Source organism: Monodelphis domestica, chromosome 4, assembly GCF_027887165.1.
Source record: "Monodelphis domestica isolate mMonDom1 chromosome 4, mMonDom1.pri, whole genome shotgun sequence".
NCBI lineage: Eukaryota > Metazoa > Chordata > Mammalia > Didelphimorphia > Didelphidae > Monodelphis > Monodelphis domestica.
Genome location: NC_077230.1, coordinates 276,422,075 through 276,494,163, shown reverse-complemented (window position 1 = coordinate 276,494,163; position 72,089 = coordinate 276,422,075). Strand labels below are relative to the sequence as shown.

At 38.2% G+C, this 72,089-nt stretch overlaps 1 long non-coding RNA gene across 3 annotated transcripts; it reads left to right on the top strand.

Moving 5' to 3' along the window:
- Window positions 1–48,005: 48,005 nt before the first annotated feature.
- On the top strand, window positions 48,006–70,476 carry LOC130453797 (uncharacterized). Of its 3 annotated transcripts, none has more exons than XR_008911354.1 (5): window positions 48,007–48,079; window positions 50,527–50,658; window positions 51,204–51,321; window positions 54,431–54,580; window positions 68,562–70,476. It is a non-coding gene; the product is annotated as an uncharacterized LOC130453797 (long non-coding RNA). The 3 variants fall into 3 exon arrangements; XR_008911353.1 differs by having other exon boundaries at window positions 50,527–50,681; XR_008911355.1 differs by lacking the exon at window positions 50,527–50,658 and having other exon boundaries at window positions 48,006–48,079; window positions 68,562–70,475.
- The last annotated feature ends 1,613 nt before the right edge of the window (window positions 70,477–72,089 follow it).

Below are 72,089 nucleotides of genomic sequence, written 5' to 3'. Positions count from 1 at the left end.
TAGCGCTTTATCGCAATACAGAATATCATTTCTTATGTTGTGTAACTTCCTCTGGATCCTTTTGCTATTTTATTCCCAAGGAAAGATGGGATTTGTGTTGTTTTGAGGTTTCAAATATACCTGCTGGTTGTTTACCACTGAACCCCCAATCATATATTTGGACTCTGTGGTGAGCCCTGCCATGAACTCGATTATGATACAGTCAACAGAGGATTAGGATTTGAGGTGGGAAAGAAGCAACATGAGGGGGATAAAAATCTTAAGTAACAGAAATCTTATTTTTGTTCCCCCTAGAACTCTAGTAATAAAAACCAAGGGCAGCATACTTTTCAAACATGGTGGCTTCTAAACTGATTAGTTTTCTCCAAATTTAGCATGCACCTGCTTAACCTGGAAGGGCTTTATATATTGCAACTCATGAATTGTAGAAACTATTCGTAGGTGTCACTCTTCCCATTCTGAGGGATGGAAAAGAGAGAATTTAAAGCGAAAAATCCTTCTACAATAACAACAATAAAAATAAATGCTCCTAGCAGCAGAATGCAAGAGAAAAAATCTATTAAAATTAGCAGACTTTAGTTCAAATTCTTTGTAATCTTAGGCAAATCACAATCTTTTGAAGGATCTTAAATTTCCTCAATTGGAAAACGTAGGTTAGATATCTTCAAGATTCCTTCCAATTTATAGTCTTATGAGCACCATAGATCTAGAGCTGTCTCCAGAGGCTATCAAGTCCAGCCTTCTTGTTTTACAGATGAAGAAACTGAGATCTGTGAAGGCAAAATGATTTGCCCAAGGTCACATAGTATCAGAGGGAGGATTTGAATCCAGTTCCCTGACTACAAAGCCAATACTTTATTTAAAAAACAAACAAACCTTTCCTTCCATCTTAGAATGAATACTGTGTATTGTTTTCAAAGCAGAAGAGCAATAAGGGCTAGGGAATGAGGATTTAGTGACTTGCCCAGGGTCACACAACTTGGAAGTATCTGAAGTCATATTTTAACCTAGGACCTCCTATCTCTAGGCCTGGTTCTCAGTCCACTGAGCCACCCAGCTGACCCTGAAGCTGATTTCCTTTTCAATGAACCAAAGTGCTTCCATGAATGCCTACTCTGTGAAGTTCACTGTGCTAAATCCTAGGTATAATCATTCATGGATTCATTGACTGAATAAAGTCCAGCATGGCAATATCCTGGCTCTTAATGGCCTGTTCATTGACATCAGATATTTCATAAAGTGTTTTTCTTAAAGGCCTTACCCTGCTGTATCAGGTTTTATTCCATTCTGGTTGGTTCTTTATTTTACGATAAAAGTCTGTTGGTTTGATACATGGTTTCAGATGATTTTAAATTATCTCTTCTCCCATATAGTCTAAATTCATTTTTGTTGTCGTTCAGCCATTTTTCAGTCTGACCTTTTGTGAACCCATTTGGTTTTTTTGTTTTGTTTAGTTTTGTTTTTGTGAAAGGTAGTGAAGTTGTTTGCCATTTCCTTCTCCAGCTTATCTTACAGATGAAGAAGCTGAAACAAATAAGGTTAAGTGCACCGGGTCACACAGTTAGTAGGGTCTAAGGCTGGATTTGAACTCATGAAAGTGAGTCTTCCAGGCCCAGCCCTCTATGCATTATAGCACCCACCTGTCCTACTCTAATCCATGCAGCTAGTAATTAGCTGTGGCTGCCCTTCTAATAGCGTAAATGAATGAGGCTCCATGAGAATCAATTTCTGAGATTTTGATGAGACAGAATGATGGTTCTGTCTCTCTTCTTTCCCTTTCCCGCCATGATATATGACCAATTTATGAAACACAAATCACGTTTTCAAGAACCTTTATTTTCTAGAGTCAGCATTTCTGCTGTAACTTACACCTCAGAAAGTGAGTCATTGGTAGGGGCATGTGGACTAGAGGCAAATTGGGTGAAAATGGAACAGTTTTCCTGCATGTTAACTCAGGTAGGTGCAGGACCTCATAGAAGTGAGAACAATTGTGCTAGTGTCAAGCAGCATCCTGGCTATGATAACTCCTATTGTCCTCAGAAAAACAGCAATTAACCTAAAAGAATATAACACCTATTGAACAATACCCAAGTTCTCCCAATGCCATGTCACCAAAATAATATTGGTTCCGACTAGCAATTTCATGGGTGTGGAGACTCTCCTGGAATCCCTTCCATTAATACCGATCAGTAACTGGTCTATAATTTATTATCTTAAATTGTATTACAGTACTAAGAGATTAAAGTGCCACTGTCACACAACTAGGCAGGACTTGAACACAGGTTCTTTCCGATTCCAAAGCTATCCCTTTCTCTATTACTTTATGCTATCTTTTAGGAAATTTAAACCCATCTCCAAGTAGATTTGGCTTCAATATATATGAGAGAGACAGACAGACAGACAGACAGACAGACAGACAGACAGACAGACAGACAGACAGACAGAGAGGATTTGTGTTTCTACCTCAGATAAATATAGAAACCAATGTCTATAGTCTCAAAAAGGTCTATGAACCTCAAAGATAAAGTGACTTGTCCTCAGTCTTACAGTTAGCTAAGCATCAGAGCAGCATTTGAATTTAGGTCTTCCTAACTCTAGGTCCACCATTTTAATCCTCATGCAGTCTTGCTGCCTCTCAGATAAAAGAAAAACTAAATATGTATTTCCCTGTTAGAAATGACCATAGATGGAACTGAGAGCCCCATGACTTTAAAGAACACATTATCTAGTGTCACCACCCTGACATATTTGTCTTCTACTCCATTTGCCCTCACAGTGTATTATTAGGAGTTAACACTGGAGTTTTGTTTAATCACCAGCTTCACTGCCCATGGCTGACTCCAAACTGATCACTCAGGCCTGTTGATGAAAGTCCTAATTCATCCTTGTTAGAGCAATTAGAGGGGAAATTGGATAACCACGCCACTTCTTACAAAGGTCTATGTGCAACTACCGCCTTCCCCCAAGAGGTTAAACAAACACTCACTTTGGCTTCAAGTGAAATAGATACTTTCCCTGTAAGTGAAGTCTAAATTAATTTAGACTTCAAGAAGTTTTTAAGTGGGTGCTGAAGGTTGCTTCCCCCACCCCCATCCTTGTGTTGCTCATAGCCTGGTTAAATGTTCTCCACCATTAGAAATCAATTATAATGAAATGTTATATTGCATATGCCCTTGTATCATGAGCTACACCTCATTCCAGATGGCTTTTCTTCTCGCCCTTGACATTCTAGTGGTCATTTGAAAGTAGAAACTTTGTAGACTTATTACATTTGCCTGATGGGAAGAAGGCCATCTCAAGCTCAGCCTCTAACTGGGAATTTGGGGGTACTACCAAAGACAGATTATAACCAGATTGCAAAGAGGGCTGGAAAACAGGAAGCAACGGTTAGAAATGGGAAGCATTAATAAGAGGAAATGGAGTGCCAACGAAGCAGTACTTTATATCTCATTAAGATTAGCCTGAAAGCAAAGAAGTGGGGAAATGAAACAAGAGGGGAGTCCTTTTAAAGAATCACAAAAAGCCCAGAAAGATCCTTGCAGAGTCATAGATCCCACCATCACTTAGCCTCCAAATAGACTTATGACTAATTCATTACTATCTTAGAAAGTAAGGCTTAGTCAGTGGGGTGGAAATGAGAGAGCCCCATTCCTAACAAATCAGCAGCCCTCTGTGGTGACCCATTCTGGGCCCTCACATCCCCAACAGTCAGAAGTCCTTTCTTTGTGTGGCTATTATCTTTGCCCCTTTCACCTTTTCTTCCTCACCACCCCCTAGAGCCCCCAAATAACTGGTTCTGGCACAAGGGTAGAAAACGTGCTGACAGTGAGATTGCTGTGGAAAGGCTTTTAGAGACACTGCCTGTTTTGTGTTGCTGGTGTGAGGTCACCAAGCACATGTTCTTTAGAGAGGCTACACTACTGCTTCTTCAAAGGGGCCGGAGAACAGGACCCAGATCCTCCCTGGGCTTCCGAGCTGAAGATCATCTTCCTGCTGCAGCCAGATGCTGTAAGAGTAACAGATAACTTGCACACCATGCTTTCAGACCCATTATTCTCATCATCTGTGTCACCACCTTTATTATCTCTAATAACATGGAACAGTTAGGGAGTCCTGTGACTGGACTGAACACTACAAATACATACTGAACACACATCTAAATAAAGTCAATGAAATAAAACCAGGAAAATAAAGCTATTCTTCACCTCTGCAAAGAAAGACAGTTTAAGAGTGTGGAGATGGGACAAGACTTGGTTTCTCTCCCTAACTTGTTCCTAGACTTTCCTCATGATCCCAAGTAAGTTATTTTGGGTTTGAATGCTTTTTTTTTTCCTGTAAAAGAGATGATGTATAATATGCCCTATTATTTCTAGATAGAGCTAGATAGGCATTGGCCCTGAGGAAATCATATGGGTCAGTCCAACCAAAGTCAAAAGATCATAGGCTCATATGTTTGGAAATGGAGAAAAATAAAAGAAATTTGACCACTCAATAAGCACTTGTGTATATGTTTGTGTGCACATAGTTTAAGGTTAAAGAAGGGATATGGCATCATGAAAGGGTATCAAACACATGGCCAAATGCAGCCTGCAATATTCCCGAGTACGGCCCAAACCAGATAGAAATATAATTCACAAATATTTAACAAAATAAATAAAAATTAAACAGGACAAAATGTTAATATGTGATTATCTAAGTGAATATACTGCTAATTGGGGACCTTTTATATGGTTTAATAGCATCCATTTCTACTTAAATTGAAATCACTGGGATAGTAGATAGAGAGCCAGCTTAAAGCCAAGAAGACTGGAGTTCATGTCCTACCTCTGGCCAATTCTAATTCTCTGTATCTGGGCGAGTTATTTAAATGCTCAAACCCTTCAAGAAGGTTTAGCATTTGACATGTGATTGGTGCCTGACATGCTATGCCCTGCGTTCCTTAGCCAGGTTGGAGATGAATGAGGAGGGCACTACAGTGCCTCGAAGGATCCCTATTCCTGACTGGCTCTTGGTTCTCTCACACGTGGGAAGATCCAGAGCCTGGGCTTCCCAAGGAGACAAGAAGAATCTCCCTTGCAACAACCCAGCCCCCATGCTTCCTTATAGCAGTTAGTAGCCTCTTTGGACCTTTAGGAGTCCTTGCCTCCATTTGTATCCTGTGGCCCAGCAAGAAGCTCCCACCAGATGTGCTGGCCCATATAGCCCACTGTCCTGAGCTCTTCTACTCTCCCTGTGCCATGGTCCAATTTGAGAGTGTGGAGCCTGCTGACCAGGCCTTCAGCATCTTCAAGGAAGACCCCCACAAGGGGCTTTTGTGTGGGATGACTGGCCAAAAAAAGGCCATGGTTGGAATGGATCTGAGTTACAGAGAGGCCGTACTACCCTATCCACCTTTACCAGCGTAGAGACTAAAAGGCCTAACCCATCTTCTTTACCTCCTAACCTGCCAGGACCCTTGCCTGCTATGATACCACCCTTTAAGTTCTGGGGTCCCAACTCTGTTGCACCCCTTCTAGGGCTTGGTGTGAGCCACCTACTTCATGGCCCTGATGACACAAGAGATTTTCACCCCCGAATAAGACATACTACAGCCCTGGGTTCCCTGGGTAGACCAGTGCCCAGTGAAGAAGTGAGGACCACCAGAAAGCAGAGGGAACAGTAGGGAAAGATCTTTTCAGCTTGTTCATTTTTTGTGACCATCTCCAGTAAATGATTCCTCAGTTTCTGACTTGGGTGGAAAAAAGTAAGTACAAAGAAAGAGTAGACTTTCATGGTAGATGGAGTTCCCTCCCTACATCAATGAAAGACAGATCTAGTTTCTGATCCTTACTCTCATTGTCATTGTTTCTCATTTTTTTTAACATCACATTCATTTTCTGATATATCCTACCTCCTTAGAAACTTCCCTTACAACAGAGAAGTTAACAAAACCAACCAACAAATTGACTCCTTTTAAAAGTATGCAACCTTCCATCTCCAGAGTCTCATACTTCACTACTGAGACTATGGAAGTATGTTTAATTATCTTTCTCTAGAACCAAATTAGCCAGTGTAATGAATGGAAGATCAGCTGCCACTCAGTAGCATTAATTATTCTATCATTACTGTAGTCATTATATATATGGTTCTCCTGGCTCTGCTTATTTCAGTCTACAATCTCCTACACAAGTCTTCCCATGTTTGTTGGTTTGTTTGTTTGTTTTTCTAAATTCTTCATATTGTATCACAGGAGACAAGAGTTCAGGACCTTGAGTCAAGAAGACTTAAGTTTAAATCCAACCTCAGACAATTACTAGAGAGGCCACACACATAGGTAAGTGATGGCCAGAGAGATTTTTTGGTTGGGAAAGTTACAGAGATGAAATTTGAACCATGAGAAGTATATCAAGTATTTATTTTTTCTAACAGATAACAGAGGATTGGTTTATGGTTCTAGAACTGGAAATGGGATACAGGGAAAGAGTATACGTCCAGAAGTAAGAAGCTAGCCTAGGAATAAACTGAAGTATGAAAGAAGCAGTGGTGTGACATGTCAAATCACATATAATACCCTCACCAAGCAAGACCTCTGGGGCCCCAGGACAGGTGCATTGGAGATGAAAGGGTTACATCTTCCATGGCATGATCTCAGATCCAAGCATGGGATATAGATGGAAAGTAACATGAATAAGGGCAGCTAGGTCATTCAGTGGATTGAGCTCCAGGCCTTGAGTGGGGAAGAAGACATGCATTCAAATCTGACCTCAAATACTTTGTAGATATGTGACCCTGAGCAAGTCATTTTTCCTCATTTACCTAGTCCTTGCCCTGACATCTTAAGAGCTGTGACTAAGACAGAAAGTAAAGGTTTGAAAAAAAATAAAGAAAGTAAAATGAACAGAGGCTCATTCCATGCTTCCCCTCAAACTAAGTCCTATCCAAGCCCACAGTAGAACTGATGCATCTGAGGTGAGGGAGGAAGAGAAAAAACGGAGCTAGGGATTCAAGGACAGAATTCTCTTCACCTTTTCATTACATCCTTTTTACTCAGTTGTGTAAAAGTTAAAATTAAATCTCAATAATAATTTTATATTTTCAGAGATTTATTAATGATCATTAGAAATCAAGGAATGAAGAAGATACAAAATAAAGATCACATGCCCATGGCTGGTTAGCCATTTTTAGCCATCCCCACTCACCACCATTAATGCTGATTCTACATCAGAGAGAGGGAGCCTCCAAAGCCCATGTCTTTTATCCTCTGTCTACAGGAAGTACGTAATGACAGGAAGTCAGTGGGCTCTTGGGATATGTAGTTCTTTTTTTAGGGTAACAGATTTTCAATCATACAGTTGGGTTCATAATGTCACAGATTTAGTACTAGAAGGAACTTTAGGCCAACATCATCTTTTTTTACAGTTGATGAAACTGAGACACAGAGAGATTGAAGTGATCAAATGGAAGCCAAGTCTCCTGGCTTTGAAACCAGAACTCTTTCCATTATAGCATCTATGTGGGGCCTTTTATTTCCTGTTTGGTTGCCAATAGAAGTCAACTCCATAGTTGTAGGGACCTGATATCCCTTGTGTTTGTAATGTGGTCTCTACTTTTGCTATTTCTGCCTTTTGAAATCCCTTCTCATTCTTCAAAATCTGCCTTAAATCCCATCTTCTTCATGAAGTCTCCCTTATCTCACAATATGGAAATGATCCCTCCTACATTCTTTTATTTCAAACACACACAGGACTTTATTAGTGTTTCACTTATGTTACAACACTTAGCTCAAGAGTTGCAACCCACCATAGCTATGGAGTCCCTATAGCTCATCCCAAGATGGCAAAGTATGGCACATCTGGAAGATACTTGGAAAGCATGGCTCCTAGTTGGGCCAGGTAGATTGCATCTCAGTTGTGTAAGGCATTCCATGACAGGTTAGCTAATCTGGATTCTCCTTAGTGAGCACTAGGGAATCCCTGAAGATTTCTGAGGAAGAAGAATGAACTTACTGAAAAGTTTGGACAACTATTCTAACAATGGTGTGGAAAGGAGTGGGAAATGGAGGGGGTAGTCAGAAGGCTATTGCAGGAGTCTAGCAATAGGCATTAAGAAATGGGAGGATAACAGTGCAAATAGAAAATGGGATGGATTCAAGAGAAATTTCTGAGAGAGAGGGAGATCCTAGGGAGTAAAGAGGCTTTTTCATACCCCATGGCAACTCTGCTTATTTGGAAAGAGAAACTGAGCAGACAGGCATGAGGAGGATAAATAACATTAGGCTATTTATTTGCAAATATGTACAGGTCCTGCAGAGTATGGATATGCAGAAAGATTAGAGATAGGAAGTAAGCAGCAGGGCCAATCTCAGCAGTTTATCAGTCCTAAACTCCAAATTTCCAACTATAAACTCTCTCAAAGCATTCAGTCACATTAATACTTCTTGCTCTTTCTCACAAAACTAGGGCAGCATCACCATTTGATCAGTTTCCCCATTATGGTCATTATGGATGAAGATGGAATCTTAGATAAGAATGACTGAGATAGCAGTCCACCCAATCAATAGTGCTCCATAATATGACCTTTCTATCCAGAAAACATGACCAAAATGACTCCATCTTAATCTAGCGGCTCAAACTTTTGATCTTGGTCTAGATATATGCAAGTTGTATAGAAAAAATAAAGAGACAAATTCTACATATACTTGTCCTGTTGTTTCAGTCATGCCCAGCTCTTTGAGTCCATTTGGGATTTTCTTGGCAAGGGTGCTGGAATGGTTTGCCATTTCTGGCCCATTTTATAGATGAGGAAACTGAGGCAAATAGTTAAGTGATTTGCACAGAGTCACACAGCTGGTAAGTGCCTAAGGTCAAATTTGAACTCAGAGAGATGAGTCTTCCTGACTGCAAGTCCAGCACTCTATCTACTATGCCACCTAGCTGCCTTCCATACATGCTATCATTTACCGAATCCTATATTTCTATCTCCACAAGACCTCTCACATTCATACAACTACCACCCCAGTTCAGCTTTCACCTGGACTACTGAAATACCCTCCTAACTGGTTTCCCCATCTCAAGTCTCTCTGAACTCAAATTAATTCTGCACATAGCTGCTAAAATGATTTTCAAAAGTGTGGCTTGGGTTATGTTCCCACCACCCGCATTCAATAAACTCTAGTGCTCCCCATTGCCCCTCACATCAAAGATAAACTTTATGACAAATCATAACAGTCTAGTATCTTCCTAAGTGCTCAACCAGTTTCTACATCAGTTCCTTGCCTGTACTCTGAGATCCAGGTGTACTGGTCCATTTACAGGTCTTTTTCTTCCATATACACAAATCTCCGTGCCTTTGCAGACTGTCCCTCATGTCTAGAAGCCATCCCCACCTTTCCTCTGCCTCCTGCACTCCCTGGTTTTCTTCAGGACTCAGTTTGAGCTCTGACTTCTACGTGAAGCCTTTCCTGATTCGCCACCTCCATCCCCAAGGTACACACACACACACACACACACACACACACACATCTGCTACTGCGTTACCTTCCCAAACTACCTTGTATTCATTTTGAATGTATAGATGCATATAATAGATATTTTATGCAGATATATACAGTATATACATACATATATATATATATATATATATATATATATATATATATATATATATGTTCCTGCCGTCTACCATTCTGATGTAAGCTCCTTGAAGGTAGGTATGTTTTCCTTTTGGCTGAGTGCCCCAGTAGTTAGTTTTGTGTCAAGCACTGGCAGGTTCTTAATAAATGGTGACTGATTGATTGACTGTCCCCACCTAGAAGAGTAGGTTAAGTTAACTTTAGTGATCCAGCAGCAAAGGCACAGCATTGATTAAGTGTCTACTCTGTGCAAGGTCTGTGATTTCATCAGTGTAGACAAGTCTCCTCATTGAAATTTTATCCTCCTCTGCAAATGGGCAAGTCTGTAATTTGTCATCTTAAAGTCTTGCTTGGGGGACTGACTTGCCCGTAGTCCAATCACTAGCATTTGTTAGAATCTGTAATTGAACCCTTCCTGGTCTTAGGATCATTGATATAGAACTGGGGACCTAAGGAACCATCCTTTTTATTTTTTATTTTAAATTTACTTATTTATTTGTTTGCTACATTAATATTCCTAGGGAACTCCCTCCCTCAATCCCTCTCCTTCCTGCACTAGAGAAAGTGTCATTTGATGAAAAGATATGTGTATATAAAACTATGTCTTTCTTATTTCTGCTTATCTACTTTTTATTGATGAAGAAATGGAGACCCACATAACCGTGACTTCCTCCAGGTCACATAAATTGGTAGGGCAGGATGCAAACCAAGTTTCCTGATTCTAGAATCCAAGTTTTTTTTTATACCTGACTCCAAGGCCAGAAATAGAACGAGTAGGAGGAGATAGTCTGTAAGAGCTGTTGTAGAGACAGAAATATAAGATTCTATTTGGCACTTAATAATTAATATCAGTGGGCAGCTAGGTGGCATAGAGAATAGAGTACCAGATCTGGAGTCAGGAAGATTCATTTTCCTGAGTTCAAATCAGGCCTCAACACTTATTGCCTATGTGACACTGGGCAAGTCACTAAACCCTGTTTGCCTCAGTTTCCTTATCTGTCAAATGAACTGGGGAAGGAAATGGCAAACCACTCCAGTAACTCTACCAAGAAAACTCCAAATGGGGTCACAGAATCAGACACAACATAAAAAGGGCTGAACACCAATAACAAATTAATATAACTGGCATCTTCACCGGTCCTCCTTCGGTGCAACTTTCCTGTGCCCTACACATGATTAGGATTTGACTATGTCATGTTGTTTGTCCCTGGCACAAACCAATCAAGCACAACATAGAGCTCTGTAGTGAGAATGGAAAAAGAAAAAATAGTTTGATGATAATAACATCAATATAGTGTTTTAGGGACTATCATCTCCATTTTAGAAATGAGAAGAATGAGGTATGCCAGTCAATAAATAAATTTTAAGCACCTACTATGTATGTGTCAGGGACTGTACTAAGCACTGAAGATACAAAAAGAAGCAAAAGACAGTCCTTGCCCTTAAAGAGTTTGCAATGTAATGGGAGAGAAAACATACAAAGAAAAAAAGGTTAATAACCTTGATCATGATCACACAGGTAGTCAGCATCGAAGGCAGAATTCAGACCTAGGTCTCTGCTTACAAGTCCAGCATTCTTTGCATTATTCTATGCTTCCTTGTTAAAGGCAGGGCTATGTGATATGTATACAAATAACCACTGTAACAGCCTTTCTTTTAAAACTTGCATTGGCTTCCTTAAGAAGGGACCTAAGTTACTAAGGGTCCTGAGAGCCATATTTCTTGCCAGAATGGGAAGAGAGGAACAGAATATTAAATAAAAAATAGACGAGAGTTTTCCCCCTGCAGAAGTTAGAAGAAGGTCTCTGGGAAGACCAGAAAGAAGACAATCAAAGCCAAAAAAAAAAAAGAGGGAGTGGGAACAATTATTTTTGAATGTCCACAAGTTCTGAGTATGCCGCCAAACAAAGAAGTTCCTTTTCACGGTCATGGTTAACAAACCAGAACTAGTTACAGAATGCCTGCATATGCTTCATATTCCAGGTAGGGATTGCTCTAGTCAAACCTTCAGGCTCTGAAGGCCTGGGTTTATTTCCAGTCCTTCATTCCACTATAATACAAGTTAGAATATGATAAGTGCATGGGAGATTTCAAACGAACAGCATGTCATAGGAGATTAAAAGAGTAAGGGATCATTTAGCTAGGGAGGTTCAGTGAATGTTTCATGATGGAGATGGCACATGAGCTTTGAATTGGGAAATGTGAACATAGTTCCTTCCTGGATTAGAAAGAAAGGATGAATATCTCAAAATAAGGAGGCTAGAAAGAGAAGGAGATTGGGAAGCAGAAAGTAACTGTTTGGATGGTACTTGATCTGTTGAAGGGTATTTGTTGTTGTTTTCTATTCATTTGTTTCAGTGGCTTCCAACTCTTCATGTCTCCATTTGGGATGTTCTTGGCAATGGTACTGGAGTGGCTTGCCATTTCTTTCTCTAGCTCAGTTGATGGATGAGGAAACTGAGGAAAACAGGGTAAAGTAACTTTCTGAGGCCAGCTATGAACTCGCAAAGATAAATCATCTTGACTTGAGTTCTGGCACTTATCTACTGCATCACCTAGCTGCTGTGAAGGTCAGTAGTATAAAATAAATCCAGAAATAGAACCAGGTCATAGAGGATCTTGAATGAAAAGCTAGAGAGTTTATACTTTACTTCCTAGAAAATGAGGAGCTACTGAAGTTTATTGAAGAGGGGAATAAAAGGTGATCCAAGCTGTGCATTAGGAAGTCTTCTCTGGCAACAATACAAAAGGTGAATTATAATTTAAAAGTTTTTTTTTTTTGCCTAATTACATAGAATAATTTTCAACATACAATTTCCAAAAATTATAAGACCTAAGCCATCTCTCTCCCCCCCACTCAGAGATGGTAAGCATCTGACCCACACATGTATTATCATGCAAAACATATTTCCATATTGGTCATTATTGTAGGAGCACACGCATACAAAACCAAAACCTCAAAATAAAACTGTTAATAAACTGATATGAAAGATAGTTCAGAAAGGTGAATTATGGAGGGGAGAGTCTGGAGATAAGACCAAAACAGAGGTTGATACAATAGTCTAGGTAAGAGACAAAGGGGGGCAAACTAGAGTGATGCCTATAGGAATGAGGAGAGGTAGGACATTGCAGTGAACTAAATCTTCCATAAATATGGAGCCAATATCCAACAAGAGCATGACTGGTTCAAATTGAACCCTTTGGGTTCAAGGGCAGACATACCCTTGGTTTCTTCACTTCCCTAAAACACAAATGTCCCTTTGGCATCTGCTGTGTGAGCAGCCCAATTTTCCCATGCCAGTCACTTTCAGCAGCATGCCCAAAGCACATCCAGGGCACTAACAGACCTGGGTCTCATCCAGCAGTGAATGGTCCACAGCTTTCCTCAATGCTAGTGCAGCTCCTCCCCTGTCTTTTTGAAGAAGTGACTCCTTGAGCCCCTCTATTCCATGGCCTGTTATTTCCCACACAGAGAAACAAGATGATGAAGTCCACTAATAATTCTCATTTTATCATTTTCAGGCAGTTTCCTTTTAAAGGGGGATTTGGATATTCTAACCCCTGTCTAGCAGACTTTGGTCTTTACAAAGTGCTTTTCAAGTAAAAGGGTTTTACACTGAACACTTCAATTTGGGAGATTAAGTGCTGAAGGAAAACAACCAGAAGTTCAAAGCATGATGGGAGCCCTAGTATTACTCAGATTAATTTTGTCTTCATACATTCAAACAACGCAGGCATGAGCCAAGTACATGATTAGTCGGGTTATTGTGGCTTTTTGGCAATGCAATTGTACAGGTAGAAGGAGCAAACAAAGGAAAGACAGACCAGCCAGCCAGAGTCCGCACTGGATTAGGGGAAAGCACTTAGGAGCTGCGGTTTCTCGAAGTACGGGGTGATTAAAACTTGAGTCATTTACTGCCTGGTGGTTGTTTTTTGACATTTTTTTATAATGCTTTTCATAATTCTTTGGGTACTGTTGTCTGTTCGAGCTGTTGTTTATGCTTCCCTTCCTGCTTCCATGCCATCCATCTTTCCTTCCTCCCACAATACTTATGAAAAAATATAAATCACTCTCACACACACCAACTGGAGGCTCGTTGGCTGGAACTGAGCAATAAGAAATTAACTAAAGGGTGGAGTCTGGAAATTGTTTTCAGGATTCCCTTGTTACAAGCTGGAGTCCTTAGATTTGGCTCAAAATCCTTATTCTTTTCTGGGCCGCAGGCCATATACCTATAAATGTCCTGATATGGAAGATACTGTAAATGTTGATTTATTTGGGATATGCTACATCGAATTGGAGTACTATTCAGAATAACACTTGGATGAATACTACCTTTTTTGCATCATTTAAAGAAAGGATTTGCTAAGAAAATTATACTTATAATGTAAATAAAACTGTAGGGAGAAGGTTTAAATTACTTACAAGAACACACTTGTTAATTGTTCGGACCCATATTCACACAAATAATTAATAGAGTAAATATAAGGGTTTTTTATTTTCCAATTCTGTTTTTTTTTTCTCTTTTTTAAATTAATTTATTTAGAACATTGTTCCTTGGTTACAAGAATCACATTATTTTCATCCCTCCCCTACCCCCACCCTTCCCACAGCCGACACCCAATTCCACTGAGTATTACATGTGCCTTGATCAGAAACTATTTCCATGTTGTTGATGTTTGCACTAGAATGATCATTTAGAGTCTACATCCCCAATCATATCCCCTCGACCCATGTAATCAGGCAGTTGTTTTTCTTTGGTGTTTCTACTCCCACAGATTTTCCTCTGAATGCGGATAGTGTTTTTTCTCATAGATTCCTCCAAGTTGTTAAGGATCATTGCATTACCACTAATGGAGAAGTCCATTACATTCAATGGTACCACAGTGTGTCAGTCTCTGTGTACAATGTTCTGGTTCTGCTCCTTTCGCTCTACATCAATTCCTGGAGGTCATTCCAGTTCCCATGGAATTCCTCCATTTTATTATTCTGTTTTTTTTTCTTTTTTAAGAATAAAATATTCAAGTAAAAAAGAATACAATAAGAAAAGTAGAATATTAGTAATAACAAATTATTTCCTCAGAAAGGTCTTTAAGAAAGCTGTTTTAATAGATGGAATCTTGACATCATATTTTTAAGTTATATGATATCGTTATATTTCAATTGATTAAAGTAGGTCTTCTAAAGACCTTTGTCAGACAGCCTGGTTTCAGTTGAAGCAAAAAAATTTAATTTGTTGTAAAAAAATCTATAATTCATACAGATTTCAGAAGAAAGGTAGAGGGAAGAGAAGGTAGAGCGAGTGGGAATGGAAAGGAATGTTAAACAGTTTTTGAGGGAAGTCAGGAGAGAGAGGTAAAGAAGGAAAGCATTCTAGGAATATTGGCTATCTAGTGAAAAATTCATGAATCATGAGTTAGAGTATCATGAGTAAGAAATAGCAAGAACAGTGAGAAGACCAATGGGATGGATTACAGTGTAAGGGGAAAGCATAGTCTAGCAAAAAGGCAAAACTAGTGAAAAGGCAAAGGGTTGTAACATATAATAATGTTTGCCAGAGTCAAGATGGCAGCCTAGAAGGAGCAGAAGTTCAGGCCTCTGAAAACCCTTCCTAACTGATCACAAACTGAATGCTCCTAGGGGATTGAAAACCAAACTTAACAACAAGACAGAGCCAAGGTACCCTCCCGCTGGATTTAATTCAAAAGGTATGCCCCCTGAAAAGCTGGAATCCAAGAACTCTCGGGTTTAAGGGGAAGACAGAAGGAAGGTTTCAGGACCCATCCCCCCTCCCACCCAGAGTGCTGAGATTCCAGCAGCAGCAGGAACTTCTGGGTGGGCAAAGGTGCTGGTCTGAAGGGTAAAGCTTGAGAGCAGGGCTGGCCAAGTTCAGAGAGTCCAACACAGATGGTGGTGAAGGAGCTAGAGAGGGAGCATAGACCTGGCAGCCTGGCCAGAGCTTTGGATATCCTCCATATTTGCTCCAGCCTTGCAGGAAGTATAGGACTCAGAGCATGCCCAGCCTAACTAAGCTGAACTTAATCCCATTAAAAGTCTCCAGAACTCAGGGAATCCCAGGCTCCCCAGCCATCCTCATTGACTGCTGGACTTTAAGCCAATCAAAAGCCTCCAGGGGACAGGGAAGCTCAAACCCCCAACAACCCTCCCCCAGAGACTACACCAAGAGATTTTCTGTTAAAGCTCCAAGAGGGGAGACTGATAAAAGCCCCCCCCAAAAAAACAAAAAAAAATAAGAAGAACAAGAGCACAGACAAATACGGGGAGTAAAGAAGGGGTGAATTTGAGCAAACAACAGACAAAGAAGAAAGAAACTACAATAGACAGCTTCTACTCAGCAAATGGAACAGAGGGGGAGAGATCAGCAAATGATAAATCAGAAATCCCAGCAAATTGGATACAGGCTATGGAAGAACTCAAAACGCAACTAAGAGAGGCTGAAGACAATTGGGAAAAGAACTTAAAAATTAAGATAAGTCATCTGGAAACAGAGGCACTTGAACTAAAACGAGAAAATAGTGTCTTGAAAGCCAAAATCAACCAGCTGGAAAATGAGGCAAAGGAGATGAAAGACAAGGTAAAGAGGATGAAAGATGATCTTCAAAGAAAATCAGAACAGAAGGGAAAGGATGACCAAAAAGCCAGAGATGAAATCCAATCTTTAAGAACCAGAATACAACTGGAATTAAGTAACCTCACAAGGCAGCAGGACACTATAAAACAAAATGAAAAGAATGAAAAATTTGAGGAAAATGTGAAGCATTTCATTCAAAAAATAGACTATTTAGAAAATTGTTTGAGGATAGAAAATTTAAGAATCATTGGTCTACCAGAAGACCATGACAAAAGAAAAAGCCTGGACATAATACTAGAGGAAATTATTCAGGAAAACTGTCCCAATATCCTACAACAAGAGGGAAAAGTGGAGATTGACAGAATCCACAGATCAACCCCTGTATTTAATCCCCAACTGACAACGCCAAGAAATGTTATAGCCAAATTCAAAAACTATCAGACCAAAGAAAAGATATTACAAGCAGCCGAGAAGAAGCCATTCAGATACCATGGAAACACGGTGAGGATAACACAGGATCTGTCTGCATCCACACTGAAGGACCAAAAGGCATGGAGTACAATATTCCGGAAATCAAGAGAACTAGCTCTACAACCAAGAATAAAATATGCATCTAAACTGACTATATGCTTACAGGGGAAAGTATGGTCATTCAACACAATAGAAGAATTCCAAGCATTCCTAAAGAAAAGACCAGACCTGAACAGGAAATTTGATGTCCAAGCACAGAACTCAAGAGAATCATCAAAAGGTAATTTAAAAAGAGGGAAAAAAACCAACAAAACAACAACAAAAATTTTTTAAGAGACTCAATAAGTTAAAATAATATGTATCCCTATAAGAAAAGAGGCCATTGGTAACTCTTAAAAACTGTTGCTATCACCTGGGCAGCTAGAAGAATTACACTTAGAGGGAACAGTGACAAACTGTATAGGATGAAAGGACAAGACATAAATAGGAATATAGATATATGCATGCATAAATACATATATATGTATATATATATACATGACTAGAGCTAAAAAAAGAGGTTATTACTAAAAGAAATGGGAAAAGAAACAAATGGGGATAAATGTATATGTCACAAAGAAGCTCATGGCGGGAGGGGGAAGAACATCGATACACTGGAAGGGTAAAGAGGTTGGATATAGGAAATACTCAACTCTTACGTACTTTGAAACTGACCCAAAGAGGGAAGAGCAATCCAATCCATTGGGGAAGAGAATAGATTTGCGCCCTATAGGGGAGTAGAAGGGAGGGAGAGGGTAAGGGGGGATTTTAAAAAGACTACAGGGGAAAATAAGGAAGGGAATAAGAAGGGAGGGGGGTAGAAAGGGAAGTAAAATAAGGGGAGGAACTGGGGGACTGACTATAAACAAACATTGGTGTAGAAGGAAATAGCAAAAGAAGAAAAGGCAGGACCAAGAGTAGAAATCAAAATGCTGGGAAATACACAGCTAGTAATCATAACTCTGAATGTGAATGGAATGAAATCACCCATAAAACTCAAGCAAATAGCAGAGTGGATTAGAATCCAAAACCCTACCATATGCTGTCAGCAAGAAACACACATGAGGAAGGTAGATAAGCATAGGATGAAAGTAAGAGGATGGAGCCAAATCTATTGGGCATCAACTGATAAAAAGAAGGCAGGAGTAGCAATCATGATATCTGAAAAAGCCAAAGTAAAAATAAATCTAGTTAAAAGAGATAGAGAAGGTAATTACATCCTGATAAAAGGCAGTATAGACAGTGAGGAAATATCTGTACCCAATATGTATGCACCAAATGGCAGAGCATCCAAATTTCTAAAGGAGAAACTAGAGGAGCTCAAGGATGAAATAGATAGAAAACCTATACTAGTGGGAGATCTGAACCTTCCTCTATCCGAACTAGATAAATCAAACCAAAAAATAAATAAGAAAGAGGTGAGGGGAGCAAATGAAATCTTAGAAAAATTACAGTTTGTAGACATATGGAGAAAAATAAATAGGGACAAAAAGGAATACACCTTCTTTTCAGCAGCACATGGTGCATTCACAAAAACTGAAAATGTATTAGGGCACAAAATTATAACAAACAAATGCAAAAGGGCAGAAATAATAAATACAACCTTCTCAGACCACAATGCAATGAAAATAATAATTAGCAAGGGAACATGGAGAGATAAATAAAAAATTAATTGGAAATTAAACAATATAATTCTCCAAAACCAGCTAGTCAAAGAACAAATCTTAGAAATAATTAACAACTTCATTGAAGAAAATGACAATGGTGAGACATCCTTTCAAAACCTATGGGACGCAGCCAAAGCAGTACTCAGGGGGAAATTTATATCCTTGAGTTCATATATTAACAAATTAAGAAGGGCAGATGTCAATGAATTGGGCATGAAAATTAAAAAACTAGAAAGTGAACAAATTAAAAATCCTCAGATGAAGACTAAATTAGAGATCCTAAAAATCAAAGGAGAAATTAATAAAATTGAAAGTCAAAGAACTATTGATTTAATAAATAAGACTAGAAGCTGGTACTTTGAAAAAACAAATAAAATAGACAAAGTACTAGTCAGTATAATTAAAAAAAGGAAAGAAAAAAAATTGACAGTATCCAAGATGAAAAGGGAGACCTCACCTCTAATGAATCAAGGCAATCATTAAAAACTACTATGCCCAATTATATGGCAACAAATATGGCAATCTAAGTGATATAGATGAATACTTACAAAAATATAAATTGCCTAGACTAAAAGAAGAAGAAATAAATTACCTAAACAACCCCATATCAGAAAAAGAAATTGAACAAGCCATCAAAGAACTCCCTAAGAAAAAAATCCCCAGGTTCAGACGGATTCACAAATGAATTCTATCAAACATTCAAAGAACAGCTAATCCCAATATTATACAAACTATTTGACAGAATAAGGCAAGAAGGGGTTCTACCAAATTCTTTTTACGACACAAACATGGTACTGATCCCAAATCCAGGAGGGTTAAAAACAGAGAAAGAAAACTATAGGCCAATCTCCCTAATGAATATAGATGCAAAAATCTTAAATAGGATACTAGCAAAAAGACTCCAGCAAGTCATCACAAGGGTTATCCACTAAGATCAGGTAGGATTCATACCAGGAATGCAAGGATAGTTCAATATTAAGAAAACCATCCACATAATTGAACATACAAACAAGCAAGCCAACAAAAATCACATGATTATCTCAATAAATGCAGAAAAAGCCTTTGACAAAATACAACACCCATTCCTATTGAAAACACTAGAAAGTATAGAAATAGAAGGGCCTTTCCTAAAAATAATAAACAGTATGTATCTAAAACCATCAGCAAACATCATCTGTAATGGGGATAAACTAGAAGCCTTCCCAATAAGATCAGGGGTCAAACAAGGATGCCCATTATCACCTTTATTATTTAATATTGTACTAGAAACACTAGCAGTACCATTTAGAAAAGAAAAAGAAATTGAAGGTATTAAAATTGGCAATGAGGAGACCAAGCTGTCACTCTTTGTGGATGATAAGATGATTTACTTAAAGAATCCTAGGGAATCAACCAAAAAGCTAATCGAAATAATCAACAACTTTAGCAAAGTTGCAGGTTACAAAATAAACCCACATAAGTCATCAGCATTTCTATATATCTCCAACCCAGTTCGGCAGCAAGAATTAGAAAGGACAATTCCATTTAAAGTCACCCGAGACAATATAAAATACTTAGGAATCTATCTGCCAAGACAAACACAGGAAGTATATGAACACAACAACAAAATACTCTCCACACAATTAAAACTAGATCTAAACAATTGGGAAAAAAATGATTGCTCATGGGTGGGACGAGCTAACATAATAAAAATGCCCATCCTACCCAAACTTACCTATCTATTTAGTGCCATACCCACTGAACTTCCAAAAAACTTTTTCACTGAATTAGAGAAAACCATAACACAGTTCATTTGGAAGAACAAAGGATCAAGGATATCCAGGGAAATAATGAAAATAAATACAAAGGAAGATGGCCTTGCAGTCCCAGATCTCAAACTATATTACAAAGCAGTGGTCATCAAAACAATTTGGTACTGGCTAAGAGACAGAAAGGAGGATCAGTGGAATAGACTTGGGGTAAATGCCCTCAGCAAGACAGTCTATGACAAACCCAAAGACCCCAGCTTTTAGGACAAAAATCCATTATTTGATAAAAACTGCTAGGAAAATTGGAAGACAGTGTGGGAGAGATTAGGTTTGGATCAACACCTCACACCCTACACCAAGATAAACTCAGAATGGGTGAATGACTTGAATATAAAGAAGGAAACTATAAGTAAATTAGGTGAACACAGAATAGTATACATGTCAGACCTTTGGGAAGGGAAAGCTTTTAAAACCAAGCAAGACTTAGAAAGAGTCACAAAATGTAAAATAAATAATTTTGACTACATCAAATTAAAAAGGTTTTGTACAAACAAAACCAATGTAACTAAAATTAGAAGGGAAGCAACAACTTGGGAAACAATCTTCATAACAAAAACCTCTGACAAAGGTCTAATTACTCAAATTTATAAAGAGCTAAACCAGTTGTACAAAAAATCAAGCTATTCTCCAATTGAAAAAATGGGCAAGGGACATGAATAGGCAATTTTCAGTTAAAGAAATCAAAACTATTAATAAGCACATGAAAAAGTGTTCTAAATCTCTTATAATCAGAGAGATGCAAATCAAAACAACTCTGAGGTATCACCTCACACCTAGCAGATTGTTCAACATGGCAGCAAAGGAAAGTAATGAATGCTGGAGGGGATGTGGCAAAGTAGGGACATTAATTCATTGCTGGTGGAGTTGTGAATTGATCCAACCATTCTGGAGGGCAATTTGGAACTATGCCCAAAGGGCGATAAAAGACAGTCTGCCCTTTGATCCAGCCATAGCACTACTGGGTTTGTACCCCAAAGAGATAATAAGGAAAAAAAACTTGTACAAGAATATTCATAGCTGCACTCTTTGTGGTGGCCAAAAATTGGAAAATGAGGGGATGTCCTTCAATTGGGCAATGGCTGAACAAATTCTGGTATATGTTGGTGATGGAATACTATTGTGCTAAAAGGAATAATAAAGTGGAGGAATTCCATGGAGACTGGAACAACCTCTAGGAAGTGATGCAGAGTGAGAGGAGCAGAACCAGGAGAACATTGTACACAGAGACTGATACACTGTGCTACAATCGAATGTAATGGACTTCTCCATTAATGGCTTTACAATTTCCCTGAACAATATGCAGGGATCTATAAGAAGAAAAAAAAACTATCCTCAAGCAGTGGACAAACTGAGGGAGTAAAAACACCGAGGAAAAGCAACTGCTTGACTACAGATGTTGAGGGGACATTATTGAGGAGAGACTCTAAATGAACACTCTAATGCAAATACCAACAACAAGGAAATAGGTTCAGAGCAAGGACACATGTGATACCCAGAGGAATAGTGCTTCAGCTAGGGGAGGGGGGGGGGGGGCTGGAGGAAAAGAAAATGATCTCTGTTTCCAATGAATAATGTATGAAAATGACCAAATAAAATAATGTTTTAAAAAATGTTAGCCAATCAATATTCTCAACCTATTTATTCAGGTCAACTTTCCCATTTTCAGTGAATTCCCACTATAACCTTGTGAGATTCTATTAAATTTGGGAAACATTTTTGGAGCTCTTCTGATATAAAAATAAATATTTTTCTAACCTCTCAATGAGGAAAAAAAGAATTATATTTATTTGGGATACATGCAAGATTCTTCAGTGAGATTCACAAAATCAGCTACACAATTACAGGACAGGGGAAGCACTTAATATGAAAAAGACCTAGAGGCACTATATAGACCAGCTGATATTCTTTAACAAAAAATTAAATAAATGAAATATAATCCTAATTTGTATTATCATAAGTATAGTGTCAAGAATAAGCAAAGTGATACTTGTCAATGTGACCTGATCCAACCACATCTGAAATTTGTTGTCCATTTTGAGTGCTACATAATAGTGGAGACTTTGATACATTATAATGCATTTCATTGCTCAAATGATGATGCTGGCAGCTGGCATTTCTATAAATCATAAAGTTTGCAATGTACTTTACAAATATTGTCTCATTTGATTCTCATAACAATCCTGGGAGGTTGGTGGTATTATTATGCCCATTTTTTACAGATGAAGAAACTGAGGTAGATAGGGGTTAAGTGGCTTACTCAGAGTCAGACAGCTAGTAAGTGTCTGAATTTGGATTTGAACTTACTGTTTCCCAAATCCAGTCCAGCACTATATCCACCCATCTACCTTTGCTATAGAGTTCAGGAGAAAAAAGATAACAGATTCTGAAATCAGAGGCTTGATTCTAATTCTACCTCTGATGTTTACCACTCAGGTGCCTTCACCTTCCTAGGCCTCTTTTTTCTCATCTGTAAAATAAACAGTTTGGACTAGATAAACTTTAATTCTAAGTCATAACAGAGTGAAAGGACAGACCATGTCAGTCAAAGAATGATCAAAGCATTTAGAGACAGTGTTAGACATAAAGAAGATATAGCAGAAACATGATTGGTATCCAGAGCCATGTGAAGAGTTACCATGTGGACAAAGAATTGGCTTGTTTTGTTTATGTCCAAAAGGTAGAATTAGCTTATTGTGAGGAAGATTTTCTAACAATGAAGATAGCCCAGAAGTGGAAAGGGCTTCTTTTAGAAGTAGAGAGTCTTCAACCACTCTAAGTCTCAAGAATCCCCCAACTCTAGCCCATCCACCACTCTGGTGCTAAAAATAAACTTCTTTAAAGCCTCAATTTGACGTGTTACTCCCCTACTCAGTAAAATCCAGGGTCTCCCTATTATCCTTAGAATTAAATAAAAAGTGCTTTTTAAAGACAGATTATGCCCTTCACAATCTAGTCCCTTCCTACTTTTTCAGTATTCTTCATACTTTAGTCTCTGCCATGTTATACAAAATCTTTATTTGCTTTTTCTTTGTAACTTATATGTAAAAGATTTTTCCCCCTACTGTCAAAAGGATATACATGTGTTGCTATTAGGACTTCATCTCTCCACGTCCTTCTTCTCTTTATCTTATTGTCATTGTCCTGAAACTTTATTTTGGAAAATTGATAAGTAACATGTTGCACGTGACTTTCTCTGTGTATTTATAAGCCCTCTGCACATCTAAACTTTGATGGAGTTAGTCAAATAAGGGAATATTTGGGTTATACTTTTTTATTTTAAAGAAGTCATTTTTCTTTAGGATTGTCAACATGTTATTGAAGAGCAGAATTATAACTCTGGGTGGACTATAGACAGTCAACAATACGGACTTAAAGTTGTGTTACTGCAAAACTAATCTATTATTCAGGTACTCATACCCTATTTTTTTGGCACTCCTGGTCCTACATTAGAAAACATTGTCTTCTATAGTTACTTATTGATGTTTGTTAATCTGCTCATGGCACAATTTGCTTCAAATCCATTCCAAGTTATATATTTGTTTCCCAATAAAAAATAATTAAATTAAAAAAAAACTGATCTGCCAAAAAAAAAAAAAACTTTATTGCTCTTCCTTGCCCAGGACACTTATCTCCTGAATCTTGCCTTTTCTTTGGCTATGCCCCATTGCAAGAATATATTCTTCCCTCACTATAAAATCCATCACACTGGCCTGGCCTTTTTACTATTCTTGTTATTTCTCACTTGATCTTCTCCTGACTGGAATTTTTCACTACATTCCCACCATCTCTGGAGTGCTCCTCCTTCTTCATCTGTCCCTACTAACTTCTTTGGCTTTCTTCAAGAATTAGATAATATCCCACTTTCTGCAAGAGGCCATTCCTCTTCTCTCTGTTTCTATACCTTCCCTTTAAGATTAACTCTCGTTTGTCTGGGATATAGCTAGCAAGATAGATAGGGAGACAGATAGATAGGTGTTTGCATGTTGTCACCCATTAGAATATTAGTTCCTTTAAAATAGGGGCTGGTTTTGTCCATTTTTGTGACATTCTGTATTGTTTAGCACTGGGCCTGGCCTGTCACTTTTGTCTTGGCAGATGGGTACAACCACGTTAAGGGTAACAAACAGGCCTTATACTAGTTGGAAAGTTAGAGAGGATGTCTATCCCAAGCATGTGGCAACTTTCCCTGGAAGAATGGGCATATGAGAACAATTTGTTCCAGTGTTCATGAAGGCAGCTGAAGCATAAACTGTGAAGCACTTAAGAGCTTAGTCAGACCTGGAAGATGCCAAAGTCATCCCTCGCATCCTGGACCATAATCAGTCATCTTGACTTCTGTCTTGCCTCTAAACATTGATGATTTTGAAAGAGAGTGAAGCTAGTGACTTTGTCCAAATCTGCCCCCACTTAAATGCAACTCACACAAGTCAAAACATCACTTTGTGATGTCATTAGTCCTCTATGAAATGAAAGACAAACAAGCAGTCAGTCTGGCACATAGTAAACATTTAATAAATTCTCATTGGCTCACTCACATTGGCTGAGCTTCAGAGTTTGTATAGAGGGGACTCAAAACTGCTTTTAAGTGGGGAGGAGATAGGGTTTTTGGACTCCTTTTCTAATCCTAGAGTCTGTCTTTACTTTTAGACCTTCCCTGAGGAAAGGAGAGAAATCCCTTCTTTTTCCACTCTTACCCATACCAAGCTCTTTTCTTTCTTTTCTAACTGGATTTCTTCTGCCAGGTGCACTTCATTTTTTTCCCCACATATTTCACATAATAGCTATTGTTGTTGACCTTATTTAGAGCTTTCTTGACATTTCCTTCTCCAGATCATTTTATAGATGAGGAAACTGAGGTAAATGGGGTTAAGTGATTTAACCTGGCTCACACAGTTAGCAAGTGTGTGAGATTGTATTTGAACTCAGAAAGAAGTTGTTCTCCTGACTCCAGCCTGGATGCTCTATCCACTGTGCCACCTAGCTTCCCTTTGTCGTTTTTAGTATTCTGTACTTTAAAACAGTAACAATTGCATTTTACCACCACCACTAATACCATCCCTACTTAGTAAACTATTTCTGGAAAATGTGTACTAGTGCATTTTTTTGTTGTTAAATCGCATCCTTCCATGTCTCTATTCTCAGGATCCTATCATCTTAATGAGACTTTCTATGAATGATCTCAGAAACATTTGCCCATAGTTTCTACTTTTATTTCACCAGTTTTGAAGAACTAGATTATTTAATTTTCAATTAATTTTAAATTTGCTTCTCCACAATCCCTTACTATTTTCCCCTTTTTATCCTGCACTATTCCCTTTCACTCTGTTCCTCCTCACCAGTGTTTTGTTTTAATCACCTCCCCACATCTCTTTCCCTCCAATTACTTCACTCTTACCTTGTCTTATTCCCCTTCTACTTCTCTGTAGGGTAAGATATAATTCTATACCCCAATGCATATATTTGTTTTTCCCTCTCTGAGCCAGTCATAATGAGAATAAAGTTTAAGAATTGCCCATCACCACTCTTATTCTCACCTCTCCATAATGGTTTTTCATAACTCTTTATGTTATATAATTTACCCCATTCTGTCTCTCCCTTCCTTTTTCTCTCATCTCAATCTTCTATTTTTACTTCTTGATTTTTATATGTCATATCACATATATAATTTCATATTGTCTCATTTACATACATATTGCATCATTATACATCATCATATACATCATATCATCTTAATTAGCTTACTTCCAAACCCTCTTTCTAAATATATCCCTTCTATCTGCTCTATTACTAAGAATAATTTTTGAGAATTACAGATATCCTCTTTCCATGTAGAGATACATACAATTTTACCTTAATTAGTCCCTTAAATTTTCTTTTTCTTATTTACCTTTTTAGGCTTCTCTTTTGACTTGTGTTTAGACGTCAGATTTTTTCTTTCAGTCTGGTTTATTCCTCAGGAATACTTGGAAATCTTCTATCTTACTGAATGTCCATTTTCCCCCCTGATAGTATATACTCAATTTTGCGGGATAGGGGACTCTGGGTGGTAAACCTAAATCTTTCCCCTTTCCGAACATCATATTTCATGCCTTCCAATCCTTTAATGTAGAAGCCACAAGTCCTATGTGATTCTGATTCTAGCTCCATGATATTTGAATTGTTTCTTTCTAGATACTTGAAGTATTTTCTCCTTGGCTTGGGGACTCTTGAATTTAGCTATTATGTTCCTGAAAACTGTCGTTTGAGATTTCTTTCTGGTAATGATCTATGAATTATTTCAAATTTAACTTTATTTTCTTGTTTGAGGATATCTGGGCAGTTTTCTTTGATAATTTCTTGGGGGGGGGTTGGATGGGATCATGGCTTTCAGGTAGTTCGATAATTCTTAAATTATTTCTTCTGGATCTATTTTCCAGGTCAGTTGTTTTTTTTCAATAAGCAATTAATTTTAATTCTGTTTTTTCATTCTTTTGATTTTGTTTCATCATTCCTTGATTTCTCATGAAATCATTAATTCTTATTTTTTTAAGATCTAATTTTTCTCTTTCAGTTTTTGGGTCTCTTTTTCCATTTCTTCCATTTCTCTTCTCCACTTTTCCTCTATCTCTCTTAATTTTTTTTAAGCCTTACATTTTGTCTTAGAATAAATACTGTGTATTGGTTCTAAGGCAGAAGAGTGGTAAGGGCTACGCAATGGGGGTTAAGTGACTTGCTTAGGGTCACACAGCTGGGAAGTGTCTGAGGCCAGATTTGAACCTAGGACCTCCTGTCTCTAGGCCTGGTTCTCAATCCAATGAGCTACACAGCTTCCCTCTCTTGATTGGTTTTTGAAGTCTTTTTTGAGCACTTCCATAATCTGTGTTCAATCCATATTTTTCTTTTGGAAAAATGTATGTTTGCTTTGCTTTCACCATCCCATTCTGTGTCTGTAACTTGCTCTTTGTATTCATTAAAAACTCTAGAGTTAGATGCTTTTTTGTTATTTGCTCATTTGTCCTAGTTATTTATAGGTAGTCTCTATTTTCTGGGAGGTTGGGATACCTTCTTAAACTTCCTTCCTTGATGATTTTCTCAGCTTATTTTCTAGATTTTTATCATTTTCAGATCTTGGAGGATGATGTAATGGCCTGAGGGCTGAGAGCTCTGAGAGCCTCCTCCCACTGCTAGTTCAATTAATCCTTGATATGTTGATAACTTAAAGACTTTCCTCAGGCTTTTGATCTCAGCCTGAACTTGATCAGGTCAGGGGCTGCTCAAATTCTAGGCCCAGTCTTAGGCTTAAGTTTTTGGTCTAACTGTGTACTTGATCCAATAAGGCACACAACTGATCACCCTGTCCTGGAGCTCCACCCTGAGCCCCTGGCAAAAAGATCCAGACCCCTCTCTTGGGCCAATCAACTACATCATACTGGGATCTATGTCCTCTCCACAGGCCCAGACTGGGACTCCTGGCTTCACTCTTGGCCCATGCAGATCAGCCCACTTCAGCACAAACTGCCCTGGGCTGAGATTCCAGACTTTACCACATGTTTGAAACCTCAAGGGGTATGCTTTGGCTTGGACCTCTATTTGCCCAGGCAGGGTCTCAGGGTCTAAATGTTGATTTGGACTCAGGCTCAGTACCCGGAACAGCAGGTATGGGGTGGGGGTAGGGGTGGGTGGCTTGCTTTTTGCTTGTTCTTCATTCCTTGCTATAGTCTTGCTGACTGTGTTCTCCTCTCCTCTCACCCCAGTGCTCCAGATGTTTTCTGCCCGCCTTTTAAGTCTTTCTCTTCTTGAAAGTTGTTTCTCTCTGTTTCCTTGTTGGTTCTTTCATTCCTGTATTTATTTTGTGGCATTATTTTAATATTAGTTGGAGAGGATTCTCATGGTGATTCTGAGCTTCTCTACTCTATTCCAACATCTTGGCTCTACCCGCCCCCCCCAGAAGTTCTACCTTTATTTTAAAAGTCTCCTCCTCTTCCTGTTGACTCCACCCCCCCGAAGTTCTACCTTTATTTTAAAAGTCTCCTCCTCTTCCTGTCAACAGATTCAGTTAATTATTCATGTATCTGCTCCCATGTAAATTATTCTGATGTCCACAGCTCTTCATAGAAATCTCTTATTCATATGTATGTATTGTTATATACCTAAATGTTATTAAAAGCCACTTTAAGGCAAGAAATATAGCTTGTCCTTACTTTGGGGGAAGGTGGAGCTGAAATTCCCCTCCATTCTCTTTGGTACCTTACACTATTGCCATACTTATACCAATGCTAATTGTTTTAGATTAAGTGGGAGAGATATTTGTACAAACATTTCTAAGGGCATAAAAATCAATTAATTTCAAATATTAGAAAGAAAAACTAGATTTGAAGGTTACTCAATATGAGTTCTTAAGGGTCCTACTTTAATGAATGAATAAAAATGATCTGTAATTGATGAATCAATAACTAGTGTACTTGGAGATGATTAAAAATACTTAACCTTCTTCACTTACTCTTTATTCCAGCCAAATTGAATTGTAGGGCATTCACCTTTCTCATTCTATTTCCCTGTATTTATTCAGATCTTTTTTCCTGTTTCAATATTCTCTCTCCACATTATAACTCTTGAAAATCTGCTCTGCCTAGATGGGTCAATACTTGATGCTCCCTCCTTGAAGTATTTCCTTATATTCCTAGATACAAGAAAATTACTCCTTCTCCAAATTCTATTCATCTATAGTATTCAAATTTGTATTACATATCTTATCTCACCTATTTTCATCATAAGTACCTTAAAGGCAGATAGATATTTTATCATTCTTTTTTTCATCTTCACATCCCTACTTCTTAGACTACTGTCCTGCACAAAATAGACGCTTAAATAATTCTTGAATAAAATGCAAGTGAAGGCCTTTATTTTATGATATGCAATACAGTCATTGAGGAAAAAGGTTTTCCCTAAAACCTTATTTGTCTTATAAATTGCTTAACAATCTTTTTTTTTCCTTTAGTAATACAAAAGCAAACTTCATTTCCAACCCTTATCCAAATGATCAGATATTCTAATTTAATGAGGGCTCAGTTAATTAGATAAGTGGTTTGACATACTGAAAATGAAGGAATGAATATTAGCAAGCAACTTTACCCTGTAGATTTCAGAAAGTATTCTCCTCTGAGCTTCACTTTCAATCCTTGTAAATATTCCAAATCAATTCTTTTGGGGGAACCTATTGTTCCCACTTTGCTTCACCTCAAAGGAGAATAATTTTGAAAACTTTCAGTTGGATCAAAGGTGCCCTTTGTGAGTTATAGAACTGAGGAAAATTAACGTGTTTTGGTTCTCTTGTTTTGTTTGTTTTGTTTTTAAAAAGTCAAGACCTTTCTTCCCCCCCTGGTCCCCATAAGTCACAAATAGCTTTTCTTTCAAAGTTCACCCTTGTCAGGCTGTTAATCCTCCAAGAGGAAAAGTGCACGTGACAGGTTTGGAAAGGTTTAGCTTTCAAATAAGAAAGTTATTAACTTTTACATTCCTTCTTGGCTGCCTTCCTCTCAGGGCCCAGTGGACTCTTAGGGAGTAGGTATGTCAGAAGCTCCTGACACCACATGTTTTAAAGACCCTAGTGGGTCATTTCCTAAATGGCCCCTTGCACTTAAGACTCCATTTTCCCTGAAGGAAAAAAGTTATCCTTCACTCAAAATTCCATCTCAGGGATGATGGCAAGGTAGAGGAAATTTCAGTTTCTCACAGAACATGCCTGAGGGTTGGTAGGTTTCCTAAGGATGCAATTTAAGCTACTGGGTGACAGATTCAGGGGATCAAGAGAACTAAGTTATAACCTACACAGATATATGGCATTGAAGTGCAATAGATTCATAATGAGTCAAAAATGGAGCTTCTAGGACCTAAATAATTTGTGGACCTTGAGTAATTCAGTCTATCTATATCACAGATTCTTAGACTTTGTGGAGGGCATCAGGACCCCTTTGGTAGTCAGGAGAAGCTGATAGAGCATTTCTTAGAATAATGCTTTTAAATAACTGAAAGAAATACTAAATTTCAGTTAGAGATAATGGGGGGAAAATTCACATACAGCTTCATAAACCTCCACAAAACCATGTAAGAATCCTTAGGAGTTTGTGCACCCTGGATTAAGTACTCCTCTAGATTGTGGGTTGTAAGATCATAGAGAGCAACTAAATTATTCAAAACCTTGTTTCCTGGTCAAGTGGAGCTCTCATGGAGGAAAAGGGTCATAGAAAATAAAGTTATTAGTGTAGTGTCCCCAGTCACTGATTGGATAGAAAGGAAAAGAAGGAAGGAAGGATAGAGGGAGGGAGGAAAGGAAAGAGGAAAGGAAGAAAGGAAGGAAGGGAAGGAAGGGAAGGGAAGAAAGAAAGGAAAGAAGGAAGGAAGGAACGAAGGAAGGAAGGAAGGAAGGAACGAACGAACCAAAGAACGAAGGAATGGAGGAACAAAGGAACGAAGGAAAGAACGAAGGAACGAAGGAATGAAGGAACGAAGGAAGGAAAGAGAGAGAAAATGAAGGAGCACTTACAGTATACCAAACACTGTGTCAAGTGTTTTGAAAATATCTTGTTTGATCTTCATAATAACTCGGATGTGGAGGGACATCTTAAAATTCAGACAATTCTTCTCTGATTTCACTTGACCTTGAAGAGAACAATATTTTAATACTATTCAAGGAAGTATAGGTCTAACCTTGATTTAAGAAAGAGTCAGATAATATCAACTAAATGGAGAAAAAGGGAGTGAAAATATGAGAAGGATTTGCTCTCCTGCTAACCCCACTCCCATGGTTTGGCTTTACAAGATGATACAAGGAAATGACAGTGTTTTTGTTGTAGATCTATATAATTTTGAGAAATTTGAGAATTACACCATGCTGATGGGAACAAATAAAATTTCACCTTTGAGTCACATCCATGTTCAGCCCTCATCAAACAAACATTAAGAAGAACCAGAAAATAAAGTTGGACTTATTTTTTTCCTCTGGCTGGGAGTATGCAGCCTTCTTTGAACATGACTTGGGAGATGGAGGTCTCTCCTGCCCCTAGAAGCTCCCCCAAAACTCTTTTTCTGGGCCATTTTATCCTTGGGTTTTAGGGCCTTGAGGCTTTTCTTGTGCCTTATATCTAAATTCGAATTAGTATATAAGAGCTCTGGAGAGACATAATACAATCCCATTTTAACCTGAATTGTTTCATTCACATATACATATATGTATATATATATTTATATATATTAATTTTGCATTAGGATTATATTCCCCATGTAAGGATGATATTTCTTTTTGAGCTAAAATTTCCCCAAAGTAATTGATGTAGTTTTTTGCATTATAATACACTTTTTTTTCAAGGAGAAATATATGTGGGTGATTTATTGGAGTGCTACTATCAAAATGCACTTTAACTTCTGCTGATGGACCCAAAGATTTAGAAAACTACATATGCTAGAAATTTTGATGGAAAGTCTTTGTTAGCAATTCTGATCAAAATTACAGATATCCATGGCAGAAAACAAGTCATCTCCTTAACAACATTGAGGAAAATGCCCTATCTCTAAATATATTACATTATGAAAAGGGCAAAAAGGGGGAGAGGGAGGAGAATGTTGAGTATAATTCTAGACTATAAGAGTCCATGAAATAAACCCCCCAAAAAGGACATTAAGAGACAACTCAACATATTCTTAAGCAAAATTACTATTTGTATGAAGATATACAGCCTCTTTGTCATCCTCAAAATCATGAATCAGAATATGTTTTATGTGTATACAAATATACGTGGAGTTGATATACACATGTAATAATATATTAATATTTGTATGCCTGTATATTAGCAACATTTATATGTATATGTACATATATAATTCTATATATAATAAAATTCTATTTTATATAAGCATTGTGTGCATATCTGTATATATACATATAGTTTTTTGCTAATTTTATAAAAAGATCTTTCAGAATTTTCCTGAGTCAGGATTGGGAAAAATATTATTTGATCATATATTTAGATTTGGAGCCAGAAGAGAACTGAAAAAAAATACTTAGTCCAATGAGCTTCATCTTATAGAATATGAAACTGAGGTGAAATGAAGTAATCAAGGCAACAATGATAGAGGAGTGCCAGAACTGGAACTTTGTCTCTCCAGCTCTGTTCAAAAGGTATTGAAATGATCACCTTTCAGCTTCTTTCTACCAGAGTGAGGTCTTCTACATCTTCTATCAATATGCCAAAGCAACCCTCTGAAAGGTGTAAAGCTATTTTTTTCTCTAATGCCATCAACTAGATCATTCATTAATTCTGTTCTCCCCACTATGAGACCCCAGTTCCTTTTAGTGACTCTACGCTAATTAACCTTTACAAAGGAATATTTACCTCAAACATATAGCAATAATAAAAGTATAAATATTTTCCCCAAGTACTTTGGAGATATACTTTCTCTCCTCTATCTCCCCTTTATCTCTTGGGCTTAACTCATTGAGTTCCTATTTGGCATTGGTCCCATCCAGTTCATTTTGGATACATCATCATTTCAGCTAGTGCTGAAATAAAGTCACTCTTTTTTAATTTTAAAATTTTTATTTAATTAGTCAATTTAGAACATTTTTCCTTGGTTACAAGAATCATCTTCTTTCCCTCCCTCTCCTCCCCCACCCCTTCCTGTAGCCAACTTGCAATTCCACTGGGTTTTACATGTGTCCTTGATCAAAACCTATTTCCATGTTGTTGATGTTTGCACAATAAAGTCACTCTTGAAGGTCCTTCCTTGCTCTGTAGAGCATAAGTGTTGAGCTGGCTGGAAAAGCTAGACACAGAGATATCTAGTCTTGTACCCATGACCCATTGCAACTCAAAGAATAGGTCTTTAATCCCTTTACCTAAAATGGAAAATAACTTTTCTTTGCAAGAAATCTTTGCAAAGCCTGGGTCCCATTTCACAGGGTCAAAAACTGGCCTCCAAGCAGAGAGGATCCAAGATTCTTCCATTACAACATTTTCTCACACTGGACACTATCATCAAAGGAATCAAAGCACTACTGCAGAGAATGAATGGCTGACATTCAGAACAGAATAGGAAGCTCACTAGTGTCTTTTGAAAGAACCCTCAGGGAAAAAACTCTTTATAATAAAACCTCTGACAAAGGTCTAATTTCTCAAATTTATAAGGAGCTAAATCAATTGTACAAAAGAAAAATCAAGCCATTCTCCAATTGACAATTGGGCAAGGGACATGAATAGGCAGTTTTCAGATAAAGAAATCAAAATTATCAATAAGCACATGAAAAAGTGTTCTAAATCTCTCATAATTAGAGAAACACAAATCAAAACAACTCTGAGATACCACCTCATACCCAGCATATTGGCCAATATGACAGCGAAGGAAAGTAATAAATGTTGCAGGGGGTGTGGCCAAATTGGAACATTAATGCATCTGGTAGAGTTTTCAATTGATCCAACCATTCTGGAAGGCAATTTGGAACTATGCCCAAAGGACTTTAAAAGGATGTCTGCCCTTTGATCTAGTCATACCACTGCTGGGTTTGTACCCCAAAGAGATAATAGGGAAAATACATGCACAAAAATATTGATAGCTGCACTCTTTGTAGTGACAAAAAACTGAAAAATGGGGGGGGGTGTTCATCAATTGGGAAATAGCTGACCAAATTGTGGTACCTGATGGTAATGGAACACTACTGTGCTGAAAGGAATGATAAACTGGAGGAATTTCATGTGAACTGGAAAGACTTCCAGGAACTGATACAGAGTGAAAGGAGCAGAACCAGGAGAACTTTGTACACAGAGACTGATACATTATGGCACAATAGAATGTAATGGACTTTTCTACTAGCAGCAATGCAATAAACCAGGACAATCCAGAGGAACTTATGAGAAAGAACGCTATCCACATCCAGAGAAAGGACCGTGGGGGCAGAAATGCAGAAGAAAAACATATGATTGATTACATGGCTCTGTGGGTATATGAATGGGGATGTTGACTTTAAATGATCACTCTCTTACAAATATTAATAACATGGAAATAGGTTTTGAATAATGATACATATAAAACCCAGTGGAATTGCTCATTGAATCCAGGAGGGAGGAGGGAAGAGGGGAGAGAAAGAACATGAATCATGTAACAATGCAAAAATATTCTAAATTAATTAATTAAATAAATAGTTTTGTTTTTAAAAGAAATGATCCTTAGTTCTAGTTTCATAGCCAATTGACAAGACTTCTTCTAACCAGGTAGTCAGCAGACCAGAATCACATGTCTTTACATTACAACATGTCTATACATGCTCAAGGACTGGCCAAGAGACATTTGCTAAGAATACAGTGAACTCTGCTCTAGATACATTTATAGAATCCCAAAGTTGGAAGACTTCGCAGAGAATGTCCCTCTAAATGTTCTCTTTTCCCAACTTTCTTCAAGTAATCAAAATAATGCATGATTTTTAGTTTTTTCATTATCCTAATCACTCTCCTCTGTGTGTTCTCCATCTTATTAATATCCTTCCTAAAATGGTGCACCCATCAATAGACAGAATTTCCCAGATGTAGCATCACAATATGGCAAATAGAGAGAAAAAGTTATTTGCTTTTTAATTACTTCTCAAATATTTCCAACATTGTGCCACATCTTACCTTAATATAGCTCTTGATATAGAGTTGAGATTGAGATCCTTGGTCAAATCCTCATTCTGTCACTTACTACCTCTTCAATTTTCAACCAGTCATTTGTCCTCTCTTGAATCAACTTCAGAATGAGAGTATTGGACTCAATGACCACAAAGGTTAACTTCCAGTTCTAAATATATGATTCAAAATAATATTTTTAAAAAATTAAATTAACCAAGTTTCTGAGTCTCTGCAGTTCTTCTGCATATACTTAGCTTTATATGATTTTGTTAACCTGTCCATAGGTTGTTTAGTAGATATTCTCAAACTCTTTTTGTGTGTGTCCCTCCATAGAGATAACAAGTTCTCTGAAGACAGATATTACCTCTTGATTCCCTCTCTACAAGCCTACATTCTTTCCTCTTTATCCTCTTCCTTTTTGCTCTTTTTCCTCTTCCTCAACTTTTTTCTCCATTTCATCCTTCTCCCTCTTTCTCCTTTTCTCCTTTTCCTCCTCTTCTTTCTTCATTTCCTCCCCCTTCTTTCCCTTCTTCTCTTTTCCCATCTCCTCTTTTTCTGATTTTATGTGTTTTACTTCTTCTTCTTCTCCACTGAACTCAGGACAGGGAACTGGGCACAGTGGCTTCCAAAAAGGTTGTTGGATAGATGGGCACTAAACTATCTAATTAGAGTAAGAGGCAGCCTAGCTAGGGAACAGAGCATTTACTTTGGTTTTCCCTCCTGGTCCCCATGATAGCACTTGATTGTTTCATCTTTGCAATGAGTGACACCAAGGCCAAGTCTCTTGTGGAGGGGTGAATCTAGAAAATCATGATAATAGCTGACATCTATATAGTATATTAAAGTTTACAAAGCCTTATACCCAATTCCTCCTAGGAGCTTCACAACACATTATATAGTGCACCATTTGATCTTCACAGTGACCCTTTGAGGTTGCTATAGTGTTCTCTCCATTTCATAGATAGGATCATAGATGTAGAGCAAGAAGTGACCCTAGAGGCCATCAAGTCCAGGCCTTCTCATTTTACAGAAAGAGTAAGTAATTTGTCCAAGGTCACACAACTATTAAGTGCCAGAGACTGTATTTGAACTTGAATTCCTCCTGCATCGAAGTCCAGTACTTTACTCAGATACTACATTTTCTAAAACATTTAATGTTGGTGTCAAGTAGTGACTCAGTGGTTTACCTGACATTGGAGCCACCCAATTTCTCCTCTTCCACACATACTACATTACTAGTAATCATTAATAAGTTACATTAACTGAAATGGGTTCGGATCAAGGGCACATGTGATACCCAGTGGAATCGCATCGGCTATGGGAGGGGTGGCGGAAGGCGGGGAAGGAAAAGAAAATGATCTTTGTTTCCAATGAATAATGTTTTAAAATGACCAAATAAAATAATGTTTAAAAGTAAAAAAAAAAGTCACATTAACTGAGGCCAAATGTAAGGAAAAAGGTACTTCCTTATTTGGCTACTACCTGGTACCATCAGCATCTATGAGGGTCTTATAACATCCCTCACCTGGAATCCATGGCACCACAAAAGAGAAACACTATTTAAAACTGCTCACCACCCTGTACATAATTACACCAATCACAGAAAATAAAGTGCTGGGACTGTGGCTTCCTGCAGACTAATTGGGCAAGACAAAATGTGTGGTGTTATGTGGCTAATTGTTGTTGGAGAATCATGACCTCTCAAGTCTCTTGACCTGGATTCCACAAACTGAATATGGGTTCACCAGCCACTGTCTTTGGTGAATAGAGAGGCCTTCTGCTTCATCCATCATATGGAGCCCTAGTTGCCCCATTCAGTGGGTGGCAGATGCTTTCCTCCTTAATTGTTGAAGATTAAAACCTGCAAACCAAGAAAACACTTTTCCTAGGCAATTATGTTCAATAGAATTATAGACACTGAGAAGAAGAAAAACAATTAACATCTTTGATTATTACTTACCCTCTGCTTGAATCTAGTGGTTGTGGCCAGCTACCTAAAAAGCTTACGTCTCTATTAGAGTAAGGCTCATAACCTATCAGAATACCCAATCACTAAAGAAGAGTGGACACATTACAGGTTGATTACCTGGGTACATTCTATCAAAGTAACCTTCAATCAATCAATGAGAGTAAGAACTATGGAGAACAACAGGACCAAGAGAAGACATGATCCTACTCCCCAGTAAAGTAAAATTTAAGGTATACACTTAAACCAAAGAAGAAAATTGAAGTTTGGGGATATTATCTTAATAATTACTTGGACTTTGTGCCTGGATTATCTAGAAAAATGAATTCTTTGGATGACTGATAAAATAGCAATAACCTAATTTATATTTTATGGAGCATCACTGGGACCAAATATATCCGAAAGAGCCTTGCAGAATTAAAGTGGTTTTCAGAACAATGTATGAAATTAAATTAGAGGGTTTTTTCTTAAATAAATAAAGCGAATCCTAATTGTCCTATAAAAGGAAAGAATTGATTTATCAGCAATTGCTCCTAATTAGACTAGTCCACTCCACTGTCTGGATACCCAGCTGGCAGACAAAACAATCTTCACACATCTACACATAGGGGGAAAAAAAACGGAATTACTATTCATTCTGATTCCTTATGTTTGTTGTGGAAACATAGATACCCCTTTGGATTTAATGAGATGAGTTCTCTATGGTAAATATCAGTTGATTAATGTGTGGAGGACTCTGGTTTAATAAGTATGTGATGCACGATTATTTGTTTGGCTATTGTTAAATCTTAATAAATGTTTTAAATAATGAATTGGCCCACATTAGCTGCTAGCTAATAGCTCTCCAGTAGATATTAACCTCTAGCACATCTTTTTAGATTTAATATAGTATTTATCATATGGTTCATTCCAAAGTTGCTGCCTGGACCCGATGGCACATTTTATTACTGCCAGATTCCCAAAGCTCTTCTTCAGGCCTAGCACTGACTTCTTTCTTCTCCTAAAACTCTTGAGACCTTTATCTAGATCCAAACTTATGCTTGGACTTATCGATATTGATGAAGAGTACACATCCCAAGCTGCATTTTATTTGGCTTTCTATAGTTCATAGTCCTGGTTCTGGCTTGGTTTCCCATTTCATTGACACTCATGAAATGATTAGAATCTAATCAAATTTTTATTCATTTAACCATAAAATGAATCATTTTTTATATTCACTTATAATAAAGAAGAGATTGGATTATGATGATGATAATGATGAGGACAAGTAGGAGGATAGCTGACACTTATGATATAAAGGTTTATAAAGTGCTTTACATAAATGATCTCATTTGAGATAATCTGATGTATATTGCAAGAAACTTAGACCTAGATTCTGAATCCACCCAATGGAACCAGATCCTCACTGAAGCATTTTCCTCCAATAAGATCTCTGGAAACCTCTCAGTTCCTTTAAGAGCCTCTCAGCAAGAATTCAATAATTGTCTCTGTGGAAAGGAAGAGTTCCCCCTAGTGCAGCATGATAAATCACGGATAATAATAGCTCTTTCCAAAATAATCCTTGGGCAGAAGCAAAATCCAACTGAGAAGGTTGTTCAGAGTCAAATCATGGGACCTGGATCTGTCTTTTATTTAGCTCTATAAATACACGGAGTATTTCCTTTGTCACTTCTTTTGACATAATGTATTATTATTACTATTCAGCTATTATTCTTTTAATGTCTATATTTTTGTCTCTTTGTTTCCTTCCAGGCCTTCACCCAATAGTATATCTAATCTTCTTTAACCCTTAGTATTCTATTGACCAAATTGTTGGTTCTAGTCTCTCCAATTTACTAAGAATAACTGCCATGCTCTTTTTCTTACAATATTTTATTTTGTCCCTTATTACATGTTAAAAAAATTCATAGCATTCACTTTATAAAGTTTTGAGTTCCAAATTCTCCCTCTTCTTCTGACCCTCTCTCTAATTCCCTCCTTCTCCTCCCCCTTCCCTCAAACATTATGCAATCTGATATAATTTTTACATGTGTAATCCAAGCAGGAAAAAAAAGAAGAAAAAAATGAAATATAGTATATCTTAGTCGGCATTCATACTCCATCATTTCTTTCTTGGAAGTTAAAGAGCATTTTTCAGCATGAGTCTCTGGGATTGTCTTGAATCATTGCATTGCTGTGAATAACTATGTCATTCACAATTGTTCTTCAAGAAATATTGCTGTTACCATAGACAATGTTCTTCTGGTTCTGCTCACTTCACTTTGCATCAGTTCATTTAAGTCTTTCTAAATTTTTCTGAAATCATCCTGCATTTACTTGCATCTTACCACATAATAGTATTCCATGACTATCATATACCATGATCTTTTCAGTCACCTAATTGGTAAGACATCATCCTTCAATTTCAAAATCTTTGCTACCACAAAAAACTGCAATAAATATGTATATATGAATAGGGTTTACCCCCCTTTTTAAATCTCTTTGGGATATAGACCTAATAATGGTATTGATGGGTTAAAAGATATGCACAATTTTGAAGTCCTTTTTTGTATAATTCCAAATTGCTCTCCACAATGGTTGGATTAGATTGCAATGCCACCAATTGTGTCCCAATTTTTCCACATCCCCTACATTTAACATTTTCCTTTTCTGTTCTTTTTATAACCAGTCTCATAGGTGTTAGATGGCATCTCAGAATTATTTTAATTTGCATTTCTCTAATCAAGAGTGATTTGGAGCGTTTTTTTTTTTATATGACTGTAGGTGACTGTCATTTACTTTTGAGCAAATCTTTTGTTTCCTCATGAGGCTACCATTGTGGAGAGTGTAGGATGTGCATTAATGAAAATAGTAACTTCATTGAAAAAATTACAGATCTTTGCATTGTTAAAATAAGAATTATTAAATTCTTTGATGGTTTATGGACATGAAGAGCAACAGCATGATGGAATCTCTTTTACTTTAATTTAGGATAGTTAATCTCAGTATGATATTCAAAGACCCAGAAATATCAGCCATCACCATGACTTTGCTGCCATATAACAATGGCTAACAGTAAACACTTTAATTATATTTGAGCCTCATAATTGTACTATGAGGTTAGTATTTTATAAGTGAAAAGATGAGGCTCAGAGAAATAACAAAGAAAGTAAAATAAGTAATAAGACTTCTCCATAGTCATGTTTGAAATAAGTTTGAGAGACAGATTTAAGTATAAGTGTAAGTCAGTTAAGTGGAGAAGAGTCTAGAGTGCTGGAATGGGAGTAAGGAAAACATCTTTCCTTAGTTACTAACTGTATGAACCTGGTTTAGTTGCTTTCAGGGCCATTTGCATACAGGGCCATTGCCAGTCATCCAGACTTTCATCTTGCTACTAGTCTTCAGTAACTCTGGAAGAGTGAGTGAGGCTGAAGACTTTGTACAACTCTTCCTCACTTGAATCCAATTCACTCACACAAGTCAAGACATCACCCTGTGATGCCTTTGGTCCTCTTTGAAAAAAAATGACAATGACATATTACCCTGGGTAAATTATTTAATTTCTCAGACTCAGTTTTTTCATCTATAAAATGGAGGAAATTATAACACCTACCTTAAAAGCAGATGAGGATTGGATTGAGAATCAAATGAGGTAAGACATGTAAAGTACTTTGTATTCCTTGTATAGAATTATGATAATTCCAGTCTTTAAATCCAATACTATTCTATCATGACCACTACATAGGATGTCAGGCTCATAGGAAATCTTGGGATCATAGATTCCTGGAGAGAATCCTCGAGGTTATCTTGTTCTACCCTTAAGCTTTACAGATGAAGAAACTCAAGACCAGAGAGGTTGTGACTTTTAACAACACAAAGGTAATCAGTACTTGAGCTGATATTTGAACTTGAGTCCTAGGAAGACCATGCTAACTTGTTTGGCTAAAAGTGTGGGTAGATAAATGCAACCTTTGTTTATTACCCTTTTCATGCTAGTGAACACCATCTGATTCCATAGCATTAACTAGCATTCTCGAGGCAACCTTCATCCCTTTCAGTCCCTTTACCTGTATAAGAATAAATGTCACCCTACTTTCCTCACAAAGAGAAATTGAGCCATGAAGTGGGTAAATAAAGTCACAAACAGTCACTTTAACTGATTACCAACTCCTTCCACTCGCTAATGCCGGGCCTCATTTTGGGCTCATGTGGCAAACTCAGAATCATACTACTCTTAAAAAATTGTAAGGCAGATTTTTTTTCATTTCCCTTCTTTAAAGTGTAATTACTCCTAATTCTGCAATTTCTTTGCTCTGTGACAGTGTAGTGATTAAGAGCTCTCCTTTTTAGCATTTTCCCCTTATAACCAAACTATATAAAAATTTAACTTCCTCCAAAATTATGACGATTTTGGATAGTTTTTATTAGAAAATTTCAGAACTTAAAAAACCTTTTTTGACTAGTTCCTCCAAAAGCCAGTGTTTGTATAATTATAATTAATTGCCTTTCTGTATCTTTTCTTTTTCCTTTGAAGGAGAGAAACAGCTTTGAGAAAAATAAGAACTGTAAGGAGAAGCAAGGAGGGGACTTATCCTTTGCTAATTATAAGTATTTCCTGAATACTCTGTGCAGAGGCAGCATTACCATCTTTGCAAATCTTGACTCCAAAGTTTTGGAATAAGCTACAATACTCAAACATTGAAGCAGGTACTCAAACCACAAAAGCAGGCTTTGCTATTGTACGATTTCAGAACCAACAGGGACACAGAGGGACACAAACCCTCACATACAAACAGACCCTTGATCGTTTATCTTGCGAAATCTTCTCCATGCTAAAGGAACAGGAATTGAGCTCTCCCAGGAGCTATCTTTCAAGCTGGAAGGGGGTTATTATTTGGGAACGCTTGTAAGAAAGTTCCAGTGTGACATTCTCTGATCCCTTTACCAGAGGGAAACCTGAAGAAACAAGTGCTCTGATTGCTCACGTGTGTAACTCTCGATGGACCTTTTACCAATGGCACAGAAGCTGAGTTTGTAGAAAACTGTCCAACTCTGGAGCTCAGACCAAAATTTCAACCATTGAGTAGGAATGAGAGATTTGGTTCAGACATGAAGGCATATTTCAAGAGAGCCTATTACTATTTAAGGAATAGTTCAGAAGATCATTTGTTTTCTCTTGTAACTATAATGAAACTCAGTTTTGTTCACAGAGGTTGTTGTGAGCAGAGTAAAGAACAGTGTGTTGTGCTTCGCCAATTATGGTGGTAAGTTTTAAATGGGCACTGAAACGTGTTTGATGGAGCTCAGAAACATGAATAATTTCCCATGTTTGGATTTCTTAATTGTTGAAGGTTCAGTGAACCCTGGTTAACCTTTCCTTCATTATTTCTGACCCCTGATTCCTGACTTTGGACAAGAATCCAAAACTGAGATACTGGACAAAAGGAAGAAAAATCATTCTCGAACTATTTCCAGGAGCATGATAAGGGGAAGTGCCACATATCTTGCGAGTCTCCTGGTTTCACAAGCCTATGAGGTGGAGATAATAATAGCCCACTGTCCTTACATAGCACCATGTGTCTGAAACACTCTAAGTGCTTCCCAGACGTTAGCTCATGCAGCCTCACAACTCCCCAGTGAGGTAGGTGGAAAGGTCTGATGCCTGCTTCACGTGAACTGAGCATCAACGGTAAGTGTGGCTCCATACATAGTCATGGAGAAGACACCCCACCCCCCATCAGTGGGCTCCCTTAGCAGAACAAAGTAAAGGTATTAAATTCCCACCATGTTCCCTGGACTGGCCAAGTCATAGGAAAGAACTGAATAAGAGTAAGGGATATGGTCATTCCTCTTGAGGGAGCTAACTCTCTAGTTGGGGAGAGAAATCATCATTATTGTGGTTATTAAAATTAATAATATTAGCCGGCAGTTATACAGCACTTTATGCTTTACAAAGTGTTTTACATGAAACAACTGGAGAGTAATATAAAGCAGTATATAATTAAGGGCTGGATTGCTGCCGTTGGTTGTAAATGCTGTAAGAATACTAGAAGGGGCCAAACAACAAGGCTGCCTCATATGTAAAGTCCTGTTACATTGAGGTTCTTCCAAGATAACTCAATTCAATTCCAGAAGCATTTATTAAAGGCCTACAATGTACCAGCAACCTAATAATGAAATCCATGGTATGGGCTATGTATGTAACCCAGACTTGTTCATAATATTCTGACATAAAGTATGTTACATGAGAATGAAGCTCCAGTGAGTTTGTTGATAAACTTTCCAGATGACTTTTAATACACAGTCTGTCTTAGGAGCCTTTGTTCCAACCACTTCAAGGACAAATTCATGCCTGGTAAGCTTTGGATGACCCCTCATAGATGCAGATGGTACCCCTTGGGGTTGTTTGCATGGGTGACTCATGGCCTCTACCAGAGAGGAAGAGCTTCTTATTGTGAACTTTCTTGCTAGGGTTCCTCCGTTAATGAGCACATGGATCAACCCCAGAAGCAAAGGTGGGGCGCGCCTTGGCGCCCGCCTTCCGCTTCTCGATTCGGGGGTTGCGGAGGCGAGCAAGGAGGGCCCGCGAAGGGCAGGAGGAGAGGCGTTTCCTACTGTCTCTCTGTCAAAAAATAAAATAATAATAATAATAATGATGATGATGATGAAAAGCCCATTATGCTTTGAGAGTGAAAATAACATTTTCATTCCATGGTCCATCTCCTGATAGAAACTGGTGAACTTGCACAACAGAGAGAACAAAGACTATTTAATCAAAGCCTTTAAGGAAATCAAAATTAATCATGAGATTTTTCAAAAATATATAACAGCAGATAAGAGGAACATTTGTCTGCATGACCGGAATCAGAAAAATCAGAAAAGAGCCGCTTCGGTTTTGACTGTGAGAAAAATGTGTCATTTTTTTCCCCTTCCCCTGCAATCCAATTTATTCACTACAGCGAGTATGAAGGAAGGACTTAAATAATATGGCCAGTCAAACAGCTTGGAGAACTTGTGTAATTTCTCCAGGCTCTTGTTCTCCAGACTGTTTGTTAATGACTTATCCTTGTTTTCTTGTTATGTTTCATTTTATGTATAACACCATAAAAAACAAAATTGAGAAAATTGTTTGTATATGGTGGAATTGGTGCTAGGGGAAAAGAGAACTTGACCCAAGTAGATTTGAGCCAGTACCTCCAGGCTATCCAGAGATTATTGGGAATGGCTTACAGGTGGTACTTCTGTTGCTGAAGGTCAGTTCTTGAGAGAGTAACAAGCAATCGGTCTGGCTTCTCTGAGGACACTGAGGTGTTGAGACAGAATGAGCAAATACAAGTCTCATTTGAAAGAATCAAAAGATGGAACCAAGAAGCCTGGAATAGGGACAGGAATCTTGGTTTGGAAAATGAATGGTCTAAGATTTTAATTGCTAATAAAGAATGTTCAGACCTTAGACATCCTCATCTCATCCAACACATAGGTGAACAGGCATCCTCTCTTATGACATTCCCACCAAGTAATCCATCCTTTGTTTAGAAATCACCAGTGTTAGTGAAGTCTTCTCCCATCAAGGCAGCCCATTCACCTTGGATCAGTACTTTCTGAGCACTATCTCATGCCTTTCATTGTGTAGAGAGAGGGAGTCTCCAAGCCTCATTCCTAAATTAAAGAAACCAGGTTTAGGCTCAGTCTTCTCCAGCAGCCCTAGCAATCTTACTAGCTCATATCAGTTCTCTTATTCTTTTTCATTATTCATAGCTATACCCAAACGTGTCCAAGGCCATCTGATCTCGTAGAAACATCTCGTACTATGCTGATATCTAATAGATTAACCCAGAAGGAGATATACACTTACATAGCAAGTCAATTACAGGGAGGAATCCCAGAAGCTGTTTCAAACACGTGTGTGTGTGTGTGTGTGTGTGTGTGTGTGTGTGTGTGTGTGTGTGTGTAACTTTGGGATGATTGGGAAATTTCTCAAATGCCATCCAGATTAGCAGTACCCTACTGTTGGCTCTAGCTATAAGCTTTCAGTGGGCAAGCATAGCAGCTTTTTTTTTTTGTATTACATCTTCCTTCTACCTCTCGTACAACACTTTGAACAAAGTGAAAACCCAGTTAAGGTTTATTGATTGCCTGACTAACAGCAGCCTTGGTTTTTAAAGGCTTATTTTGATCTCAGGCCATGGAGTTGTAATCCCAAGGAAGCCTATCCTGTAATAATGTTACATTTCAAGATGCCATTTATCTGGTTGGGTCTTAATTTCCTTATCTCTAAAGTGAAGGGTGGGACTAGTCAGGACAAGAGGAAGGAAGAGAAGATGCCTCTAAAAGCATAGTGAGAATGGGGAAATAGAGCCCCAAGATTTCCATGATTAAAAGTGGGTATGATTTGTGCCATATTCATAATCACATAGGCATAGATGGGAAGCAGTTTGTAACTAATCAGGGACAGGTCATAAGCAGAAGAAAAAACAAGATAACACTGTTGGATACTTGTGAGTGACATCTAATGTCATACAGTTTCTTGCTGTGATCAATCAAACTGAATTAAGCACCTAAAATACATGATCCTTCCTCAGAAACATGGTAGGGAGGAGAGGAAGAATCACCAAGTGGGAAATAAATGAGCACTAAATATTTAAAACACAAAGAATCAAAAGTGGTAGAAAGTCTAAAAAACTACATTCTAGTGGTTACTTTTCTACCACCATGGTGAACTGAAGTTAATTAAAAAATTTTTAAATTTGTATAACAACTTGCTGTAGTCAAAGAATTCTTTCTTTAGTGGCTACTTGTAAGGAGGCTCTCGGTACTTAAGTAGGGAGGTCCTCATGCAGTAGGAAATAATTAGTCTTCTTGCCAAAAGAGAGACATGGCAGCCAAGGGCAGTATCAGGTTAGAATGCCAACTCCCTTCTGAGGAGCTAAATTAAACATGGATTTACAACATAGGTAAAATCCTCCAAGTAGAGGATATGTGCTCATTATATTAAGCTCAGAAATACTCTCAATGAGATCAAGATTACTCAAAAAAAATTTACCCAACCTTCCACACAGAAAAAAACAAATGAATGTTTAATACCATGTTTAATAATGTCCATACCATGATATGTTACTGTGTAGTTAGCCTATATTTAATATTTAATTTAATTTTCATTGGTATTTGTTTTTTCTCCTTCTCACCCCTATTCAAAATAAAAAAACAACTCTTCTAACAAATATGCATAATCAAACAGAACAAATCACAGCATTGCCAATTTCCAAAAATATATGCTCCATACTTATATCTCAAACCCATTACCTCTTTGAGATAAAAAACAGTATTTAGTGTACATCAGCATCAGTTTTATCAAATAGTGGTTGATCATCACACTGATAGAGATCATAAAATTTTCAGTTATTTGTCATTAGAGCATTGTTGTTAATACATAAATGTTCTCCTGGTTCTGCTTACTTTACTTTGCATCAGTTCATACTAGTATTTCCAGATCTCACAGAAATTACCAATTTTGGTATAATAATATTTCATTACATTCATATGTCATCATTTATTCAGTTCAGATGTGTTATTTATTTGTTTGTTATCAATTCTTTACCAATACAAAAAGAACCACTAAAATATTTTTGTACACATAAGTCCTTTTTTTTTCTTTGATCTCTAAGGTATAGATTTAGTAAAGAAATTTCTGGTTCAAAGGTTACATAGAGTTTAATGATTTTAGTGGCTTAGAGGGCATATTTCCAAGTCATTTTTCAAAACGTCTATACCAACTTGCATCTCCATGAACTTGGTGTTAATGTGACCTATTCATCAGCATATATACAAAACAGAAAATTATCCAGTCTGGGACTGAATAGAAGGGATTAAATTGTATGGAAGTAGCATAACACAATGGAAATAGTACTGGATTTGGAACAAAAAAAAAAAAAGACCTGGATTCAATTCTGCTTCTACTTAACTGGTACTTTAAACAAGTTACTTTTCTTTAACCTCTCTTGGCCTCATCTTCCTCATCTGTAAAATGAGGTGTTCCTTTCCAATTCTAAATCTATGATACAATCCTAGGATGCTCTCTGAAGTAAAATTTTAATTATTAAATTTTAATTAAATAATAATTTAATTAATGAATTAATTAAATATACTTTATTATATATTGACTAATTATATTATTATAATATATAAATTAAATAATTAAAAATAAATAAATACTTTTAAAAATAAAAAATTGTATTTTAAATGCATCTCCTAGTGATGCTATCTAATTATGAATATTGGAACATCAATCTGTAAAGAATCTCAGTGGTGGTGACTCAAAGGACAATGAAGAGATACACACAAAAAGAGTCTAAAACAGATTTCTTTCCTTTTCTGATCTTTTCAATTAGATGTAAGACCACCAAGATCTACCACTTATAGTTTGGGATCCCTGCATAGGGGCATTGCTAGCAATGGATAGAAGTTGTGTGAATTTCAAAATTTTTGTTCGAGAAAAATCTTCAGAGAAGAAGCTTGCTAACTCCTAAATCCAGAGAATGAACTGTTTGCAGAAAGATACCTAAACCCTTACACTACAGGAAAATCCAGAATGAACCTTGGGGTGTGGTTGATTGAACATTTATTTTGAATGTACACTCTTATGCCAAAGGGGACTGCCCCCTAATTGGCTTTTGTCAATGCGCCCAGCAAAACATTGCTTTTTTGTCTCTCTCTCTCTCTCTCTCTCTCTCTCTCTCTCTCTCTCTCTCTCTCTCTCTCTCTCTCTCTCTGTCTCTCTCTTTCTCTCTCTCTCTCTCTCTTTCTCTCTCTCTCTCCTATTTTCCCCTTATCTCTCTAACTATTGTAATTTCATAGCTGGTATGTTTACAAGACCCATTGGAGAGACTAGTCTTCCTCGGGCCTCAGGGGGAATTGTGAATTTCAAAACTATTCCACCCTATTCAGACCATTCTTTAGAAAATCTGATTTAGCTATTTCCTGATCCAATAGAGATACTTGGAATAACAGAATCAGGTCTTAGAAGCTACCTTTCTCCTCCCTTCTTAGTTTAACAAGATTAGGAAGGTCTGCATCAAACTCAAGATTTAATCTGAGAAAATGGCTTTCAACGGATATGTGCAAAAAAAGAACAGACCTCTGGACTGTCCTAAGTCAAGCTTGAGCCACCATTGGCACATGTGAGACACAGGAAGTGAGATAAAAAACAGCCTCTGGAGTTCTCGTGACTTCCTGTGGAGAGGGCTAGAGTTCAGTTCCATCCTGGAGCTCAAGCTTGGAGGAGCTCAGCAGACAGCTTTCCTTCAGACCGGTCACGTGAGTGATAAGGACTGACCTCTTTCTCTGCCTTGGCTCTCCAGGGCCTTAAACTCCCACTTTGGCTCAGCCTGAGCCAGAGCGGTTTTTGAGTTAAACTCCTTTCCTTCTCTCCCCCCCTCTCTCACCCTCTAATATTTTCTTCCTCCTGTTGTAATTAAATCACCATAAAATTTGACAGCTGACTTGGGTATTTTATTATTTGGGATTTCCCTTGGCAACCACTTAAATTTAGATTTTTTTCAGTCTCAACCATAATTTCACCCTTTACAGTTGGTCAATTGATTAGACAGAATTTTAATTCCAAAGTGAGTAATCAAGCAGGAAGAATCCCACCCAATGTTGGGCAATCAAAGGAAATGACAAAGGGCCAAGGGGTTCCTAAACCCACTAGGGGACTTCCCATGAATGAACACAAGAGGATCATCTCCTCTGACAGGATGGGCAGGATGTACATCCATTGCTAAATGCGGGGTCATCAGATGTGCAATGGAATGCTTATCTTACCAAGGTGGGTGAGGGGAAAAATGCCAGAGAGCAGAAGTCTGTAGGTCCAAATGATCCCTTCCTTATGTTGGCATTTACTCATTAGGACACACGAGTGACGAAGTCCTCTAACTAGAACATTTTTTTGTGGTTTAGCAAGTGCACTCATGACTCTACATCACCTTACAGTTGCTTCTTATAGTCTAAAAATTCTGATATAAAAAAAAATATTTTTAAACTAGCTAAACAACTTCTATTGATCATTCTGGACTGAATAGTATTGATAGGGAATAAGCATAGGGGTAAAATTATTTTGTACATTGTTGATTCTTCCAATTTATTTGGGAATTCCTTAAAAGCAAAGATTGTTGAAGTTGTCTATTTGTACCCTTACCACTTAATATAAACCTTGGAATATAGTAAATACTTAATAAGTCATTTTATTATTCATTAATTCATGATAGTAACACAAGTACAGTCAGTGATATCCAAGAAATGAATATTCAAAAAAAAGTGGTTTTGTCACACATTAAGAGCAAAGGATAAATAGATTGGTGTATTACAATGGTACCCCACCAAAATTTTAAAAGCCCTAAAGGAAAGCCTCTGGCACAATGTTTAGATCTTCTGTAGAATATCAGTGAGGGAATTTGAGTTCTCTCTTGAAGTATCAAATTATGGACTAATGGGAGACAGCAACCATTTTCGACAGGGTGACATGATTACATGGAATCAGGAAACACATATGACAGCTCCTATCTTTGATGCTTTTTTAGCTGTATGACTGTGGACAAGTCACTTAATTAGTTATCAGTTTCTTGCATTCAGAAAATGCTAGATACAAATATTTATACTATCTACCACATGAGGTTGCTGTCAGGAAAGCATTCTATAAACCTTTAAACTCTATAAATGTGACATTTTATTAATAGAATTTAAGAGTTAGTTTATCTCCCCTGTTATCTAACCGAGGGAATTAACACTGGTCAGGCCAGGCAGAAAGGTGGATTCTAGACATTTGACAACTTTTAAATTCACAGCATAGAAATGTAAGAACTGAAAGGGACTTTAATGATCAAGTAAACCAATGTTGGAACTAGAAAGATCCTAGAAAGATCAGAGATAATATTGTAAGAACCCCTGTCCTTAATACTATTTTAGGTAAGGAAATTGCGGCTATTCCTGGGCCCAGAATTTTCTCTGTCTTCTCCTCCACTTCCTGGCTTCCCTGACTCCCTTTAAATACCATCTAAAAATCCCCTTTCTCCAAAAAGTCATTCCTGATTCCCCTTCCTATTGGTGCCTTCCCACTAGGATGCTTCCCAATTCATTTTCTTTGTATCCTGTTTGTACATCATAACTCTTTGTTTGTCTCTCCCCTTTAGACTCCGAGTTCCTTCATAGCAGGGACTGTTTTCTTTTTATTTATTTTGTTTTTCTTTTCTTTATGTCCCTAGATCTTAGTCTAGACTTAGTCTGACACATAGTAGGTGCTTAGTTGATATTTGTCAACTTGATTTCATTAAAGAGGTTGAGTGAGTTAACCAAATCACACAAGTGACTAACATCAGAACCAGGACTAGAACTCACATCTCCTAGCTTCTAATCCAGTGCTCTTTTTCCTCTGCCAGCTTGACTTTTGGGGAAGTACTATATTAACTCAAGCTGACCTTGACTTTTAACCCGGAAAAGTCACCCAGGTATATTTTCCAGGATGTTATGATTACTCTTCCTGAGCGTAGCCTGAGGTTAAAGAGATAGCTCAAAACCTTCCTAAGTTCCCTTTAGTAACCAGCTATGGTTCTATTATATTTGAAATTGTCTTAGATCTTCTTGAAGTTATTTCTGTTTTCAATGATCCCAAGTTCATGAGCCCAGAAAAACTGGGGCTAAGGAAAATGAGTCTTTGAAAGATTTTATTTTTGTGTACTTCATAACTCTATGACCTCTTTTCTTACCAGGACAGACAGAGAGGCCTTGTATGTTATGAGAACGGATCTTTGGAAGAAGGACTTTGTTACCCGAGGTCTCAGGGAAGGTCATTTGTTAGAATTTCTCAAGAAAATGAATTATCTTCTTTCTCATAGGGAGAGGTGGGTGGCAGACACATACTCAGGTCAGTTCAGTTAAACCCTGTTCTTGTATTATAAGTTTTTATAAAAGGCAAGGATCTCACAGCTTTAGAATTGAAAATATTTTTTTTCTACTACTAGTATTCTTCAAGCAGCAGGCATCTCTGGGAGGAATAGGCTTTGCATTTTAAAAAAATAACATAAAAACCTAAGATTGATATGAGAGTTGGAAGGAATCATAAGGTTCAGATGGTCTAATTGCCTCCTTTCAGAGGAAGTATTTGAGAAAGAGTCTGAAGTAAACCAAATTGTGGAAGATAATGCAAGAAGAAAGTGAGAGCTAAGACAGGGACCCAGGTTACTCCAGATGACTTTTCCAATACATAATAACATCATAGACTTGGGTCACTATTAACTACCTAATTGGTCTTTAAATTAAGGGAACAAAAATAGCTAATGAAACCCAATCATTTTTTCTTTTTTTTTATCAAGATAAAATTTAAGTAAAAAAATCTAAATTTTAATTTTATTTAAATTTAGTTAAATTCATTTCTTTTTATTCTAAGGGGTGGGAGGAGAAGATAGATAAGAACAGAACTCAAGAGTTGACATTCCCAGCCCACCATACTCAAATTCTGCCTTTATTTAATGGGAGAGATTGTTTGCTTCAGCCAGATGTTCAAGGTGAGTTTTTTTTCTCTTAAAAGCTGAAGGAAAAGAAGATTTGAAAAAAGGATTTTCTTTTCTTCCTCTTCCTCCTCCTCCTTTTTCTCTTTCTTTTCTATTTTATCTGCTTTCTTTGCTTCTGCTTATAAGGTTTCTGCTTCTTTTTTTCAAATGATCCTAGTTCCATTATGTTAATTTCCTAGCAATATTTCTTTTCCAGCTACCATAGATTGGTTAAGAAAGGGCTTGAATCTGGTGGAGAGATAGATTGGGAAACCAAGATAACTGTTTGACTACTGGCATTGCAATATTTCTATTTAAAGGATGATCATATTGGGTTTGGGGCAGATTTGCATAATTAAAGGAGCCCAGCAACCATCACAAAAGAAAGGGAAAGGAGAGAACCGCAGGAATGCAAAGAGTGGGGGTGGGGTGGGAGCTGGAGACTGGAGGGGAACTTTGGTAAAGAGAAATGACAGTTCTTGCCTTGGGAGAATGAGCCAAACTATATTCCCTTCCTTCATGGGGAAATTATCATTTCAACTTTGCTCTGTCTTTTCTGTGGTCATTTAGAGGAAGGAAGGTTCCCAATCTGCATTTAAATGGAATGATTCCAGGAAGCACAGAATAGCTAGAGTACGGGCTCTATCCCTCCCTCTCCATCCCTCCCTCCAAGATGCAGTGGATACATTGAAATTGACAGCTGCTTTTTATAAGAGAAAAAGCCCACTCTTTCCTACTTGTTTTAATAAATCTTGGTCTTTTGTGCACATGAAGTAGGTTACCAGACTTTGGGGTGCCATTTCAGAGGTGGGGAAGCTCCTTCCTCCAAAAAATTACTGAATCCAATGATTAAAGCTTTCGGTTCATCCATTGTGGCTTTCAGGTTCATCCATTGTGACTTAAGACTGATACCTCTCAAAATGCAGCAACTGCCAAAAGGAAGGACACATTAAGCTCTTTTCAATCATTTATGGGATAGTCAGAATGGAAGAATTAAGAGACCGTTTTAGAGAATGGGATAAGGACAAGGCATGTGAGAGGGAAGGGAGATGTGCCATAGTTGAGAGTTCTGGCTTTGGAGTCAAAGGACTTTGGTTCAAATCCCACTTCTGATGACCTTAAACAAATTGCTTATGACTCCCCTGGACTTTTGGTTCTTTAATTGTAAAGTGAGAAAATCAAAATAAATCATTTCTGAAGGCCCTTCTGTTGAGGAGAGCTTTAAGGTAAAACCCGAGGTTCAGGACAAATTGTCCTTTGCAAGAATGCTAAACTTCACTTAAAAATAAAGAAATGTATTAATTTGGAAGCCATATTGAAAGACCTGGAGACTGTGTACACATGGAACACTGCCTCCCCAGGAGATGGGACCTGGGGGTTTTCTACCCTTTTGACAACAGGGGTTACAGGATAAGAAAGGGGGTAGGGTAAATCAGGAATGAGACAATTCATTGAGTTGTGGGGTTTAAAGGATAATTGCTTCTCAAGATGGAACTTGGAAGTGCATAGCTTTGTTAATTGAAGATCTAGGGGAAAGTCCAAGGGAAGATGTTCCTCTCTGGAAGCAGAATGGAATTTCCTATGTCCCCTTTGACCTAGAACTCTTCTGGAGTTTGGGGTATCTAGGAGGAAACCTTCTGGTCCAGATCCTTTGTACTATGGAAAGCTAAGAGGAAAGAAAGGAGAAAAGGATGTATAAAATAGAGATAGAGACACAAAAGAAAAGATAATGCTGTCCTAGCTCTGGAGACTGCCTCCCTTTCCACCTCTGTAGGCACCAAGATACACCAATGTCCTCATTTTCTTTGTCTTTAAAGGGAGAGCACATGCATTTCCATGTACTAGACTTTTCCAGGGCTGCTTTGGTAGCACCAAAGCATCATCTTCTTATTAAAGTCTCCACTTTCTTTTGCTTAGTCAGCAGGTAGAAAGGGCCCAGAAATGTGCCTTTTCATTAAGACCATTTCTATTTCTGACAGCCCTCCGGGGTTGTGTAGGGAATGTATAAGGCAGATTCCAAGTCCCCTCTGCAGTGTCATCTTGGTAATTACTTTGGGAGAAGGGACCTGATATACCTGCAGTGCCCTGGAAACTAGAGGACACACTGATTTCTGTACCCCAGAAGTGCTCATGTCAAAAGCTAGAAGCTCAAGAAGGAAAAAAAAAGGAGGAGATGTTTAACATTTTTGAATGACAGAATGGATGTGCAAGTGGGTTGGAAGCTTATGTGGGAAAGATAGTGAATTGGAGTGAGAAACTGTGTATGGCTCCCAGTAGATGTGTGTGTGTGTGTGTGTGTGTGTGTGTGTGTGTGTGTGTGTTCCTCTGCCTATATCTGTGCATTGGAAAAAATCAAGAGACAGAGTGAGATGGTGGCATGTGATGGTGGGTTTATATGAAAAAGCTGGAGTAATCTTTCCCAAGGTTTCTCATACCCTGGATTAGCAGAGAGATGAATCAGTTCCCATTAATCGGGAGAGCATCTCTGGCAATGTGAAGACTTACCAAGTGACTGATGAAGGGACATGGGGAAACCTCCCCAGAATGAAACTTATTTCTAAGCCATTCATGAAGCAGGTGCCTCATGTTTCTGACTATGTCTCCCAGTCAGGACTCAGTTCTTCTGCCCTTAGGGAAGAAGTCATTCAAGGTTCAGTTGAGAGCAAGTGAATCTTCCCTAACACAATAAAATTTACCAATGATCAAAATACTAGTGTGCTGAACACTGTGCTCCAGGAATGGAGCATATAAGGCATCTTCCTTGCTCACATGGAGCTTACAGTCAGACAGGAGGACAGGAGAGAGTCCAAAATAAACTAATAAATGGTTAGTGGGTCAGAGAGTTAAAAAAGAAAGAGCTAAGTGTATAGTATTGGGGCAGGGGGGAAAGGGGCAGGGGATCAGAGGAGAAACCAGCAAAGGTTTCATGGAATGGATAACATTAAAATTATGCAGGAATTCTTTAAGTATAGGAAACTTAGTGAGTAAAGGCCAAGAGCCAAGTGTAAAAATTAAAATTAATATATAATAACTTCAAATATTATATTATATAATATTTATTAATAATCACCAGAAGTAACAAAATAAAACCATGTGCCCATGGCTTATCTACCTTCTCAAACAGCGCACTCCACCAACATCCCAACCCAGGAAGGAAAACAAGCTAGCCACAGAAGACCACCCAATTTATCTCCTGTCTCTGTCAGCAATCCAAGAGTCAGGAGGCTCCTGGGAAATGTAGTTCAAAGGCACAAGATTACCAATTACATTCAAGGTAAGTTCTAACAACGAAATAGCTATATGGTAGTAGATAGATATAGTAGAGGATCTATGGTGGTGAGTAGTCTGATATAAACCTTGCTAGTTGATTGAGAAGTGAATGATTCATGGTGGCCCTATTTTTTCTTGGATGAAATGTCCCATGGAGATTGGTGTGACATGCTCCCCTCATGCCAAATGATGTTTTGGAAGGTCTGCAAGATTTTCTGTTCAGAGAAGAATAAAATTTTTTAAACTAAGTTTTGTAAGTTAAAAAAAAAACTAAACAAGTAAAATAAAGGAATTAGCAAAGATGACTAAATGAAAATGACCTCAAACGATTATCTGGTAAAGACCCAGGTTTTCAGTCAGATAAAATATAACACATCCTATAATACAAAGGAGACAGTAGAGACCCAAAGAAATTATGACTTGTTCAAGATCATATAGCAGCAATACAGTTATAAAGTCTTCCTGTGTTTTCATGATTTAAACTACATATTCCCAAGTGCCCCAAAATAGTCTGTCTCCTGAGAAAGTGAATTCCTCATCACTGATGATGTTCAATTAGATATTGGAAGATCAGCACTTCCCAACATGTAAAGGGAACTCATGGTTCCTATAAAGGTCAGCCCTACCAAGCACTAACCAATGTTTTGTAGCAGAAAGTACAGCTGACTTGGAATCATCAGTGATGAGGATATAACTTCCTCCTCTGACACTTACCTTGGGTTCTTGTGTGAGTCACTTAGCCAATCAGAGCCTCAGTGTCTCTATCTGTAAAATGGGGATATCAACAACTATAGAACCTGCCTTTGAGGCTGTGTGAAAAGGAGTGCAAACTTTGTAGCACTATTTAACATTGGCTGTTATTATTGCCCATTTCACAGTGTTTTATGAGAATCAAATGAAATAACATACTTAAGCACTTCGTAAACCTTAAAGCCCTATTATTAGAGAACTTCTAATTCCTATCTCTGGAAGCAGCTAAGTGGCTCAGTGGATAGAGTGCCACATCTGAAGTCAGGAAAACCTAAGTTCAAATCAGACCTTAGCCACTTACTAACTGTATTACTCTGGGCAAGTCATTAACCTTGTTTGCTTTAATCCACTGGAGAAGAAAATGGCAAATGACTGCAATATCCTTGCCAAGAAAACCCCATAGATACTATGGTCCATTAAGTCATGAAGAATTGAAAACAACAACAACCTCCTAACAACCTTCTATCACTATTCTCCCTGTTGTTCCTCTTTGCATGTTTCTTGACCACTGAGGCAAGCTGTGGAATTTCACAGAGCTAGTAAGTGCTTGAAGCTGTATCTGAACTCAGGTCTTACTGCCCAATACTCTAACTGCTTCTCCACTTAGCTGCCTTTTATAGCTTCTAATCCAATTCAACAAATATTTATTAAATGCTTTCCAAGTACAAGGCACTCTGCTGGAGACACTATTGTTCATACTACATTTTTGAAGAGGACCAATGACATCACAAGGTGATAGATATCTCTACTTGCATATGAATGGTATTTATGTGAGTCAGAGCTGCACAAAATCCTCAACTTATAGTCATTGAAGTCAAGCGTCAAGGCAACAGTCAAGATAGCTAGTGATAGACCAGGATGCAATAGATGACCTTAGGATCGTCAATGTCTGACCAAACTCCAGGCACTCCACAGTACCTACTTTAGTCATCTTCATGGCCATTAGAACAAATTGTTCTCAGCCATCAGTTCCACTAAGGGAAGTCTTCACATGCTTGGGGTAGACACATCCCTAACTCATTGATGAGTCAAAGACCATTCAGTTATCCTCATCCTGGTTTAGCCCATTGGTAGAGATGGTTTTGCCAGGTGTGGAGCCACAGGTGAGAGCTGAATGAAAGGTAGACTATCAGGTCTGACTTCAGAAGTGCTAATCCTCACTATAAACTCCAATGAGGATATAATGACAAAAGAAAAAAAAATCAATGAGTGCACCATACTCTAGGGATCTAAACTTTCTCTACTCTGGAGTATGACCACCATTTCCCAAACCTTCAGGGGTCTGTGCTGTCCTCATTTGTGAATGGTGAATGCATGGCCTATATCTAGCCATTCCTAGGCATGCTTCACATTCCACTCTAGCCATCTTCTTATCACCCACCTAGCTACTATAGCCTTCAGCACAGAGACAATGATTTTTGGGACTTAATCCTATCCGTTTGGGAATCCCTATTCTAGGAACTGGAGTATCCTGATTGTCAACAGCTTCACATAGTCCAATATATCTTGACAGATCTAGCCAGGCTTCATATTCTACCCCAGTCCTCATCCTGGCATTCACTCTGTCACTTTCTACTTTGAAGCTCTAATCATAATAAAATTGACGCTGCTCTTGCCACTGGAATGTGTGCATCAGTCAACTACTCCATGGTTCCTTTCCTCTTCCTTTCTAAAACAAAATGATCCCTAGCACCCCAGATATGTGATCTTCCCTTAATAAAATTTAATATCTTTGAGGTCCAGAGTTATGAAACTGTTCCATTTGTATACTTAGCACTTAGTCTGATGCTTAGTACATAGAATTAAATACTTAATGTTTCATTCTTAATTCATTCATTGAAGGAACTTACCTTCAACTAAGAAAATAAAAGACATAAAGAGATGATTGTACATGACCATTTGAGGAGCAAGAGGGCACCATGAACGAAGGCAGCTATTCTTAACCTGGGCTCCATAGATCCCTTGTCACTGATTGCAGTAGGTCTATGAACTTATATAGAAAAATATTACTTTTTTTCATGAACATATATGAATTTTATAATTTCAATCAATCATTTTTAAAATATTCTGAGAAAGGATCTTTAGGTCTAACTCAATTTGCAAAGAAGTCTATCTTCCTCAATTAGAGGGAGGAAGAAAGACTTCCTGTAGAAGACAGCATGTGAACTGAACTGTGACAAAATTAGGGATTCTAACAAATATGTGCATATATATATATATATGTATACATTTGTATATATATGTATGTATATCCTTATACATATAATGAGAGAATACATTCCAGATGTAGAGTATAGCTTATGCAAAGGTACAGAGGTAAGAGATGAATGCTAAATTAAGAAAATAGTAAGGAGGCCTATTTTGCTACAGAGTATGTGAAGAGGATCAATGTGGAAAAAAAATATTCCTGGACAGTAGGAAAAAGCTAGATTGTGAAATGTCAATTGGGAAATGAAGATTTCATCTTAGAGATTATTTTAAAAAAACAGTGAAGCTTCTTGAACAAAGGAATGGTGTTGTTGTTGTTCAGTTGTGTCTAATTCTTTGTGATTACATGGACCATGGTATAACAAGCCTTTCTGTCCTCTACTAACTTGAAGTCTGTCAGAACTCCGGTTTATTGTTTCCATGACATGATCCATCCATCTCATGTTCCACTTTTCCTTTTGCCTTCAATCTTTCCCACATCATGGTGTTTTCAAATAAGTCATCTTTTCATTTTGTGGTCAAAGCTTCAAATTCAGTACTTGACCTTCCAGTGAATAATCTGAGTTCATTTTTTAAGGTATGTCTGATTTGATCTTCTGGCTGTCCAAGGATCTTTCAAATGGCTTTGCCAGCACTTGATTCAAAAGCATCAATTCTGCAGTGCTCAGCTTTCCTTAAAGTCCAACACTCAGAGCCATACATTGTCATTGGAAAAATGATAACTTTGACTATATGGACCTTTGTTGGCAAGGTGATGTCTCTGCTTTTTAGTATGCTGTCCAGATTTGCCACAGCTATCCTTCCAAGGAACAAGCATTTAATTTCATGGCTGCAGCCACCATCTGCAGCGATCTTTGAGCCTAAGAATAAAAAATCTGACACTACTTCCATTTTCTTCTTCCTCTAGTTGCCAGAAAATGAAGGGACCAGTTGCCAAGATCATAAGATTTGTTGAGGTTTTTTTTAGTTAAGCTTCAAATAGTTTTTTACACTCTCCTCTTACACCCTCATCAAGAGATTTTGTAATTCTTCACTTTCTGCCATAAGAGTGGTATCCTCTACATATCTGAGATTACTGACATTTCTCCCTTCAACCTGGATTTCAGTTTTTGATTCATCCAGACTGGCATTTCATATGACATACTCAGCAATAAAATCAAATAAATAAGGTGATAATACACAATTTTGCCACAATCTTTTTCCAATCTTAAACCAAATAATTGTTCCATGTTCAGTTCTAACTGTTGTTTCTTGGCCCATTTACAGATTCTTCAGGAGATAAATGAGACAATCTGGTACTTCTGTCTCTTTGAATACTTGTCACATTTGTCGTGATCGACACAACCAAAGACTTTAGTATAATTAATGAAGCAGACAGAGATGATTTTGGTTTTTTGGAACTCCCTTGCTTTCTCCATAATCCAGCAAATGTTGGCAATTTGGTCTCTAGTTCCTCTGCCTCTGAAAAACCTTCTGCTCTTTTGATAATTCTCAGTTCACAAACTTCTGAAGCCCAGCTTGAAGGACAGTAAGCATAACATTGTTGGCTTGTGAAATTAGGTTGATTGTTCAGAAATTTGAACATTCTTTGGCATTGTCCATCTTTAGCATTGGGACATAAATTGGTCTTTTCCAATCCAGTGGCCACTGTTACATTTTCCAAATTTGCTGGCATATTAAGTGTAACACTTTAATAGCATAATCTTAGGATTTTAAATTGCTCAGCTGGAATTCTGTCATCTCCACTAGCCTGAATATTGTCAATGCTTCCTAAGGCCCACTTGTTTTCATTCTCCAGGATGTCTGGCTGTAAATCAATAAACGAGCCATCATGGCTATCAGTGATGTTAAGATCTTTCTTGTATAATTCTATATATTCTTGCCATTTTTATTCTCTTCTAATTCTGTTAAGTCTCTACCATGTTTGTCTTCTTTCATGTTCATTTTCCTATTAAACATTCTCTTATTTTCTTAAAGAGATCTCTTGTCTTTTCCTTTCTATTGTATTCTTTTTTTGTTTTGCATTGCTCATTTAGAAAAGCCTCTCCTTGTTATTTCTCTGGAATCTTTAATTGGATATATCTTTCCCTTTCACTTTTTCTTGATTATTTGTAAAGCCTCATCAAACAGCTATTTAGCTTTCGAGCTCTTCTTTATCTTTATCTAGCTGAGCCTCTAGTATTAGTTATTCAGGCATTTTATTTATCAGATCCAATCCCTTAAATCTATTCATCAGTTCCATTTCATATTTGTATGGGATGTTATTTAGGACATACTTATGTGGTTTTTCCTACTTTAATTTGTCTAAATTTCGAAATAAGAAGCTCATGATCTGAGTCATAGTCAGCTCGTTTTAACTTACTGTATTGAGCTTCTCTATCTTTGGGTGCAAATAAATATAATCAATCTGATTTCAATATTGACTATCTGATGCTGCTCATGTGTAGAGTCACCTTTTAGGTTCTTGAAAAATAATATTTACTATGACCAATGAGTTATCTTGACAAAACTCTATTAGTTTCTGCCCTGCTTCATTTTGAACTCCAAGAATAAACTTGTCTGTTATTCCAATTAGTTTTTGATTTCTCACTTTAGCACTGGCAAAAATCTTTTTGGGGGGTATTATTTCTGAAATATGTTATAGGTCCTCATAAAACTGGTTAACTTTGACCTCTTTGGTGCCAGTGGTTGGAGCATGGACTCATATTACTATGATGTTGGTTTGCCTTGTATTTAAACAAAATCATTCCATCATTTTTGAAATTATCCCAGTACTGTTTTTTCTCACTTTTTCTCTCATTTATTGACTATGAAGACTACTCCATTTCTTCTAAGAGATTCTTGTGAGGGAAGGTGGGTAGCTCAGTGAACTGAGAGCCAAGCCTAGAGACAGGAGGTCCTAGGTTCAAATTTGGCCTCAGACACTTCCCAGCTTTGTGGCCCTGGGCAAGTCACTTGACTCCCATTGCCTAGCCCTTACCACTCTTCTGCCTTGGAGCCAATACACAGTATTGACTCCAAGACAGAAGGTAAGGGTTTAAAAAAAAAAAGAGATTCTTGCCCACAATAGTATACATAATAATAACCTCAATTAAAATTTAACAATTCCCAAACATTTGAGTTCACTGACACCCAAGGTGTGGGTGTTTAATCTTTCCATTTCCTATTGAACCACATCCAACTTACTTTGATTCATAGATCTTACATTTGCCTATTATTATCATTGTTGTTTTTAACAGTAATAATAGCTAGCCTTAAGGTTTGCAGAGCAATTTACAGATATTATTTTATTGGTATCTTCATAGCAATCCTTTGAGGTAAGTCCTATTATTATTTCCACTTAAGTGATGAGGCATCTGAGGAAGAGATTTAAGTGATATACATAGGGTCACAAAATTTGTAGGTATCTGAGGCAGAATGTGAACACAGATCTTCCTGACTCCATTTATCCACTGTTCTACCTTTGACATTTATGTACAAAAACAGATGGGAAAAGTTAAAAGTCCAATTAAAAAGCCATTGTAGTAGTCTAGATGAGAGGTAATAATTAGAGTCTGACCTTTGGATATAGCTATCTGAGCAAAGACAACACAATAGATATCAGAAATATCTATTTAGCAATTTATTGGAAGAGGAAATGACACTGAGGTTACAAATCTGGGTGTCTGGAAGAATGACAGTACCCTCAACAGAAATAGGAAACTTAAAAAGAGAAATCATGTTTGTGTGAAGGAGTGGGGAGAAAAGGGGTAAAATAAAGACTTCTATTTGAACATGATGAGGGTTGGAGATGCCTTTAGCCTATGTCTAACAGGAATTTCATATCAGAGGACTAGAGTTCACTAGATACTATGGCTAGGTCCTATAAGATGTCTGTATAGAGATTGTAACTGACCCCATGAATGCTGATGAAATCAACAAAAAATATAATGAAGGAAGAAAAAGCAAGAGAACCCAAGCAAGATCACATTTAAATTTGGGGTTTTGTTGGATGATAATATTCCATCAACGGGAGGATGAAAGCAATGGTTGGGCAATTCAGAAAAAAAAAGGAATCCAAGTCAGGAAAACTGAGGTTAAGAAACAGTATCCTGGAAGAGAATATGATAAGCCATGTCAAAAACTGCTGAGGTCAAAAATGATGAGAACTTAGAAATAGGTATTAGTTTGGGTATTTAAAAGATCTCTAATAACCTTGGAGAGAAGAGTTTCATTTGAATGGTAAGGTCTGAAGCTAAACTGCAAAGGGCTGTCTGTGGGTGGAAAAAAAGTGAGATCGAGTACAGACTGCCTTTCCTAGATCAGTGGTGACAGGAAAGAGAAATATTGGAGATAGCTGCCTATTTTAACTATGCTTGTTATCTAGGTGCTAGCTAGACCACCTGTAAATTAGGGAGGTTCACCTCCCTTTTCTATTCACCCATCTCTCTCCTCTACCACTACTATCCATATTCACATGCAGGTCCAACACTACACATTTGTATCTACCTCTTTGTGTTGCTGGGGCCCTTGAGGGAGAGGGGGTTAGGGCAAAAGAGAACAACTTTCCATCAAGTTGAGGCCAAGCGTATGTAAACAAGAGTTGTCTCACCAGCCCCATCATGAGAATAGAGGTAGGGAAAGGAAGAGAAAGAGAAAAGAGACAGACAGACAGACAGACAGAGAAAGAGAGAGCGAGAGAGAGGGAGAGAGAGAGAGAGAGAGGAGAGAGAGAGAGAGGAGAGAGAGAGAGAGGAGAGAGAGAGAGAGAGAGAGAGAGAGAGAGAGAGAGAGAGAGAGAGAGAGAGAGAGAGAGAGAGAGAGAGAGAGAGAGAATCTTTATTAAATGTTTACTGTGTTGAAGACACTATGGTTGCTACTGGAAATATAAATACAAGCCTACAAAATATACCCTTCTCTCAAAGAACTTACATTCTAAAAGAAAGAAAAACATAAAAGAGACCTAAAAGTTGGGGCTGTGGATGGGAACATAGGAGCAAGGCTGCTGTCAAAGAAAAGGAGAAATCTAAAGAATGGAGACAGGAGAAAGATAAGTATAGCTCAAACCAATCATGAAACTATGGTCCACTTAGCCATTGGCAGAAAAGAATACATTATTGTCCTGGGCCTGTGTATTCTCCTAAGTGGACAGTTTGAGTATCCATCGTCTCCTCCTGCTTTTGGAAGGGCTCGGATACAGGTAGAAATGGTATAGACTATTTCAGGATTGGAGCAATAGGGTGGAGATTATGGGAACAGGTTGAAAAAGAATCCTTTTCCCATACTTCCTTCCATATTCAGGAACTAGCAGCTTCAATGGATATGAACCTCCTGTCCACTGAGATGTAGTCTCAGATAAATAGTTAATGATGTCTAAGGCTTTTTGTTTAAACTCTTACCATCTGTCTTAGAGTCAATCCTATGCATTTGTTCTAAAGCAGAAGAGCAGTAAAGGCTAGGAAATGGGGATTAAGTGATTTATAAAGAGTCACATAGCTAGGAAGTATCTGAGCCATGTTTGAACCCAGGACCTCCTATCTCCAGACCTGGCTCTCTATACACCGAACCACCTAACTAACTGCCCTGTCTAAGGCTCTTCTGGAGCCTACAGATTGAGGACAGATAATACAACGATCTACTGTACTTCCCTGCTTCTCCTGTCTGCCCAAGTACCCAGATCATCCTCATTAGCCTCAGGCTGGGGTGAGAATTATCCAGAGTGCTAGAACAGAAGTGGCCTGAAAGAAAAGAAGATTCCTTCCCTAACTTTCTCACACTCTAGTAGAGTGATGGAGCCTGGAGTAGAGACAGTCCTGTCCTTCTCTGGTCACCAACCAGATTTTGACATAACAATTCTTCTCACACCACTAGAGCCAATTGATTTGTTTTTTAAAGGTGTCCTTTTCTGAAGCCAAGTCCCATTTTCCCAAACCTGGTTCAGTCTTTGAAGTCAAAGATATTTGGAGAGTGGAGGTCTCAAAGTGAGTCCCCATTATAATATTCTGGTTAGAGATCATCATTTAAGCTGGCATCAATGACACTGATAGAGCCTTCCAACCTAAGCTTCTAGATTGTCTTTGCTGTTCATGATTTAACAAAGGCAGTAGTTCTTTCCTCTGTGAATATTGTGATTAAATGCTGGTCAAAGAGCTCAAAACAAACCCCCATCACAGGTCTCCTAAAGTAACTTCTGTCTTCTGGCCAGGCTTCTCCTGAGGCAGGCTATAGAATATGTCCCTTCCCATACCTGTAGAGACCCTACAATCTGGCAGACACCTCTGAACATCACATATGTGTTGTCTTTCAGTGGCATGTAGGCTGGTTGCCACCTAGTGCCACATCCTCCTTCTTGCCACCAGTGAGGGCTACTTCTGGCTTCCCTAATGAGAAAGGGGCTGTCACTGAGTACAGACAACCCTCTGGTGGTCAGAAGGGAAGGAGTCAGATCCTTACCACTTTGGGCTTTCTTTCTTTTTTTTTTTGAAAGTTTGGTCATAAGTGTCATTCTCTTTCCATGTTGTCATTAAAGACCTTTTCATTATTGCATTTAATTAATTTGTGCATTTAATTTATTATTTATTTAATATATATATATATATTTAAATGCATTAATGCATTTAAAAGAAAACATGACTAATTGACTCTTTAACAGAGTCCTCTGCATGAAATTTCCTTAGGTCAAACCACACTCATGCTTAGGAGTCCATTACTGCCGATTTTGTTTTGTGTTCAAGAAACAAAATAATAGTTGCCAAAATAGTGGTTGTAGCTTCTCTACTATCCACCCCCTGCCACCCTGAGGAATTCTGATCAGGCTTAGATTCATGAGAAAGTTGGACTAGGTGATTTCTTTCAACTCCAGGTTCTATTCTCCTGTGAGGAAACTGGAGCCTTGATATGGGATAGGCTTTTCCCAAAATCACACAGCTGCTAATGGTCAAGCTTGGGGCTAAAATCCTGGTCTGCTAATTCCCTGTCCAGTGCTTTCATGATTGAGCTCCAAAGAAGGATGGGGCTTCCCAGTTAAGTACAAAGTACAACTTTCATAAGAGAGGACAGTGAAAAGGGATTAGGATGTACAATCTATTAAGATAGACTGAGGATAAATAGAAAGGCAGTGATTTGAGAGGTCTTTCACTTCGGTCAGTCTTAGGCCTTTTCCCTGACATTCTTTCAACATCAGGCTCTGAAAACTTCTATTTAAAGAAAAGCTCTCCTGCCTGATTAGCTCTCTGCCTTATCCTAACCAACAGCCTTTATTGAATACACCCTGCCAAGCTAAAGGCTTCTGGAGAATTGATTGCACATTCCTTGCTCTCTTGCACAGGGAACTGAGTCTCAGGGAACACCTGGGCTGGACTTCACAAGGTTGGCCTGGTCTCAATAGTTGCTTTTTCCAAGCTCCTTCACTGAATGCTCTGTGATAAATATTGTGGGGTATTCAGAAGCTTAAGGAATCTGGCAGCCAAGCATGTCTGACTCTGTGTTCGTGTGTGTGTGTGTGTGTGTGTGTGTGTGTGTGTGTGTGTGTGTGTGTGTGTGTGTAATTAAGTTTCTGCTGCTGGAGGTTTTATGAAAGAGAACCAAGAGATGTGTTGGAGTTCAGAGAGAATGTATTAACTGGGGTCATCTCCCAAGTAGGGGAGGTTATGGAAATACCAGAGGGCATGGAAGGGATGGTATGGTGGAGATAACATCTCCAACCTGAAGAGCAAGGAGGATAATTTACAGGCTTGTGAGCAGAGTGCCTGATTCAGCAGAAGCTATTTGTTTTATTGCAACCTGTGAAATTCAATCATTCCCAGGGAGGGACTCTACCAGGGGAGGGGGAACTTCAGACTCTTGTTAAGTTATGATTAAATTGCTGATATCAGCAAATGAAAACTAATGGCTGCTGATGGTCTTCCTAATTTGTGGGGAGCGCCTGCAGAGGTAATTCAGCTGCCCTCGTGAGTGAGACATTTCCTAAGGATGAGGAATTGGCTGAAACTCCAAGGTTGGGTAGTTCTATTTTGATGCTTAAGCACAACTTTGTCTCACCTTTGGACCTGAGATTTTCAAGGATAAAGTTTCAGGATAGCAATTCTACCTACTTTGAAGATCAATACGCCTCCAACCCATTCATGGCCAATAAGGACCTTGACCCCAAGAATGGTTTGTTCAACACTTAAACAAGTTGGAAGGTCATTCAACCTGATACACTGAGATAACATTCTTATAAGAAGTGCTTTTTATAAGGCTTGGAAGCATCTCTGTCCTGCAGTCTTACCAGAGTAGAGATTAGCCACATTTCTAAGGCAGTACTCTAATTAAGAACATATGTCATAGAAGGGGATGTAGGGAGAAGGGAATAACAGATCCTTTTTCTAGGAGAGGAGGATTTTCTGTATTTGAAAGCCCTCCTGCAACTGGGCTGCCCAATGGATAGAGTACTAAGCCTGGAATCAGGAAGACTTATTGTCTCCCTGAGTTCAAATCCATGCTGAGATACTTAGTAGCTCTATGACTCTGGACAAGTCACTTAACTATTTGCCTCAGTTTTCTCATCTATAAAATGAGCTTGAGAAGGAAATGGCAAACCATTCTTTGCAAAGAAAACCCCAGATGTTTTTTTTTTTTTTTAATGAATGACTTTTATAATGCAAATATACCATGAACCAATATTCTAGGTATTTTATAGAAATAGGAAGGTTGTATTTTAAGCCAAAAGACTTGGTTTTGAGCTATAGGTGTGTAGTTTGTTCATTCTTGCACAAATCATTTGATCACTCTGAGCCTCAGGTTCCTCAGATATAAAATGAAGGAGCTACACTTGACTGTAAACTCCCTTTGGTTCAAGTCAACTATCTTTGGGTCCTTTGTAATAACTTAGCTGGGGTACTTCCGGTTAAGATGGCGGCTTAGAGAAAGCTAAAGCTCAGATCTCCTGAAAACCCTTCCCGACCGATCTCAAACGATAAGCTCCTAAGGCGCCGAAATTCAAAACGATCAACAGCACAGACCCGGGGAACCCTCCTCCTGGACCTGGACCTGGTTCAAAAGGTACGGCTCCCCTTAAAAGCCAGAACCCGAGATCACTCGGACCTCAGGGGTAGGAGCGCAGAGTCCAAGGCTCCCGGAAGCCGCAGCCCGGCTGGGCTCAGAGAGCAGGGTCCTCCCTCGGAACAACAACCCTCAGGGCCTTCGAGTCCTGGTGAAAGTTACTGCCTGGGGCTTCCGCTGCAGAGAGCTGGTCGAAACAACAGCAACCCTCAGGGCGGGCAAGACAGCCTCACGGGCTGGATCCTGCTATCCAAGTCTCAGTGAAAGTCCTTGCCCTAGAGCTTGGGAAAGCTGCAGCCCATCCCCCCGAAGGCCTACGAAACAGCCTCACGGCCAGCGATTCTGAAGGCAACTTCCTGAAAGCGAGCTGGGGGAGAGTGTGGCCTCGTGGTCTGACCCTTCCATTCCAGTTCCAGTGAGGCATATTCAGTTTAACCCAGGGAAAGCTCATAGAACCAACATCTGCCCAGGACTAAAGCCTCGGATCACCAGAGATAAGAAAAGCTAATCCTCCACATTCAGAAATGGCAAACTCCACAGAACCACAGAAGCCCCAAAATACCAAGAAAAATAAGAAGAAAGGGGCGACTTTGGACACATTCTATGGAGCCAAAATACAAAATACAGAGCAGACAGAAGATAATATAAAAGAAAATGCTCCAAAACCTTCCAAAGGAAATGGAAACTCTCCACAAACCTATGAAGAATTTGAATCAGAAATGACCAAAAAGATGGAAGCCTTCTGGGAGGAAAAGTTGGAAATAATGCAAAAGAAATTCACGCATCTACAAAACCAGTTTGACCAAACTGTAAAAGAAAACCAGGCTTTAAAGGCCAGAATCAGGCAGCTGGAAGACAACGATCGTGTAAAAGAGCAAGAATCAATAAAGCAAAGCCAAAATACCAAGAAATTAGAAGAGAACATAAAATATCTCACCGACAAGGTGATAGATCTGGAAAATAGGGGGAGAAGGGATAATTTAAGAATAATTGTAATAACTTAGCTGGGAATGATTAGAAGTTAGCTGAGAAGAATAGACTATTGCAAAAGTGTCACACTTACAAGCAATTGGCAAAATGCCCTAGTGTGGCTTAACTAGATTAAAATGTAATTGGAAAAATATTTAACAAAATAAATAAAAGACAATATAGATAATGTTAGTTTGTGGTTTCCTAGGTCCATTGGTGGACCACAAGGATGAATTTCTATTTGTTTTTGGCACCATTGGACTACACTTTAGGGACCTGTGGGGAGGGGAGATATCTAGGGAAGAAGAATACCAAGTTCACAGATACAAGAATTAAGAAGAACATTAGAGATCATCAAATCCAGTCTTCTTGTTTTATAAACAGAGATGTTGTGTCCCAGAAAAATTAAAGAATTGTACAGATTTACATAGTGAGTTAGTGATTTGAATCTATGCCTTCTCTCTCATGCCCAAACCCAAAAGTGTACCTAAAGCAGAGATAAATAGCCATCAAAGGAACATTTTTCATGCTTCATACTTTCTCCTCTAAAAGCAGCCTTTTGTGCCATTCAAAACTTTTTTCTTTGCTGCACATGCTACAAATGTTTTACCTACAATAATGCAAACTTTAGATTGTGGTGGTCATTAAAAACTAAAACAAAAAAACTGCTTTTCAAAGGATAAATGTAATGCTCTCCTCAGAGGGTTTGGGCTGTATCATACTAAGTGAAATCTGAGTTGCTTGGATTGATTCTGGAAAAGAACAGTCCCTCAAACATGCACCTGCACATGTATATAAATGCACATGCATGTAAGTCATGTACATGTATGCACACATCCTGGGATGGAATGGCTCGAAGAGTGGAGTAGGCTCAGTCTACAGTCATAACGATGTCACCACATCAGTTTCCATGAGACCAAATACATGACTTTGGCAATCACATTGGTTGGCCATTCAGTCTCTTGTTAAGTTTTGATTAAATCCCTGATATCAGCAAATGAAAACTAATGGCTGCCAATGGTCTGCTTCATTTGCAGGGAGCATCTACAGAAGTAATTCAGCTGCCCTAGCAAGGGGGACATTTTCAAAGGATGAAGAATTGACTGAACCTCAAAGGCTGGATGATTCCATTTATGCACTTCAGTACAACTCCGTCACACCTTTGGGCTCACCCTAGCCAAAAGCCTTTGGTCTCTTTCTTCACCTTGCTTTACACTCCCTTCTTCTCCCCCCACCTCAACCTTTCAGCTCCACTTTACATTTAAGTGGGTTCAGATGGGTTTCTGATGTGCTGTGGCCTTGGATGTATTACTGAATAAACGATTCTAGAAATCAATTAAGCACTTGGAGAGGGAAAAGATGAAGGAAGCCAGAAGACCTGGGATGTAGATGTTTTTCAAGGATGCTCTCCTTTTCTTTAACCTTTCATTCAACTGTATGTGTTTCTTACACTTGCTGTCTAGTGTTAGGCATGTGAAGGGTTGTGACTTTAGTGTCTTTCTTCCTGCATCAAAGTAGAAGATATGGTACTCTGGACCCCAGCTAAGCCCTAGACCCCTATCATCCTATTTAAAGGGCAGATAGTGTTATCCCCCCTCCCCATACACCATTTAGACCATTTAGCCAGCTGGTCTGCTCTTCCCAAAGTCTCCTGGACACCCTCAGAACTGCCCATGACAGTACTGCTTGTTGGGTCAGGGTTATGATCAGCCCTTTGCCCTTTGAACACAATATAATCTCTCCTGTGCCCATCAACATACTTAGACCCTGTTACCAATAATAGTTTATTTTTTTCACATTGAAAGAAACCATGACACTGGTGCCAACAGGATAGTCCTACCAACATCCACAAATGCATGCTAGTATACCCTGTGTCCATATATATCAGGCTCTTGACAGTCAATGTGATATTTTCCAAAGCTTTTTTTTTTTTAGGAAAAAGAGAGTGGAAAAAATGTTCCTGTCATTGTTCACTGTGCTGTTTCTGCCTCCTATTAGCTCTGCTAAGATGCACCCAAAGAAAAGAAAATACAATTGCATACCATTAACAATGGAAATTATTAATAGGAGCAAGAGCTTTAATCCATTCTACAAGTAATTCTGTAGTGATTTTAGTAATTGATAGTAATTAAACGCTAATTAATTCATTTCCTAAGTCAGGCATTTGCTTTATTTATGGGTATTCACTTTAATTACACTTGTTTTCACTATTTGGGTTAAGTAATACAAATTTGTACTCTCTTTTCTAGAAATATTTATTTGGGTTTCTTTAAGACATTCTTAGAGAGTATGTGGGAATAAAGAATAATTGCTTTGAACTGAAGCTAAGCACACTGATTTCTTTCTTTGGAAATGTACAGCTGATAGAAGGTGAAGATTTTCTATATCAGGTAGCTTTGTGTATCCTTCTCTCACTCTCTGCCCTCCCCCACTCCTGCAATCCTATTCTGTCTTACTACCAGAGACTGTTTCTGCCCAAGAAGATTAGAAGCACAGGTGGCCCATGAATCTGAAGCATCAGCACATATACATCCTGGTTTGTGTCTTCATTTTTAGTTGTGTGTGACAGGCCTGGATGGACATGATGGATTGAGGGAATGGGTTATGGGAATGCTTGTAGGACTGTGAGGCAACAAACTGGTCTTGTTGCTGATGGGGCAGAAGTTATTCAAGCACACACAATGCCTTTCATGAAATTGGACATTTAATAAACACTTGTTGAAAGAAAGAATTAGGGGCCATTCAGTGACTTAGTGGATTGAGAGCTAAGCCTAGAAATGGGAAGTAGAGGTTTCAAATCTGGCCTCAGACCCTTCCTAGCAAGTCACTTACCTCCCATTGCCTAGTTCTTACCACTCTTCTGCCTTGTACCCAGTACACATTATTGATTCTAAGATGGAAGGAAAAGGTGAAAAAAAATAAAGAAAATAAATTAATCAATGAGTGAATGAATGATTGAGTAAATAAATTCATTTGGAGAAAGAGAGAAGTTATTAAGTTCCATTTACTCTATGCCTCTTTCATGTAGCCAATAATCAATCTTTCTCTCCATGAAGGCAGACACAAACAATAGTGTAAAAAAATATGGTACTATTTCTCAATAGTTGACCGATGGAAGGATTCATTTATTTTCTTAGAGGCAGAATAAGAAACTTAGACTCTAAAGGTGTGCATAAGAAAGTTTCTCATTCACAGAGGTAGACTAAGAGTTGGAATACCCACGTTTGTCCAACATGAAGGTCAGGATTCAGGGTGGGGAGAGATAGGGCTTCAGAGGGTACACACATATACACATACATGCATACATGACAAAACCTCAAAATGAGAACAAGGAAGATAGAGCAAATCAACAGGTTCTTCTTTAATAGCTAGGAAAGTTAAATCTCCACTGGAAAGAGAATCTGAGAGTTCTAATTTCCACAGGCTTAATTTGTTTGTTTGCTTGCTTGCTTATTTATTAGTCCTGAGGCACTTTATTTATCTTAGTACCTAACTTCTGCCTTCTTTTCAAAACTTCAGTGGTAGAATTTTCCAAATATAGAGACTCAAGTCTGCCAACAATTTAAGTGGGAGGCTGTATTTTCATCAAAGTTGTGTGTGTCTACACTATCTAGGTATACACAGATGTGTGTGACTTGGTTTCATCAGCATGCAGTTCAGGATTTACATCTGCTAATCAGCCCATGATCCAGCAAAGTAGCTGCTGATAGAGGAATTCCATTACTAGTCAGCCAGCTGTGAAATACTGTACCTGTATTGCTCCTTATAAATGATGGCCTGTGTTTTTTTTTCCTTCTCTCTCATTCTCTAACACATACACATCATGTGGCCCTAGAGCCTCCATAAAGGAAATTGCCTAAGAATTCCAGACTATATCCCTGTAGGGGGGAAAAAAGAAAGTTTGCTATATTCAGTGCTTTCTCAGAGTGGGGTTTGAGGTTTCCGAGTCTCTCTCTCTCTCTCTCTCTCTCTCTCTCTCTCTCTCTCTCTCTCTCTCTCTCTCTCTCTCTCTCTCTCTCTCTCTCTCTGTGTGTGTGTGTGTGTCCTCATTTCTCTCTCTCTCTGTCCTCCTTTCTCTCCCTCTCTCCTCTGTCCTCCTTTCTCTCCTCTCTTCTCTCTCCCTCTCTCTCCCTCCCTTCTTCCTCTCTCTCTCTCTCTCTCTCTCTCTCTCTCTCTCTCTCTCTCTCTCTCTCTCTCTCTCTCTCTCTCTCTCTCTCTCTCTGTCCTCCTTTCTCTCCCTCTCTCTTCTCTCTCCCTCTCTCTCCCTCCCTTCCTCCTCTCTCTCTCTCTCCCTCTCTCTCTCCCTCTCTCTCTCTCTCTCTCTCTCTCTCTCTCTCTCTCTCTCTCTCTCTCTCTCTCTATCACACACACACACACCTCCTTCAAATAAAGAGAAATAAAAAAAGGAGTGATCATGAAAGTGCATATAAATATTAAGCTGACCAATGCATTAGGACAAATTATATTGTTATCTTCTTTTCACTGCAGAATATGGAGGGTGATGTATAAGGAATGGGAATTAAGTCCTCTGAACCCCTCCTAATTTGACTTAAGTGGATATTCAA